General features: G+C 32.8%; 2 protein-coding genes across 6 annotated transcripts; one reads left to right on the top strand and one right to left on the bottom strand.

Annotated features, from left to right (window-relative positions):
* Positions 1-37,687: 37,687 nt before the first annotated feature.
* On the top strand, positions 37,688-38,746 carry LOC113855614. The gene has a single exon (XM_027487245.1). The coding sequence runs from the start codon at positions 37,688-37,690 to the stop codon at positions 38,744-38,746; it is 1,059 nt and encodes a 352-aa protein (XP_027343046.1).
* Positions 38,747-60,198: 21,452 nt separating this feature from the next.
* Positions 60,199-67,287, bottom strand: LOC113853804. 5 transcript variants are annotated; one of them, XM_027484444.1, is made up of 11 exons: positions 67,161-67,203; positions 66,682-66,940; positions 65,123-65,223; positions 64,648-65,005; positions 63,270-64,109; positions 62,829-62,886; positions 62,552-62,613; positions 62,360-62,466; positions 62,191-62,278; positions 61,947-61,972; positions 60,521-61,342 (listed from the first exon to the last, which is right to left on the bottom strand). In XM_027484444.1, exons 2-11 carry the CDS (start codon positions 66,814-66,816, stop codon positions 61,126-61,128), a joined length of 1,992 nt encoding a protein of 663 aa, XP_027340245.1. In that variant the 5' UTR covers positions 66,817-66,940; positions 67,161-67,203; the 3' UTR covers positions 60,521-61,125. The 5 variants fall into 5 exon arrangements, with proteins under 5 accessions (XP_027340242.1, XP_027340245.1, XP_027340243.1 ...); XM_027484442.1 differs by lacking the exon at positions 61,947-61,972 and having other exon boundaries at positions 67,161-67,272; XM_027484445.1 differs by having other exon boundaries at positions 60,529-61,342; positions 61,947-61,999; positions 66,682-67,218.
* Between the last annotated feature and the right edge of the window lie 4,802 nt (positions 67,288-72,089).

The following is a 72,089-nucleotide window of genomic DNA, read 5'->3' as shown; positions in this document are numbered from 1 at the left end:
AGATTCTTTTTGCCACTTTGGGAGCATTTTGCAAAGCTTAGGACCCTTGGGTGACAGCCAAGGCCAATTTTAGGGTTTGATTTACAATTTCTCTTCATTTTCCTTTAATTCTTGCATTAATGATATTGAATTCCCTTTGTTTTCATCTTGAATTTGTAAGACTCATCCTTATGGAGGGCTAAACTTTCTTGTAATCCTTAGTGAGTTCATGGATTCTTGAATTTCTGGGTATGAATGTCAATTTAATTCCCTTTCCTTCATGAATTTATATTTCCTAACTCTTTGAATTGAATTAATGGTTGAATAAGGGGGACATTGCTTAATTAACCCTAATTCATTTTAATGAAATTCTTAACTTGGTTTGCTTAATCTTAAGTTAATTTCTAAGGTTGCGTAATCTTAGGGAAAAAGTTTGGAGCCCATTAAAATTGCTTAATTCGTATGAGACTTTAAGGGTAATTCTTGCTTGTTGAGTTACCCTAATTTAGAGGAAGAGGAAAAATATTGAATCTTGAGAGGAATAGGGATAGAATTACATGAACAAACTAAGGATTGCACATTTCATTGATTGAACTCATTAATTTCATCACTTGCTTTTATATTAAAATTGGAATCACACAAAACCCCCTTGTTTTAATTACTTTTATAGTAAATGTTTACAACATGTTCAATGTATGTTACGAACCAAAGTCATTGGAGACAACCTAAGCTTACATCCTAGACTACATAAATTTTTCTGCATATTTTGATGAAGGTTGACGACAAATCTTTTTGCAAACGAAAAATCCGTTCATCAATATGGACATGAATTGTATTGTATGATTGATTAATGTATCATCCTTCATCACTTGCTTTTATATTAAAATTGGAATCACACAAAACTCCCTTGTTTTAATTACTTTTATAGTAAATGTTTACAACATGTTCAATGTATGTTACGAACCAAAGTCATTGGAGACAACCTAGGCTTACATCCTAGACTACATAAATTTTTCTGCATATTTTGATGAAGGTTGGCGACAAATCTTTTTGCAAACAAAAAATCCGTTCATCAATATGGACATGAATTGTATTGTATGATTGATTAATGTATCATTCTTCATCACTTGCTTTTATATTAAAATTGGAATTACACAAAACCCCCTTGTTTTAAATACTTTTATAGTAAATGTTTACAACATGTTCAATGTATGTTACGAACCAAAGTCATTGGAGACAATCTAGGCTTACATCCTAGACTACATAAATTTTTCTACATATTTTGATGAAAGTTGACGACAAATCTTTTTGCAAACGAAAAATCTGTTCATTAATATGGACATGAATTGTATTGTATGATTGATTAATGTATCATCCTTGTTTGTATTGCTTGATTTTATTGTAAATTCATACTTGGTAATGAGAAAAGAGACTCATTTTTACAAACTTTTCGGAGAACCAGAATGACGAAACTCCAGGAAAGAATTAGATTGATAGATAGTTCAGTATAGTGTAGGTGAAATTATTTATTTAATGAGTATCAAAGCTCATATTATTTTAAGCTTGCCATAAATTATGATAATATACCTAGCCATATTTATATTTTTGAAATGGAAGTATATTATAGTATTCCTTTAGATTTTTCTGTAAACAATATGATCAACCACATTTTATGTGTATATCTATAGAGGTACAATTAGAACTTCGACAACAGTGACCTATCTATGTACATATCATGACCATGATAATCTCGGAAGACCGACCTGGGTAACTTTTGAGTGGGTCACAGGTGTTGAGGTCACAACTGATTTTAGCGACCTTTATCTCGAGTCAAATGAAGATCTTGATTCTGAAGACCTTGCGGAGATAGAGGGATGACATGGTGATGACTAATATCATTTTCAGTCTTTTTTGTGAATATATTGCTCATTATGACTCATTATATTTTGTATTTTGAAAATGATGTAGATGAGTCTTAAGAGTTATATTTTATAAATATTAAACTCTTGTAATTTAATGAGAACAATGTCCCTTAATGTTATTTCAACTTTCTACTTAAATTTATTTATTTTCTATTGCTTTATCACTAAAAATTTTACAATAAATTAAATAAAAATTTTATATTTTTGCACTTCATAACCCGTATATGAGCAAATTTTTATTTACTTTTCTCTTTCAAATTCTAAAGGTATTTCCTTAGAATGTATAAATAAACATAGATGTTACACATTTTACTAGTTTTGTACATATAAAGTTTAAAATTTAGCTGACTTATCTATCAATATATTTATATATCTATACAATTTTTCAAAAATTAGTTCAGAAATTTTAAAATTTTTATTATGTTTTATTCAAATATATGTATATTTAATAAAAATTATTTAAATTATAATAAAGATGTTATAGACGACTTATGTTAATATTAACCTTGATTGTGCTCACCTAAAATTCAGCACGAGGCTTCTTGATATCTACATGAGCATGCTCCCCTCAAACCCTTTATTGATTATATTCATTCTTTACTTTTTTAAGAAAATTTTCTTCAAACCCTTAAGTCTATTTTAACTAGGTTACATTTTACAGTTCCTTATAATAAAATTACAAGAAACTTAGTCAGTTAAAAAATAAAATAAAAATATCAATTCTAATAACAAAACAAGTTAAAATCTCATAAATAAAATAATAAAATAATAGTCAATCTCAGCCATTATTTACTTTTTTTTACTCAAAGACCTTTAAAAGATTAAATGACTAAGACCTCTAACATTATATAAGTAAAGATTTTCTTTGCTATCATAATGCTCCATCAGTTTTTTTAAAGTTACAAGATTTGAAGTTATCTGTATTTTTAAATGCATACACCTAATTAATAATATTTTTAGTATTGTTATTTTTTAGAAATAATCAAACTTTACTACTAAAAAATTGTTAAAAAAAAGATTTTTATCATTAAAAATTATAAAATTAATTAAATTTTACATCTAACTTAATAAAATTTATATTAATAATTAAGAGTGTGTTAAAATATTTTGCTAACGTAAGAAAAAAAGAAAAAAGACAATTGTTCGGTGGGAAAAAGATGACAAAATCTGACCGCCTATTCATGCAGGGACTCATTGTACTTGGATGACAGCAAGTTTTGATACATTGGGAATAATATTTTGATTCAATTGAACATATTTAATAAGGCAGTACTTGAAAGTTCAGAAACGGTTAAATAAAATTTATTTGATTCAATCAATACTTTTGATTTTAATGTAATATCAGAATAGTTTTTTAATAATTATTATTAATACAATATTTTATTAAAAAATTATTATTTGTAAATTTAAAATAATTTTTATGTATAAAAATAAAATATTATATAGAATTTTTTAAAAGTAAAAGAAATCACTAATAAAGATAAATTAAAAGGTATATCACATAATTATTGTAAAATAATTGAAATATTTAATTTATATAATTTTATTTTTTAAATAGATAAATAATATGGTTATATCAACTTTAATTATACTTTATATATTTAAAATAATAAATATTTATAAAAAATGAATTTTCAATACTTGAATTCAACTTCAACATTGAAGTCAAGGAAAATTGTAAAGAAAATAATTTCTTCACAAGCGACGAGAAGTTCCTCGTTAACATAATTAGAATGTTATAATGTCCCTAATCGATATAAGCGTCGGTAAATTGTCCACACTATTCTATCGTCCATGATATTAAACATATAAATGACATAAAACGACAAATACTATTTCAGAAATTAAAACACAAAACGTAGAACAAAAAATATATAAAAATCGTAAATCACAATATATTATATAATAAAATTTAAAAAAGAATACAGGAAACCCAGATAGGACAAAATCATTCTTATTCTCTCTAACGTCTAAAACAAATAATAAGTATAATAAATACAGTAAAATCTCTCTCCAGTATATAACTATACGCATAGATCAAACCCATAATCATCAAGCCGTGCATGAAATGAGTCAATTTTGTACACAAATCCAACGAAATTCGCGAGCAAATGAACGAATTCAATTCCTAAAGATGCCCAGCATGGATAGCACCACCGAAGCTCCGATCACGGCGACGGAGATAGAAACAGATCCCGCCGCTCCAGCGTCGGGAGTCGGCGCCGGCGACAAGCCAAAGTCTTGAGCATTGGCGACGGCGCAGAAGAGAGCCACGGCGAGGACATAGGCGAAGGTGCTCGCTGACGAAGCCATAGTTAAGAAATTAAATGAAAAAAGAAATAAACAAAATGAAGAAAATTCTGGAAGGTGAAGAGACGGGTAGGAAACTGGATCCGTGGAGAGAGTATTTATAAGAGGGGGAAAGGAGTGGGGCCCATTTAAAGCGTGGACACGTGGCGTGTGATGAAATGCGTGAGGGGTGTTGGTGGGACACGTGGCTGTGTGCGCTGGATGTTTGTTAAAGGACCTTCTTCGCTTATTGGTTGGTCTACTTAGCGTCCAAGTAAAACTTGGGCACCTGTTAAATTTCGACTTAGTTTTTATCGGACACATCTTCTATGCGCTGTTATGTTTCAATTCAATCATATATTGTATATTAATTAAACGATTTGACTAAGTAATCTTCCTTTTTGTATACGTATCATATGTTTTGATTATTGAACCCATACGTAACCTATGCTTTGTAACGAATAGTAATTTTAGATTTGGACTTCGTGTTTAAGATTCTTCTGATTAAGAAATATATGTAGGCACCTTGTACTTTCATCTAGGCCAATTTGTGTAGAGTTAGAGGGTAAAGTGAACATTTAAACTTGTTTAAAAAAATATTCGAATTTTTGTTCATAAATTATTATTAGATTAATTAGTAGATAAACTGATGATTTAAAATATCTAAAACCTTTTATCTAGAAATTTCATAATTTATTTTAGGAAAGCAGTTTAACTGTTTATTTGAAATAAAAAAATTATATAAATCAACTTTTTCTTTAATCTGGATTAATATATTATTTTCTTAAAGGATATTTCTAATGAGTGATAGAGAAATATTAACCAATAAAAAATTCTATTAAATATCAAGGTAGAATTTCCTTCTTTAAACTGTCGAAATGATAAAAAAAATTGAAAAATAAACTGTTACTTAAAAAATAAACAATTTAAAGTTTAGTTCTCATCTAAAAAATTAATTCAAACTTATAAATCGCAAGCATACTAATTTTATATTATATCCTTATATAATAATAAATCAATATATTTGAAATTTTCATAGAAAAACTTGATATTATTATAATATATGATTTTTAATTATATTAAATTATGATTCACAATGATATACAATACTTTTATACTTTATATAATTATTAAGTATTAGACTTTTTGTTTAACAAATATTGTCTATGTAAACAAGACTCCATTCATACTCTATTTAATGCATTTTATTTATTTTCTAATTAAATTGTGTATCTTAAAAGAATGTGAAAAAAAAAAAAACGATTTAACCCAAAAAGTAAAATTTTGGTTTGATTTTAATAATACTTTTATACCAATCTAACACGAACTACAAGTTTTACTTACTTATTATAATTATTATAATCAGTTCAGTTGATTTTTGTCCAAAAATAATTTTAACACGAACCATGAACATTGAAAAAAATAAAATAAGACAAACACTAATTAATGTTCTGAAAGTACTAGATAAAAAAAATTATTAATAATATTTTTCATATTTTTTAACACATTCATATATTTACAATAAAAAATTTTATTTTAATTTTTAACCAATAATTTTTATTAAAAAAACTCATTAAATAAAATCTTTACAATCATCTCATACTCCCCTTTATTGCATTTTGATTTTCTAACCAAAGTCTATGACCTTATTATTGAGTTACTTTATTTATGCTATTGAGTATTATTTACGCTAATGCTTGTCTTAATAATTCATCTAGCCGTTTTTCTTTCCAGTTTTGAATTATTGGCTTGTGATATTTTCACTAAAAATCAATTACACAACTAAATTATTATTTAATTAAATTATTTTCTTTCAAATACATCTTTCATCCTTATACTTTTGTAGAATTCTAATTTTGATTTTTTTTATAATTTTAATTCTTTACTTTTTAAAATTTTACGCTTTTGTACTTTACTATAATGTGACTAGTTAAAAGATTGTCACATATGAATTATTTGTTAGGCCATTTCATCACTAAATATCAAAAGTGTTAAATTTTAAAAATCAAAGAATTAAAATCAAAATTTTATTGAAAAGACAATTTGAAAAAAAATAAAAAGTTGATTCTTGAATTATTAGAAGATACTTTAGATATATTTTATGATTGAGAAATATTTTTGAGAGGTGTATATATGTAAAAAAAAAAAAAAAAGTAAAAATAGAAAAGTTGATACACACTGTGCTAATTTTAGTAGTTTAAATAATAAAATTTAAAAATATTTAACGACTTTTTAATTTTTTGTTCCCATAATTTATCCTATAACTCCAAAAGTACTGGTACGATTGTTACATTTTAGCAATTGAGTTAGATGTGTGTTAAAGTCTCCAAATTAAAGTTTGGAGATATATACGTGGTTTGAATTTTGTTTTAGCATGTTTGGTATTTTTACGATATAATTAATTTTTTTTTATATAAACTCATTTAAGTTTTGTTATAAATTTATATTTAAGTAAAATGTTTCTAAATATAAATTACATCACTTTAAACTCAATTTTAATTAAAACCAATTCTACAAAATCAAATTCATTCAAATTTAAGTTTGCAAGTATTCACTCAAACATACTAAGAGAGTATCACAGGATTTTGTTTGTGGTTAAGAGCTTTAAAGCATGTAAAATTATTACACTTTTTGTTTGGGGTTAGGTGGTTGAATTACAAAAATTATTTTCTCTTATAATTTTGCAATTGTTTTCTTGCAAGGACACTAAAAAATTCATGGCTGAATTTTGCTTGAGTAAATATTATGAGAAGGAGAAGTTAATGTATAAGGAAAAGGTGCAATATTTACAAGAGTTAATTGAAAAAGAGGAAAAAATTTGAAAAATAACTAACTATAATAAATTTTCAAAAATATAATTTTCATAAATTATTTTATATGTTAATACTCCCTCCCAAATTAAACTGATGGGTATTATAAAGTTTTAACTTGTTGATTCTTAGAATGAAATAGAGTAAGATGAGAAACTTTTATAAAAGGGTTAGCAAGTTAATGAAATTGGTATAAAGTGAATAAAGTCACTTTAAATTTTTTTCATATGATATGATAACTGATCTTGATATATTTGTTGCATTTATGAAATGTTGGATTATGAGATAAATATATTATTAAACAATTATCACAATAGGTCAACATCAATTTAATGAAAGGTTGATTAATATGACAAATATTAGTGAGAAACAAAAGATAACAATCATTATCTTTAAGTAGTTTAGCATTTGAAATCAAACTTTGAAATATGGAACATATAATACTTTAAGTAAGACTAATAAATTTATTAATCCTACTAAAATGAGATGCATATGTATACAATCTTTTAGGACATTTTATAGCAACTGACTAAATTTTGTGAAATGTTCTAAAAAGAGATATGTTTAAAGTTATATGATTGGTGGCATTTGTTTCTAAAAGCCAATAATCATTATTGTTACTCAGTTGCAAGAAAGAATTAGTATTCATTATTATCAACTCCACTATATTTGAAGAATAATTGTACAAAGCTAAAATTCCTTGATATTAACCCTTAAATTAAAGGAAAGATTTTGAGTGTCGTTAATTTGTATTTTTACAAACATCCTTTATGTTTTGTACATATGTTTTGATGATCGCTTAGATTGTATAAAGATTTGTCACTAATCCTCATCAAAGTATACAGAAATTTTGTGTAGTCTAGAATGCAAGCTTAAGCTGTCTCCAATGACTTTGGTTGAAAATATGCATTAAACATGTTACAAACATTCACTATGAAAACAATTAAAAAGATGGGTTTGTTTGATTTTCAGATTCAATAAAAGGGGGCAAGAAACAAAATGGTAAAATTCAATCAATAAAGTGTAGCAATCCTTAGTTCATTCACGTGGTTCTATCCCTATTCCTCTCAACATTTAACACTCTTCCTCTTCCTCTGAATTAGATTAATTCAACAAGCGAGAATCAACCTTAAAACTCCATACGAATTTAATCAAATTCAATGGACTCCAATCCCTTTTTCTAAGATTACGCAACCTTATAAATTAATTTAGAATTAAGCAACCCAAGTTAAGAATCTCATTAAAATAAATTAGGGTTAATTAAGCAATGTTCCCTTCATTCAACCACAAATTCAGTTCAAAAGATTAGAGAAAATAAATTCATGAAGGAAAAGGAATTGTATTAATATTAATAACCCAGGAATTCAAGAATCCAAGTGAACTTACTAAGGATTACAAAAGATTTAGCCTTCCATGAGGATGAGTCTCACAATTACAAGATGAAAACAAAGAGAATTCAATGACATGAATGTAAAAAATCAAAGGAAAGTAAGAGAAATTATGAATCAAACCCTAGGTTGAGTCTTTGGTTGTCACCCAAGGCTGACCTAAGCTCTGCAAGTGTTTCCAAAATGGCAAAAAAATTAACAAGCGTAAAAGCTCTCTCCCTTAATTTCCAAAAATCTATTTATAGTGAAGTAGTTGTCACCTATAGTAGCTACTATGAAAATGATAGTAGCTACGCGCAACCTCCCAATCCTGTCATTTCTCTCTGGAGTTGCCACTATGAGAATGAAAGTGGCTACATGCAGCGTGCGAGCTACTATGGTTTTGAAAGTGGCTACGCGCAACACTGTAGCAATTTGGCCCTTGCTGTAGTTGTCACTATCGTTTTCAAAGTAGCTACGTGTAAGCCTTTTGCAAACTGGAGTCTCTGTAGTGTTCACTATCACTCTAAAAGTGATAATTTTCGCATGCCTTCTGGATCTAACTTGTTGTATTGTCCACTATCATTATGAAAGTGGTCACTTTCAACTCAAATTCTCTCAAAGGCTAAAAATACATGGAATAAGCCTAGAAATTCCTGCATAATTATTCAAATGATCAAAATTGTAAATTATATCTATATAAATCAATGTAAATTAACCAAAAATTAAGAAACCTATGATATTTGACCAAAATAATATTTCTATGTTATTTACTTCCTAAGTCTACTTTTTCTATCAAGGAACACTAAAATGACAAGTAAAAATCTAATAAAATGTGGATTCATCACAACTCCAACTTAAACTTTTGCTTGTCCTCAAGCAAATCAAAACTTAATAAAGTTGCATGTAAAAGGGTTGGATTTATCCAAAAAAAATTTCTCAAAATTTTTCATTCCAACATTAGACCCAAATTGGCACTCTCAATATTTCCAAATCATGGATTCATTCAACAAAGAAATCACACTCATATCAAATATTTCCATGCAAAGTCTCACAAAACTTAAACAAAAATCCAGCAAGGTTTCATGCAATTCACACAATGTAAAGAGATTATTTAGTTCACAGGATGGTGTTTCACCCTTCACTCATCAGTGTTTCAGGCTAAGTATTTTCCCTTAATTTGTGCATTTTGCCTCACCCTACCATATGCTTGCTCATATTCTCAATCTCCTTTGCCTAGATACAATGAATTGCATATCAAGAGAACTTTGTTGGTCACAAATAGGGTTAGGTTAGGCTCAATTTTGATCAAGGAGGGTCAAAAGCTCAAATGAGTTTTCAAGATACGGGAAATTTTTTGAGTGAATGAACATAACAACTAGAGTGGAATGCATTAAATGATGTAGCATAAGGGGTTCAAGCATTCTGTCACCATGTTTCTCATTTTCTTGCCTTATGTGGGAATCTTTTTCAACTCTTGACCTTTGCTATATTTTTTTTCTTTCTTTTTTCATTCGTTCATCATCATTTTTTTTATGGACTTTGACAATCATTCTCTTCTTCAAATTTAAACATTTTTTTTTATATGTATTATTAACATGTATGATGTTCACCATCCCAAACTTAAGATTTTACTTGTCCTCAAGCAATTACAATCATGATTAGCATCCCAAACTTAGTTTCTTGCACTCACTCTTAATGCAACTCAAAAGAAATACCTCTCTGAAGGTAATAAAATTACTATTATAGACTAAGTTTGGCAAAAGAAGAAAATGTGGAACAAGGAAAATTAGGTGCAACGGTGCTCCAGGGTGGGTGGGTGTGTTCAAAGAGGGCCTCAATCATCTAGATGAACAATTGCACAATGCATATTCAACTAAGAAACATGACAAGTTCTAGAAGATGAATGCAAAAATACATGTAATAGTGCACACAGAAAAGAAATTGAAGGTCCAATTCTCTACCATGGTAAAAGGTGATAATTACTTAGTAACATGTGAGTACAATTCACCTTACAAGAAAATATGTTCAGTATGGTAGGAATAGTGAATATGTACAAAACAGAGAATGATTATGAGTTGAATGGGAAGTGCAATCAGAATATGAAATTGGAATTACAAAATTAGACTTAATTAACAAGAAAAGAAGATGAAAAGTGTTTTTGTATTTTTGTCTATTACTGTGCAAGGAAATTAGACTAAATACTGATGAAATTGAGGCAAAGAGATCACCCCCTTTAATAGAAGATAGATTCACAACTTGGGGGTCAAATTCATGCTCTTCTTGATAAGACTGAGGGCATTTTTTGTACAAATATACAGAGAATTCAATATAGAGAGCAAATATGAAAGCAGAGTACGAATGATATATATAAAAGTGGAGATGTTCTAAATTGTTCAAAATAAACGCAATAATATGAAAGTAAAGCAGAGAAGATGAAAATGATAATGTGTGATAATTACATGGAAATGGTAGCTAATAATATGTATAAGGAAATAGAAGAAAATGAGTGAAAGGTAGATGACATGAAAGGAAACTAAAGCTAAATGGCATCTTCATTTGAGTTGAAGGATAAAAAGTCGTCATAATTGTCATCGTCCTCCTTTGCTGCTGCTTCCTTTTCTTCCTCTGAAGAGCTAGAGCTGCTTTCCTCTGCATCAGCTCTCCCAGGGATAATAGGAGTGAAAGGTGGAAGATCATTCTGAACCGTTGCTCGAAGGTGGGAGCATAATAGATTTATGCAGTGGTCATCCCCAACTTTTTCCCTATATTCAGCAGCATAGTGTCCAGTCGAGTCACGAGGGCTTTCTAGCCAGAGTGTATGGCATCTTGCCTCAGAGCGAGTTGTTTCATCTGCTTTTTCATCTTCAGTGGTGTACTCATCCTGTACTCTGCTGGTAGTGATAAGCCTAGGTCAGCGGTCTTCTTGAGTTTAAATAGCTTTTTCACCATAGCTATGGAAATAGAGGGGGCTGCTCTGACTTTCTGCTGGTAGTCACTAAAGTTTACCCCAACATCTTGCCATAACATAGTGATGATGGATGAAAAACCAAGGAAGTCCCTGCTTCTGCTCAGGATCTCCATAATGGCATTGCTAACCACCTCACCGACATGGATGGGCATGCTTGTTAGGATTGCACATATCAACTCTGCCCTTTTCATTGCCAAGGTAGAGGAGTGGATGACAGGCATAAAGGAGCTAAGAATGAAAACACTCCACACTTTGGCTGTAGGAATAAGATGCTTTGTTGTCAGATTTTTGGGCTGCATCTTTGTGTCGAACTTCCAAATTTCTCCTTCCTTGCAAATTGCTTGGAGAATGGGCTTATAGTCCTTTTCTTCCAGATAACTAAAAGTGGTAAAATCCAATTGGCCAGCTTCCCTCCATACTATTGGAATATTCAGGATTCTTTGAATATTTGTGGGTGTGAAATCAATCTCTTTGCCCCTCACCATGCTGTGTGTATGGGGAAGAGTGTCGCCCTTAACCCTCATGGCATTCGCACAGAATTCTTGGATGATTTCCTTTCACTTATTGCCAGCACAAGTGGTAAAGAGGTCCCAACCTCTTCTCTGGATCTCCTCCTTAAATTGAGGATAAGTGCCATCTTGAATTTCAAAGTTACGGTCTTGCACTAACTGTCTTCGTAGGATGTTAGTCTTGAAATAGTTCTCATAGTCCACTGACCAGAATCGAGGGTCATGTGCAGGCAGATGTCTAAAGGAGGAAGCACTAGTTGTCTTGGCTCTTTTGTTCTTCGAGCATTCCTTGGTGTGTTAACTATTTTGGCTGCAGGGAGGAAGAGAAGAAATAGTGAGTTGAATGCACACTGATATCAGCAGAGGTATATGTCAAACAAAATAATGTGCAGACTGGTAATAAAAAGGGTCAACCAGAATATGTGCTATCACGGGATGCAGTGTCAAAGCAACTACTCTATGGTTCAGGCATGATAACATTAAGGCAACAAAATTGACACAAATAATGATGTAGCAGTTGGATGAAAATATGTGTAAAGAAATACGAAAAAGTAAGGAAACAACTGCAGGATCCCAAATGTAATGTGACAGGCCACTATGTCTACCACTACAGATTCAAGAAAATCACTCAAACTATATGCAATGCAGTCCCAAAATGGTCGATACTGACAGCAAGGATCATTACTTCCAATCTGCAAAAATTAAACAGAGATACGTATGTGTGTATTGGGAAATTGGAGTTGTGCAGCTAACATGAACATTATAATGAAGGATGTTTAGGTAGCATGCATGCAATTGGTGTGAAAATGTAAACCACAGGCAAGAATGACAACAAATTACAGAAAAAGCATGCAAATGGTGTGAGACAATCTAAAAATAGCTACTTTGCAATAAGGCAGCTGACGCAGAAACAAAGTATGAATGTGTGAAAATGAAAGTGATTGTGTTCATTCCAACAGCGAGATTTACAAATTGGCATGATTAGGCATAAGGCACTAGGAGAAACATCACATCTAAAAGTTTATGAAAGCAATGCACCTCCAAAGTGTACACTTTGTAAAATCAAAATTCACAGCCTTAAGGGATCATGTGCATACAGGGTAGTAACCACTATGGGTTCTACACATGGTGGGTTAAATCAGGGTGAAGCGCAATGCAATTTAACCATGGAAAGGTGAATTTCAAGACAAGAAAACAACCATTTGTATCAAGTAAACTTAAAGTAAGCATTATTGCAGCAAAATGCACAAAACAATTACTATCACATATGAGGGTGGCCACCCTATGGTTCGGTCTTGATAAGATTCATCAAATTAACCAAATTAAACACCTCTAATCCCATCAATCATGCAATCACATTTCAAATAATAGAATATACACAACAATTTCAATGCAGGAAGCCCTAAATCAAAATTCCCAATTTGTGCAGTAATAAACACTAACGCAGAGGAAGGATAATTGAAAAATTACCTATATTGGAGTTCAAAATTGATGCAAAAATGCAAGAATGGATGGGTGTTAGCACAGAACAATGATGATGAAGGGGAGAAATTTAGGGAGATTGGAGATGAAAGTGAGAGTGCTTAGAGGATGTGAGTGAGAGTAAGGACGAGAGTGGTTACTTTCTATATATATATATATGCTTTAGACGTGGCCACTTTCAAAATCATAGTAGACACGTAAACTGGGATTTTACCATATAATGTTGCACATAGCCACTATGAGAGTGAGAGTGGCAACTACAGAGAGCGCCAATTTTTCAAAAGTGCAAGATAGGGTTGCGCGTAACTACTATGAAAATGGAAGTGGCTACGTACAACATGTTTGCTCAGAAAGGGCCTCTACGTAGCCACTATGGAATTGAAAGTGGCAACTATAAAGAGCACTTCTCTGAGGATTTCTTCAGTATAGCTGCGTGTGGCCACTATGAGAATGAAAGTGGCTACTTGCACTCTTGTTAGCCCAAAAGCCTTTGAAAGTGGTTACTATGAAACTGAAAGTGATAACTACATAGAGTAAGATCACATACCTTAGCTGAAAGTGACTACTATGAAAATGAAAGTGGTCACCTCTCATGATGAAATTGAAACTTCTTCACCAAGGTGACTGTGTAGTGAGGTGGAAATGATCATTCCTCTGTGCACTTGGATTTTCTTGAATTTATGCATGCATTGAGTCCAAGATTCACAATTTCCCATTGTAAAGATGAAGATTAAGCAAAAAAATCATGTTAATTAGCAAGCATGGTGCAGAATGAAAAGTTTGAGTAGCAGAATTATAACTCATCACTTATTACAACTCAAATATAAGACTCTTACTGAATGTAAAAAAACAATTAACATTCTTAATCAACTTGTGAGTTACCTCTCATATAACTCTTCTTTAACGTCACTAGCTTGACGTATGAAGTGAGTTATGCAAGCCAAGGGTTGTGGTTGAGGTCTGTGCATGGTGAGTGCAGGTCAATCTACTCAACTTCCTCCAAAGTAGCTGAATTTTGTAAGAATGGCTTCAAATGGTGTCCATTTACCATAAAGCTTTTGCTAGTGGACTCACTTTGGATTTCCACTACACCATAAGGAAATACCTTTGCGATTGTGAAGGGTCCAATCCACCTTGATTTAAGCTTCTCAGGGCATGAGTTTGAGGCGAGAATTGAATAAGAGGACTTTTTGACCAATGTAGAATTCTTTTCCTAATATCATCTTGTCATGGTACCTCTTGGTCTTTTCTATATAAATTCTTGAGTTCTCAAAAGCCTCAAGACGCAATTCTTCTAGCTCTTGTAGTTGCAACTTCCTCTGCTCCCCAGCTGAGTCATAATGGATGTTACAGGTCTTTATTGCACAGTATGCTTTGTGTTTCACCTCAACTGGAAAATGACAGGCTTTACCATAGACCACCCTATATGGTGACATTCCCAAGGGCTCTAGTCTTTTTCTATGGGGCTGCATTACTTTCTCAAGTATTTTCTTGATTTCTCTATTAGAAAGTTCAGCTTGCCCATTTGTTTATGGGTGATAGGCAATGGAAACTTTGTATAGAACTCCATATTTTTTCAATAAGACTTCCATTGTCCTATTGTAGAAGTGACTCCCTTGGTCATTAATGATGGCTCTAGGGATTCCAAACCTATAAAACAAGTTGCTACAGACAAAATCTGCAACAACTCTAGCATCATTAGTTCTAGTGGCCTTAGCTTTCACCCATTTTGATACATAATCAATAGCAAGAAGTATATAAAGAAAACCAAAAGATGAGGGGAAGGGTCCCATAAAGTCAATATCCTAGACATCAAAGATGTCACAATATAGGATGGGCTGTTGGGGCATCTCCTGTCTTCAGGTAATTACTCTTTCCGCTCTTTGGCATCTCTCACAGGTAGAATATGTTTGCCATGAGTCTTTAAAAATTGAGGGCTAATAGAGTCCTGCATCTAACACTTTCCTTGTTGTCTTTTGGGGTTCTTGATGACTTCCTACAGCTGAGGCATTACAAAACTGTAGTATGGATGGAATCTTTTCACCAGGTATGCATCTTCTAATAACTTGGTCATTGCAAAATTTTGATAAATAAGGGTCATCCCAAACGTAATGCTTGGCATCACTCTTAATCTTTTCCCTTGTAGCTTGATGAATCCATATTTTATTAGTTTTTTACTTGTCATTTTAATGTTTCTTAATAGAAAAAGTAAGCTTAGGAATTATAAATAACATAAAAATATCATTTTGGTCAATTTATCATAGGTTTCTTAATTTTTGGTTAAATTACATTGATTTACATAGATATAGTTTGCAATTTTGATCATTTGAATAATTGTGCAGGAGTTTCTAGACTTATTCCATGGATTTTTAGCATTTGAGAAAGTTTGAGATGAAAGTGATCGCTTTGGAGTCCATAGTGAACACTACAGCAAGCTAGATCCAGAAGGGCAGATCCAAGTGATCACTATGAACCCATAGTGACAACTCCAGAGAGGCCAAAAAGCACAAGACTTGTGCGTAGCTACTATGGAACCATAGTAGACACTCTGGAGCAGCCAAAGTTATCACTCTGATGCCAAAGTGACAACTCCAAAGAGGCCAAAAACACAGGACCTGCGCGTAAATACTATAGAGCGAGAGTAACCACTCTAGAGTGTAGCGCGTTATCACTATGAAGCCAAAGTGACAACTCCAGAGAGGCCCAAATCAATGGTCTTACGCGTAAATACTATAGAGCGCTGCGTGTCATCACTATGAAACCATAGTAGTTACTTTGGGCGAAAATTTCTGCACTATAAATAGGATTTGAGAAATTAGGGTACGGAGCTTTTTACATTTCCTTAGATTCTTTTACCACTTTTGGAGCATTTTGCAAAGCTGAGGATCCTTGGGTGACAGCCAAGGCTAATCTTAGGGTTTGGTTTACAATTTCTCTTTATTTTCCTTTAATTCTTGCATTATGATGTTGATTTCCCTTTGTTTCCATCTTTGATTTGTAAGATCCATCTCTATGGAGGGCTAAACTTTCTTGTAATCCTTAGTGAGTTCATGGATTCTTGAATTCCTGGATATGAATGTCAATATAATTCTCTTTTCCTCATGAATTTACATTTTCCAACTCTTTGAATTGAATTAATGGTTGAATGAGGGGGACATTGCTTAATTAACCCTAATTCATTTCAATGAAATTCTTAACTTAGTTTGCTTAATCCTAAGTTAATTTCTAAGGTAGCGTTATCTTGGGGATGAGAGATTGGAGCCCATGTAAATTGCTTAATTTGTATGAGATGTTAAGGTTAATTCTTGCTTTTTGAGTTACCCTAATTCAGAGGAAGAGGAAAAGTATTGAATCTTGAGAGGGATAAGGATAGAATTGCATGAACAAACTAAGGATTGCATATTTCATTGATTGGATTCATTAATTTCATCACTTGCCTTTACATTAAAATTGGAATTACACAAAACCCCTTGTTTTAATTGCTTTTATAGTAAATGTTCATAACATGTTCAATGTATGTTACAAACCAAAGTCGTTGGAAACAACCTAGGTTTGCACTCTAGATACTACAAACTTTTTCTGCATATTTTGATGAAGGTTGATGACAAATCTTTTTGCAAACGAAATGAAAACTTATCGTTCATCAAATTAGCGCTGTTGCCAGAGACTTTGGTGTTAATTTTGCATTGAACTTGTTAGTTGCTCTGTTTTAGTGTTCGGTTTTCAATTCTTCTGCACTATTGTTCTGTTTTTTTTTTTTCTGCTGCATAATTCTGCAGAATTTGTGCTTGCGTGTTGAATATTTTCGTGCCATAGTTGCAACCTCTTTCTGTTTTTGCTGTTTAGTGTTAATGATTTATTTTATTGCACTTAGTTATTAGTTTTTGTGCATAATTGCCATCTGAATTTTTTTGCATTTTTGCTGTTTCATTTAGTTACTTCTTTCCATTGTTCATAGTTAATCTCTAGTGCATGAACAGATCGAATCTTGGAGACTTGTATCCACTTGATCCAGAGATTGATAGGACATTTCATAGTAGCATTAGAACACATAGGAATAGTTTTGAACAATTTGAGGAGTCTTCATCTCCTTCATCTATCTATTCATCATCTCATTCATTAGAATTTGAAATTGGAAAAATGGCTGACAATGAAAGAACATTAAAGGAACTGGCTGCATCGGATGTAACATATCAAACTTTATGCATACAGTATCCTGACATTGATGCTCCCTTTGTACTAAAGACTGGACTAATACACTTGTTGCCAAGATTTCATGGCCTTACAGGTGAGGATCCACACAAACACCTTGAGGAGTTCCACATTGTTTATTCAACCATGAGGCCACAAGGTGTGCCTGAGGAGCATGTCAAATTAAAGAATTTTTTGTTCTCTCTGATGGATGCAGCCAAGGATTGGCTTTACTATCTCCCTTCAAGATCCATTGCTAGTTGGGACAACTTGAAAAGGATTTTCCTGGAGAAATTTTTTCCAGCATCAAGAGCTATGTCCATAAGAAAGGAAATATGTGGGATAAGGCAGCTTGAAAGAGAAACCCTTTATGAATATTGGGAAAGATTCAAGAGACTATGTGCTAGCTGCTCCCATTACCAAATTAGTGATCAATTGTTGATACAATACTTTTATGAAGGACTGCACCCTATGGACCGAAGCATGATAGACGCTGCAAGTGGAGGGGCGTTGGTTGACAAAACTCCAGTTGTAGCCCACAACTTGATTGAGAACATGGCTGCCAACTCCCAACAATTTGCAACAAGGCAAAATTCTTGTGTTACCAGAAATGTGAGTGAAGTACAAGTTGTTGAATCTAGTAAGCTGGAACACAAACTTGATGAATTAGCATCCATGGTGAAGCAATTGGCTTCCATGCAAAAGAGTGTTGTTGCATCTTCACCTCCTCCACCATCCGTTCCAGCCATGTTGTGTGGTATTTGCTCAACTACAGACCACTACATTGATAGCTGCCCCACACTACAAGAGTCTAACACTCTAGAAGGTAATCCTCAGGCTTATGCTGCAACATTTACACTAATAAATTTCCTTTTCCAAATTCACAGCAGCAGCCCAATTGGGATCTATCTTCCAATAGATTCAACCCAGGCTGGAGGAACCATCCAAATTTGAGATGGGGGAACAATTCTCAACAACATAACCAGCAGCAAGGCACTTAATATCAAGCATATCATGCTGGCCCAAATAGATCCCATCAATCCCAACATCAACCACAATAAGCCCAGCACCATCACCAACCATCTTCTTCACAACCAATTGCATCCTAGAAAAATGAACCATCTACCATGAACAACATCATTTTCCAGCAGAGAACCAAGGCTAGTATCAAAACTTTGGAGAATTAAATGGGACAGTTAGCTTCCTCTCTGAACCAAATGCAATCTCAAGGCTCAGGGAACCTCCTTGCACAAACTATTGTGAATCCCAAAAATGTGAGTGCAATCACCCTGAGGTTTGGAAAAGTGATGCAAGAGCCCACAATGCCCAAAGAGAAGGAAGACTCAAGTTGTACTCCAGCTATAGTTGGTCAAAATGGAGAGGAAATGACTCAAGAACAACCAGAACCTACTCCTACCCAACCTAAGGTAGCAGAAAATGTTGAAAGACTGATTCCTCTACCATTTCCTCAGAGAGTTATCTAGCCAAGCAAAAAGATTGAAAAGGCTAAGAAAGAGATTTTTGAGACCTTCAAGAAGGTAGAGGTGAACATACCTCTACTAGATGCAATCAAGCAAATACCCAAGTACGTCAAGTTCTTGAAAGACTTATGCACCCATAGGAGGCGTCTTAAGGGTAATGAGAAGGTAAATATGGGTAAGAATGTTTCTGCACTTTTTAAAAAACAAAGGTCCACAATGCCTGAGAAATGTAAGGACCCAGGAACATTCACTATCCCATGCATTATTGGTAATAACAGAATTGAGAATGCCATGCTAGATTTAGGAGCATCTATAAATGTCATGCCTTTGTCCATTTTTACTTCACTATCTCTTGGCCCTCCACAGCCTACAGGTGTGGTTATTCAGTTAGCCAACAGAAGCATAACAAACCCAGCTGGGATTGTTGAAGATGTACTAGTCAGGGTGAATGATCTCATCTTCCTAGCCAACTTTTATATTTTAGACATGCAAGAGGGAGAGTCAATGAAGAGTGTTGCACCAATCATATTGGGAAGACCGCTCTTAAAGACTGCAAGAACAAAAATTGATGTGCATGACGGGACACTTACCATGGAGTTTGGGGACAGCATTGTGCGCTTCAACATACTTGATGCTATGAAGCATCCATCTGAAGAACATTCTGTCTTCCAAATTGATTTATTTGATGCTTTGATAGATGAACAATTTTCTGAATTTTTAGAAACACATTTTTCTTTTGATTTTACTGAATGTATTGATACTTCCATTTGTGAATATTGTAATAATTCTTCTATGTGTGACTCTTGTATTTCTGACTTTTTGAATGTGAGTTCTGCAAATTCTAATATTGAAGAGATTGACAAACTGATAGGGGCAGAATGTGATGTTTTGAATTCAGCAAGTACAATTGAATCTAACCCCTTTGATTTGAATGTTGCAGAGATTTCTTCTACTGAGAGTGCTAAACCACTTCCTTCTGTGGAGCAACTTCCAGCACTGGAGCTTAAACCTTTACCAGAACATCTGAAATATGCCTATCTAGAGGCAGATGAGAAGCTTCCAGTGATAATCTCCACCAAGCTGAATGTAGAACAAGAGGAGAAACTCCTAGAAGTGATTAAGAGGCGCAAGAAAGCTATAGGATTGATCCTTGCTGATATTCCTGGAATCGGTCCCTCTCTTTGTATGCATAAAATATTATTGGAAGAGGGTGCTAAGCCAGTGAGGCAGCCTCAGAGGAGGGTAAATCCCATTATTCTAGACATGTTGAAGAAGGAGGTCACCAAGTTGCTGCAAGTTGGGATTATCTACCCTATATCAAACAGCACTTGGGTCAGCCTGGTCCAAGTGGTCCCAAAGAAATCTGGACTCACTGTGGTGAAGAATGAAAAAGATGAGTTGATACCCACCAGAGTCCAGAATAGTTGGAGAGTCTGCATAGACTACAGAAGGCTTAACCAAGCAACCCAGAAGGATCACTTCCCATTGGTTTTCATTGATCAGATGTTGGAAAGGTTGGCTGGTAAGTCTCATTATTGTTTTCTTGATGGTTTTTCCGGTTATTTCCAACTTTGCATTGCACCTGAAGACCAGGAAAAAACCACTTTTACATGTCCTTTTGGCACTTTTGCCTATAGGAGAATGCCCTTTGGCTTATGCAATGCTCCAGGAACATTTCAAAGATATATGTTAAGCATTTTTTCTGATTTAGTGGAGCATTGTATAGAAGTTTTTATGGATGATTTTACCGGGTATGGCCTATCTTTCTCTGCATGTTTGAATAATTTGGAAAAATTATTGAAAAGATGCATTGATACTAACCTTGTGCTTAATTTTGAAAAATGCCATTTCATGGTAGAGCAAGGTGTAGTGTTAGGCCATATCATATCTGAAAAGGGAATTGAAGTAGATCCTGTATAACTTGATGTTATTACACAATTGCCTTACCCCTCTTGCATTCGAGAGGTTCGTGCTTTCCTTGGCCATGCAGGGTTCTACAGGAGATTCATTAAGAACTTCTCCAAAATAGCTATTCCCCTGTCCAAGCTGTTGCAAACGGAGGCTGAGTTCAATTTTGATGAAAAATGTAAGGAAGCGTTTAATATGCTTAAGGAAGCCCTGACCACCACACCTATCATCCAACCTCCAAATTGAACCACACCATTTGAATTAATGTGTGATACATCCAATTTTGCAGTGGGGGCTGCATTGACACAGCAGGTTGGTAAGTTTCCTCATATCATTTATTATGCTTCTAGAACTTTGGATTCAGCACAATGTAATTATACCACAACTGAAAAAGAATTGTTGGCCATAGTTTTTGTACTGGACATGTTTAGATCATATCTGTTAGGGTCAAAAGTTGTGGTTTTTACTGATCATTCTGCCTTGAAGTATTTGCTGAAAAAGATAGATTCTAAGCCTAGGCTTATAAGGTGGATGCTCTTACTTCAAGAATTTGATTAAGAGATCAAGGATAGAAATGGAACCCAGAATTTGGTAGCCGACCACCTGAGCAGGATAGAGGGAGTTCTAGACCCTATTCCAATTTTAGATGATTTTCCTTATGAACAACTCTTAGAGTTGTATGTTTCACAGGCACTCTGGTATGCTGATATTGTTAACTTTCTTGTTGCAGGAGTTTTTCCAGCAAGTGCGCCAAAAGCTAAAAAGGATAGGATAAGGAGTGATGCCAAACATTACGTTTGGGATGACCTTATTTATAAAAATTTTGCAGTGACCAAGTCATCAGAAGGTGCGTGCCTGATGAAGAAATTTTATCCATACTGCAGTTCTGTCACGCCTTAGCTATAGGAGGTCATCAAGGACCTCAGAGGACAGCAAGAAAAGTGCTGGATGCAGGGCTGTAGTGGCCATTTATTTTTAAGGACTCATGGCAAGCATATTCCACCTGTGAGAGATGACAAAGAGCGGGAGGAGTAATTACATGGAGACAGGAGATGCCCCAACAGCCCATCCTCTATTGTGACATCTTTGATGTCTGGGGTATTGATTTTATGGGGCTATTCCCCTCCTCTTTTGGTTTTCTTTATATACTTCTTGCTGTTGATTATGTCTCAAAATGGGTGGAAGCTAAAGCCACCAGAACTAATGATGCTAGAGTTGTTGTAGAATTTGTTCGTAGCAACTTATTTTGCAGGTTTGGAATTCCTAGAGCCATAATGAGTGATCAAGGAAGTCATTTTTGCAATAGAACTATGGAAGTCTTGTTGAAGAAATATGGAGTTGTACACAAAGTTTCCACTGCCTACCACCCACAGACAAATGGGCAGGCTGAGCTCTCTAATAGAGAAATCAAGAAAATACTTGAGAGAGTAGTGTAGCCCCACAGAAAGGACTGGAGTCGCAGGCTTGATGATGCCTTGTGGGCACATAGAACATCATTCAAGACACCCTTGGGAATGTCACCATACAAGGTGGTCTATGGAAAAGCCTGCCATCTACCAATTGAGGTGGAACACAAAGCTTATTGGGCAGTAAAGACTTGCAACATCCATTATGACTCAGCTGGAGAACAAAGGAAATTACAGCTGCAAGAGTTGGAAGAGCTACGTCTTGAGGCCTATGAGAACTCAAGAATTTACAAGGAAAAGACCAAACAATACCATGACAAGAAGATTTCAAGCAAAGAGTTCTATGTTGGTCAAAAAGTTCTCTTGTTTAATTCTCGTCTTAAACTCATGCCTGGAAAGCTCAAATCAAGGTGGCTTGGTCCCTTCACCATTACAAAGGTATTTTCCCACGGTGCAGTAGAGATCATAAGTGACTCCACTAGCAAAAGCTTTATGGTGAATGGGCACCGCTTGAAGCCATTCTTGCAAAACTCAGCTATCTTGGAAGAAGTTGAGGAGATTGACTTGAAATCACCATGCACCAACCTCCATTCCAACCCTTGGCCCCCATAACTCATTTCATACGTCAAGCTAGTGACGTTAAAAAAGCGTTGTGTGAGAGGCAACTCACAAGTTGATTAAGAACTTTTAATTTTAATTTTAATTTTTATGGTTCTTTCCATTCAATAAGCATTTTTATGATTGAGCTGTGAATTGAAATGAATTAAACATGGTTTTATTACATATTCTTCATTCTTTTTACAGTGGACAATTTTAAATTTTGAATTTGATTCATGCAGAGACCATAGAAATTTCCTATGCTCCAAGACATATCCAAGGTGCCCACTTCCATTTCATAGTAGTTACTTTCATGCTAAGGTAAGTGAACCCACTCTCTTTAGTTTTCACTTTCAGCCTATAGTGATCACTTTCAAAAGGTTTATGGGTCATGAGTCTGCGCGTAATCACTCCCAGTTCATAGTGAACACGCGCAGATGACTGGAATATAGAAGGCTCTCTGTAGTTATCACTTTGGTTCCATAGTGATAACTACAGAGGCACCTCCTGGGCCACCCATGATGCGCATAGTTATTTCCATTTCATAGTAACTACGCACAACTTACTTCAAATGTGCCTTCTCTGTAGTTGTCACTTTCACGCCATAGTGATTACGCACAACGCTTAACTTGCCAAATATAAATGCGCGTGTTTACTATGGTTTCAAAGTGATAACGCCCACAACCTATATAAACTGAAAGTGATTACTCCAGCCTTCACTCTCTCTAACCTCTGAGCGCTCTTACTCTTATCTCCAACCTTCCTTGATTTCGCCATTTCCCTTCGCTATTGTGTGCTAAAACCCACTCCATTCTGCATTTCTGCAATAATCTCGAACTCCCATCCAAGTAAATTTTCCAATTTTGTCTCTTTCTATGTTAGGGTTTATAAATGCAGAATTTGGTGATTTTGATTTGGGGTTATATACTTTGAAATTTCTGTGTGCATTCTGTTAGTTGACGTAGGATTGCCTGATTCAAAGGGTTTGAGAGTGTTTAATTGTGATAAATTATGCATTTCACCATTGCTCTAGCCCTAGCATGCTCGCTGTTAACTAGGGATTTTGATTTTAACCCTCATCTATTGGAATTGTTACACAAATTCTATCATTTGGAGGATGATTGTGTGTTTGAAAGAGATTGGGGTACTTAAAAGTAGGTAATTTGCTATGCTCTGCCATTGTTGAAACCTAGAGTGCTCACTTTAGTTTGAAAAAAAATTTAATTTGGGGCTTCGTGAATTGGGATTGATGGATCCCAACCACAATGTGGATTGTGAGTGTCTAATTGGAAGTGATTGCAGGTGTTCATTTTAGTACAATTATTGCATTTTGCACTGTCGAACCCTAGGGTGGGCACTTTCACTTGTATTAACTGCTTGATTTGTGCATTCTGCTGCTATGGCACTTATCCTAGGACTGTTTTGGGGTGTATAGTACTTCATTCGTTCTTGGTGTTATTCTAGTTGATTTGGTAGCCAATAAACTCCATAGTGATGATTGCTATGAACAAGAGTAACCATTTTATCTGTACCTTCCCCCACCACAGTGTGATCTTGGGATTCTTTGATGTTTTGAATTGTAAAATTTTATCATTGCTGCACTTTTATTATACACACTCCATCAGCCTTGTGCACCTCTTTAATGTGCTGGAAATCTGCATATCCTTACATGCATCATACATCATTTCACCTTGTTGTCCAGTTGCATTCATAGTGAAGAATTCCTGTGAACTTTAATCCAATTGCTTTGTCTACTTGATTTCTTTTTGAATTCTATTGGATGCCACTTGACAAAGCTGGAATCCCTTGGCACATCTGTACAAATATGGCATAATTGCAGACACACATGCACCAACCTTTCTGCATACTATTTACTGTCAAGACTGCCTTTTTTGAATTGATTTGTTTAACTTTTCTGTTTCAATTGATTGATGCCCTGTACTTCAGAGTAGTTACTGTCAGCTAGCATAGTAGTTACCTTTGTATGCAGAACTACTCCGATTTGCCTCAATTTTCTCTGATTCATGCACACCTGTTGTGACATTCTGCTCACACCATTACCTCTGCACTCCATTGTGATAAAAATGAGTAGCTACACGCAGCTTCCTAGTCTTGTCATTTCTCTCTAAAGTTGTCACTACGAGAATGAAATTGGTTACGTACAACACGCGTAGATACTATGGTTTTGAAAATGGCTATGCGCAGCACTGTAGCAATTTGGCCCTTGTTGTAGTTGTCACTATGGTTTTCAAAGTAGCTACGTGTAGGCCTTTTGCAAACTAGGGTCTCTGTAGTGTCCATTATCACTCTGAAAGTAATCACTTTCGCATGCCCTATGGATCTAGCTTGTTGTATTGTCAAGTGGTCACTTTCAACTCAAATTTTCTCAAAGGCTAAAAATCCATGGAATAAGTCTAGAAATTCTTGCACAATTATTTAAATGATCAAAATTGCAAATTATATCTATGTAAATCAATGTAAATTAACCAAAAATTAAGAAACCTATGATATTTGACCAAAATGATATTTCTATATTATTTACACTTCCTAAGTCTACTTTTTCTATCAAAGAACACTAAAAAGACAAGTAAAAATCTAATAAAATGTGGATTCATCATGTCTCAATTTCATTTGCTAACTAAGTGCCTTTTGTTCTATAGTCTAGAGGAAACCTATGTTTTAGGTAGCAAGTATCCACAAGTATGACTATTTTTTTCACAGTAGGTACATTATTGGGAATTAAATATAGATAGTGCAACAAAATACAATTCTCAATTGCTCTTACCATATACACATTTTAAAGCAAAATGAAACACACAAAATATGAATAAGGATTACCTTTTATGTGGGCATGAGCGTAATAGTGGTAGTTGTCTCTATTGAAGTGCACATTCTCACTAGAATCCTCCTTTCTATGCTAGTAACATGTGTGTGTATGAGAGAGAGAAAGAGAGAGAGAGAGAGAGAGAGATAACTAAGGTTTCTCCAAATCTCCAAAATGATGTCTTGGATCTGAGCATGTCATCCTCTATTTAACATGGAAGTGTCTAACTCTAATTTTCTCTTACTTATTGCAACTGAGCTCATTTTTATTGAGTCTGGCCCAATAAAGTATTATTTCAGTCAATTGAAATATTAATTTTCTAGTATGTTTGTTATATGTGTAACCTTATAAGTATTTCTTATATTTGATTATAATGTTAAATATAAATATTCAAGTTCTTAGTGCATATACTAACAATCTCTCACATACACAAATTTGATAGCAATATTTAATATCATATACAGTGAGTGACATCTAGCAATACATCACTATGATCTAAATACTAAGAATGCTCTTAAATTAACATAACCTATTATGTGATTTATATATATGTGATCGGTCTCTTTGTTCATATATCTAAATTGAACATGAGGTATGTACATGTTATCCTCACATATTTCAATTTATCTTCCTTGATACTCGAGTAGACTTTCTATGAATAAATATATCATATTTATCCTTTATAAGCATGATCATGCGCATTTTAAAATCTTATTCTATCAAGTGGCTGCAAACATTATTCTCATTACATAAGAGGGACAAATCTTGCTATATCATTCACATTCCTCCACGTGATTTTTACTATACATAAATATTGAGTTTATGATCACCTTGTTACAAACAATATTTGATGACATTAAGTACAACATTCCTCATGTAAGAATCATAGTCATTTCAAGTTGAAGGACTACATATACCATCATCACATTGAGAATCGTTTATGTTACTCATTTAACAATCCACACAATATTCTTATGGTGGGTCAATCTAATGCATCATTACCCTCAATGTGCACTTTTGTGAATATTTGATATCTCAAATCCATGATCTCTAATATTTGATCATCAGTCACTCACACACTAGCCTCAATGTATTATATTGTCCTAATATTGATACTCAACTAGGGACATAATTAAAAATAGTACTTTGTAGATTCTCATGATCAAGTCATTTACTTGATATTCTATAAAGTTATAATTACTAATTTAATGATATTAATATATTATTTTAAAATAAATATTAAACTAAAATATATCTTTTATTAAATAATAAACACGATACAAATATATGTTCAAAACATATAGGCTTATAGTGCATACACTAATAACATACACAGTTTTGTATGTCCTATATGTCCTCTTCCTTCATTGAACCTTCGTCTCCATCTACCTGGATTATTTCCCCTTCAACTGTATTTGGCATGATAGGATTCACCTATCTTTCTTATTGAACAACAGAAAAGACTTTGTTTATGGTTATGGAAGGGAGAGTGTCCATCAACATAATTAGAGATTTAACATGAGTATATTTCTCATTTAGACCCTAACATAATCTTTGTAGGTTTTGAACAATTAAATTGCACCATAATTACAAGGACTTACACGCTTTCAATTTGATGTAGGTTTGAAATTTTTTAACTCATCCCAAAGAAACTTTTTTAGCTACATAAAATATTTTGAGACTAAGAGTGCCCCTTATTGTAATAGGTGTATATCTTCTTAAATATTAGATATTATGATAATTTCTCTTCATGAAAATTTACTCTTCAAATCTTTCCAAGCTTTGGACGCATTAGCAATTCATAATACTAATTGTAAAATCATCTTTGAATCAATCTATGAATCTGCTCACACCATGGAAATATAGAGGATTGAATGGATTGGTGAGGAAATCTTGATAAGAGCCTAGTTTTCCATAGAATTTCAAAGAAAATTTTTGAAATGAACAAATAAAATGAAAGTTGATGACTATGAAGGCGAGAAATTGCATGGCTTTTTATATCGGTTCTAAAAATAATTGACTTTTTATATTGATTTTTTTTCGAATCAATGTAAAATTAATTCAAAATGAATAATTTTAAAGGCACGGGTCACTAAAACAACGTAAGTTATAAACAACAAACATAGAATTTTACTTATGTTCTCATATTTTCAAGTTTTTGTTGAGATTTTTGGCTATGCTATTGATGAACATGACATGGATGACGAACATTGCATATTTCTACTAGTACACTAATGATTTTATCTTACTTCATTATGTATTTTCTTTTTCATTAACTAATTGGTATATAACACTGACGTACATTGCATATTTTTCATTTATAAACTTAACTAAGATGAAATTTCGAGTAAATATTGACAAATATTAACGATGAACATTAATGTTATTGACATTAACGAATATTGATACCATTGAAAAATTGTTTGCTAAACTATGGGAAGAATATTGACGCTATTGACGAACATTAACACCAAGGAGCACATTTTACATAAGTGTTATTAAAAAGTGAAATTTTTTTACCTTGATGTAAAAAGTGATATGTTTTACATTGATTATTACAACAAATAATTGATGTAAAAAATCTCAACTTTCTACATCATTTGTATCTATATCGGTTCTGCAACTTATGTAAAATGACAGTTTTAACCACTATAACATTTTTTTTTTATCAATGAATCTTTCTAAAATACTTATAATTATTTGTTTAAAATTTATTGAAATATGTGAGTTTCAGTCTCATTCTTAATTTAATAATTTTTTATTATAATAATTTTATAAATTTTAATAAATTTGTAACCTATCTTGGTGAAGAATCTTAGTGTAATTCAACTAGTTTGGTGTAATTTGTTTCTCCAACTATCAGTCAGTTTGTTAGTTATATTTCATTTATACACATTATATATACTTCAAAAATCTTGTATTCGAATTAGTTGAGTTGAATAACATTTCATTCAATTTTCAATGATTCACCGAGCTTTGTAATATCTGATAAAGTGCAAAAGCCATGAGAAATAGGACTTCATTACCGCGTACCAAGAATTTTCACTATTGGCTGAGATCAAAATGATCGTTCGTAGGGTTGTAACTTTAATAGATAGGACACTATTGATAACCATTGTTGGAAAAGTGATTTTTCATCCGCTTAACCATCCTCGAAGTAATGACTGCTAACTCGTCAAGAAACACTGCCAATAGTGATAGCTGGAAAATGGGTGGGAATTTTTGGAATTGTACAAACAAATTGATATATTGAAGAAAGTTGTGTAACAGCATAAGTATATAGAAGGAACTGGGTTGGAATGAATGGATTTGGATCATTGAAGTTGAGCTACAAAATTGACATGTGATGTTTTGGTTGTGTCCATGGTCATTTTAGCACTCAGCCTTATCCTTTTTATGACCCAAATTAATTTCAACTTGAATTCAATATCAATCCTAAATAGTTTTTAAACATAAGTAGAAAACAAAATACACATTAAAATAATGAACAAACATAACAAATAACAATCATCAAATATATATATAACAATCATCAATATATATATATAAACGTGAGGAAGGATAAAATCCTTCTTATTTATCCCTAACATCTACAATAAATAACATAAATAAATATAGTTAATGTAAATTCTCTCATTCTTTTACCAGTATACACTATATACACATAACAAACTCATAGTAATCATCACTCGGTAAAATAAAAAATAGTGAAAAATATGTATAGAAAAGTATAAGTTTTGTAAACAAATCCACAAGAAGAAGAATGGACTCAGTGCTTGAGGATGGCAAGAATTGACAACACAACTGAAGCTCCAATCACGGCAGAGGAGGCCGAAACTGCCATGGCTGCTCCGGCATCGGGAGCCGGTCTTGGCGAGAAGCCGACACCTTGAGCTGACACGGTGGCGACAAAGAGAGGAAGGAGGAGGAGCAAGGACATGAACATGCTCATTGTTGATGCCATTGAAAAGAGAGAATAGGGAGAGAAGAATAGGTAGAGGAAGAGAATTGAACAGAGGAGTGGTTGAGGAAGGACAGTATAGGAGAGGGTATTTATAAGGGGCAAGTGTGCGTTTGGACTTGGGATAGATTCATTATTATTAATACTAAGTGAGTGGTTTGGGTGAACGTTATACTTTCGATGTTAGTACTTAGATCTTGATTTTACTCTTAGAAACATGTTTTTTTTTTTTTTTTTTGAATAAATTAGAAACATGTTTTCAGAAGAACAGTAATTTTATTCTGAAATAAACCTTATTTTTTATGCCTACCTTATTTCTTACATCCATTCTATAAACTTAAAAACTGTTTTTTATTACCTACTTTCCTTATCGTAGTACCCATCATATATATTAATTCTTCTGTTGTTTTTTCTCATTTCTCCACTTTGTTAATAAGAATGTACAACACCTAATCAAGAGTTTCAAAACAATGTTATTTCTTTGTAAAATCACAATTTCTTTCCCCCAACTATCGTTTGAAGAGTTCTTTCACAATTCCATGCAAACTATTAGACTCGACTCGATTAGAATGTAATATGTCTTTCTCTACGTGTTACTTTACATGTTATCGTGTTGAATTTAACGTGTTCTTTTAGCGGTTTAAATTGTATTATTGTAATAATAAAAAAAACCCTTTTCCTTGTTTATCCCATTTTTTCATGTCTATTAACGAGATAAAAAATATATATTATTTTATATAATATTCTCTCCATTGTAAAATATTTGTCGATTTTGTAAATTTATTCGTTTTAAATTATTTATCGTTTTATACTAATAAAAAAAATCATTACTTTTTCAATGCTGATTTATCCTTCTCATTCTACTTTCCTCTGAGTGCCGTGTCTAGACAAATATAAAATTAGTTTTTTTTCTTTCATTTAATTTTAATGTATCGTGAGATCAATTTTTTTTTATTTTATAAAACATTAAACTATGTACTGATATAAATTTTAAATAATTATTAACATTAATTATTTTAATAAATAAAAATTTATAATTAAAGGATAATATAAAAATATATTATATTTAATTAGAGTTTATATATAATAAGAAACATGGATAACTTATTTGTAGAAGTAACGTTGAGTTATATCATTTTAGTAGTTAGTTAGTTATGTCAATCTTTATAGCTTTAAAATATATATACTTTAATGCTATAGTAGGTTAGTAGGTTACAGACCAAGCCAAAATATTTTACTACACTTTTTTAAAAAAATTAAAAAATGAAAGAAATCGGATAGATTTCATGAATGAAAAATGATAGTTTTTTTAAATTAAAATGTTTTTCTAAGACCAACCAATTACATAAAACTATTCAAAACATTATATTTTATTTTAAATTTTCTGTAAGAAATTACTTTTTATATTGTTAATTGTTTAATATTCTTTAACTTAAATAGTTTTTTTTTTCTAAATGATTTTATCAATAATTTGATATTTTTCAAGATTACTCTGTAAAATTTACCTTTTTAAAAAGTAACGCACAAAAAAAGAAAAAATTGAAGCTAACGTAAAAGCTTACCGAAGACATAATATTCTTAACTACAATTAAAATTGACATGGTTAAACGATTAAAAAAGTGTATTAAATAGAATTATTTAAAAGACAAAACAAGAGGTATAAAATACAATTGAATTTTCTAGCACATGTTCATGAATATACGATAAGTCAATAGTAAGAATAAAATTTCCTAAAAAACTATTTATCATGTGAAAATATTAATTAAAATCATTTAGAGTATATTTGATTTCCTTTTTAAAAATAATTTTTTATTTTTAAAAATAAAATATAATAAAAATTTGTACTATAATTTATTTTTAAATAAAGAATATATTTTTTTTAAAAAAATCAAACATACTCTTAATATTTGCTTGATTTAATTATTTAAATATAAAATAAAATGTACACATTACTTTCACAACAGATATCATAGATATACAATAAAAAAATTTACATTTTCTCATATTAATAAATAAAATAATATATATTATTAAAAGTTATGACTAATCATGATAAATTAAATTTAATAAAAAATAATTCTGTAAAATAATTATATATGTATGATGTTACTCAAGAACCTAATTCAATGAAGTCTTTAATTGAACAAATCAGAAGGGGGCGTCGGGGCGGAGAGGAAACGTGGACAGGTGGAGGATGCGGTGGTGGGTGATGATTTTGTCTCTACGTTTGTGTGATGTATTTCAAATTATTGACCTTTTATTAAACAACTGGATTGGCTGGCCTACTTATCAACCACACCAGTTGTGGATTCATCTATTCTTCATGAAGAATGGTTCTCTACCACTAAAATAGACACTTCTAGAGGACATGTGTGAATCTTTAAAATGCCCTTCATTTTCTTTTCGAAAATCACTTATTCGCATTGCCATATGTAACTACAACTCATGCTGGTATCAATCAAGCCCGTTTAAACATTAAAATTTGTTTATCTCACAACTTTTAAACAAAATAAAAGAACAATCGCAAAATTTGACCAAAAGGAAAACGATCAACCCCTTTTTTCTATTTTTCAAATATGTTTCCCCTTTTTTTTTTTCAGAGATCAAACTTGTTAACTGCACTGATGAAGAAGTTGTTGGGTTCTTTTATATTTCGGCTCAAAAGTGCATATATGATTAGATATTATATTAATATCAATAATGAATACATTAAAAAAAAAAACGGGTATGAAAATCAATCATTACTATGTAACGATAACATCTTTAAAATTATTCTTTCACGAAAGTACTTTTTAGATATATTTTTAAAAAGAGCATTTTTTATGAATTAATTTTTAACAGAATAAGAAATTTATTTTTTAGTTTAACATTAATTAAAATTTTAATTTTTTGTAATTTATTTTTATGTTTATTCAATATAATAGAATACCTATTATTAGCAATTATAATGTTTACTTTTAAATTAAGGAGTGCTTGATTTCTATTATATTTTGGCCCTAAATCATAACATGGTAAGAAGTTATGTTAATATCAATAAGGAATTATATAAAAAAAAAGGTATATGGTAATTAATATTTATGTATAAATTGTCAGGATTAGTTTTTAAATGAAAGTATTTTTAAAAGTGTTTTCCAAAAAAAAAAAATTAATTTTTAATATAAAAAGATATTTATTTTTTAAAATTCAACATTAAGTTAACTTTTAAATTTTTATATTTTTTTAATTTATTTTAAAAAATGAATATTGTGTCTTTAACGTAACTTTTGTATTTATAATTACTAGCTAACAATTATCTTGATTCTCATGTTAACTCTAAGTCATTTTTTTATATATAAATATTCTTTAATTAAATTTTGACTTTTTATAATAACTTATTTTCATTTACATATAGAGCTGTGAATTTAGGCTATACAAATCGACTTGGGCTGAATTACATTGAATAACGGACTAATGCAAGCCGAATAAAAAGGACCGCAAACAATTTGGAACGTTAAGAAAATAGTCCAACCAAACCTTTTAAGGGTAAGGGGCTTTTATGGACGCCGCTTCACCATTAAAAAATTATTTTAATATATATTAAAAATATTTGTTTTCACAAAATTAGTTCTTTATTTTCGACACTTAAATTCATTTTATAAACTGCTTAAAATTAGGATTTTAGATTTGGATATAGTGAAAAACACATTAAAATAAAATAATATATTAAAAAATAAAGAAAACTCATGTTCAAATAATACGGAATAAATTATTCCGATCTTTAATTTTAATGTCTAAATTTTTTTAGGTATTTTCGAGCTAGCCTCTTGAGTTTACATACCAAAAAATTAACCTTGATTTTTATATTTAAAGAGACTAATTAACTACTAATTATACATGTCAAACTAGAATTTTCATAATAATAATTTGTGAGTATTTAAAAGGCAATTTTCATTGATTCGCGGATGATTGGTGGCGATATCTTTGAACGAGAAGTGATGGTACTGTACATGACCCACATTGATTATTCTAGTTTCTCATTAAACAAGCTGTATCATTTGTCTATGCATTATTGAATTTGCTGTGCCATCTATTTCACTATGCTTCCTTCCTTTCCTTTGGCTCCAGGCCAGGAACGCTATTTCTGGTTGTACCAAACAATAAGAAAGTGACACAGAAAACATAGGGACAACCGAAATTGGTGCGTTAATTCCTAGTACTATCAAGTTATCACTTGTATGTTAGGATGAAAATAAAGACATACGTTGATTTTATTTTTCTCTACTATGTTTTTATTCAAAGATATACGATAACAACTTATATATACTAATTTTTTATTAAAATGTTACAGAAGTTAATAAATTGATATAATTAAATATTATATTTTTAAATATTTATTATTTATTAATTTTCTATTGCACATCTTTAATTAGATACACTTTAAAAAAAATAAAAAATATAAAAATGAAAATTAGACGTCATGCATTAAAGTTACTGCTTATTATAAATTAGAAAAATTAATATCAATAATGGATTTATTGACAATATATATAATATATATAACAAAATACTACAATAATGTTATTTTTGAAACATATTACTAATGGAGTAGTTTTAGTAATTTTTGGCAATTTTTAATTGTGAGAAATTTTTATATTATATATATATATTATTAATTAACAATTAAAATATATATTTTTGTAAAATAAATAAATTATAGAATTAACTATTTAACTATAGTACGTGATTATTTGATAAAATTATAATTAGGCTTTAAAAATATATAACTAATAATAGGTGATTATTTAAAAATATATAATTAGTCTTGAGAAGGTTTTTTCGGAGAAGGGAGGTGAGAGAACAAAGAGCATAGTGGTTTGGTGAGAAATGAAAGTTTTCAGCTCAAATTCTCCTTAAATACCTATTAACTCGCGATCTTCTCGCTCCAGTGAGAGTATTAGTTGGTTCAATCTTATTCATTTCTTGCTATAGTGAGACTCTCTTGCTACAGTGAGAGAGCTCCAGAAGACCTTGTTCTGGACGTCCCATTCTCGCTACAATGAGATATCCTGCAGTTCTACTTCAACCAACTATCCAAAACTCACACAATATGTACTAGCTTTTTACGCAGTAACTATACAACTTATACATACATGATTCAAGTCAATTCATATCATAACTACATACAACAAAACATTCAAAATACAAGGACACCGTAGTTAAATGATAACAACATCAAATTTAAAGTAAATAAGCATACACATAACATAGACCTCACAGGACCATCAAAGACAAATTAGATTAGTAGACTATCTTGTAAATTATGGATTGAATTATGTATTTGATGAATATCAGCGTGTATGTTATTTTAAATTTTCTATAGAATATGATAATGAATTAAGAGACAATTCTACCCTAGAAATGACATTAGATTATATTGTTTCTTTTAATTATCCTATAAATAATATGATCCACCATACTTTTAGTGTATATATATATATAAAAGGACAGTTAGAACTCCAACAACTACAATTTTGTATACACCTTTCATGACCATGACTATTTTGGAAGACCAACTTAATTCACCTTAGAGCATGAGATTGTTATTGAGGTCATGGTTGATACAGGTGATCTTGATGAGAAGGAAGATTTGACCTCGGAGGAGTTAGTTGAGATCAAGGGTTGGATTGGAGATGACGACTAGGATCGTCCTCACTATTTTGGTATAGAGATAATTGCTTATTAGGACTTAAATTTATTTTGTTTCCCTTGTAAATTATGTATATAAGTCCCTGTGTATTTTTGGAATTATGGTTTGTAATTTATCAAATTCTTGTACATTAATGAAAGCTAATATATGTATATTTTATTTCAATCTTGGTGTAAAATTATTTATAAATTGTAATGAAATGATACACATTCATCTTTCATCATTTTGAATGCTTGTACATTTTATAAACTGAGTAACAAGGATGAAAGCTTTCAATTTTGTCAGACTTTGCATTATAAGTATAAGTAAACTTACCTTATTTTCTCTCTTTAACACAAATTATTTCATAAATTGTATAAATAAAATAAGGATGTTACATTATTTGTTTCAATCAATATAAATTTATTGTGTCTTTTTATTTACTTTTTAGTCTTATTACTTTCTTAACCAAGCTTTCTTAACTTTAACCAAAGTTAATAACTTCTCTATGCTTTTCCAAAACCATGTTTTGGGTTTTTCTTCCTAGTTATAAATATTTTTTTATAAAGAAAACTAAAAAGTAGGTTTACTTTATCAAGGTTTTATTTAAGCCTATTTCAACCTCCTTTTATGTTATTTTTCTCTATTTCACGTGGAACTTTAATTCCAAAGTCAACTTGAACCTTTATATTTGATTGAGTGGTAAAAGGATTTGTCCTAATTAGGCAATTGAGTATAAGCCTTAATCAAAATTTGAATTTTTTTTTTTGTAATATTTTGAAAGCATTTAATTCATAAACTAAATTTAAATTAGATCCAAATAGATAATATATTTGTAAAAATTCATTAAATGATGTAGTTTTGATTATTCTTTAATTATAGATTTAACGGAATTATTAAAAATAATAATAGAAGTAATGGTCCCCAACAATACATAACTTGTTATTTTAAAACTCATATCCATTTTATCCACAGACACAAACAATCTAAACTTGTTTAAATCATGTGAAGTTGTTAGGCTATACACTTATACAACATGTGAGTATTTATAAGGTTAGTTGTAGTAACATGTCATTCAATCAAAGAATAGTTGGCATGACATCACCTATTTTCAAGAGTTGTATAATAGATATCATTTAACAGGACCTTATTGTTGGTAAAGATTCTTTCACAATTTTCTTTACAGCTCATCATTTAACATGGCCCACATAATTTCTTTGCAATAATTACTTGAGTGTTAAACACTTTATCTTTCAACACAATCTTTGTTTTTATTTGTCCCCTATTATAAGTAGTTGTCATCAAATCTTATGTAGAGATGTAGAGATTTTACAAATACAAGTATGAGCAAGGGAAAGAAAGATGAAGAGACAATTAGTTCGAAAGAAAACATGCAAGGGGATCTAAAAGGCAAAAGTATTTGTCATCTTTCTCACCAATGTATGTCTTGATTAATCTACTTTATGTTCCTCTTACGTGTCTTATTTCCTAAATTCAATTTTTCTCTAAAATTAGTTTCAATTCTTTTTGCTATTGATATGATTAATAAATATTTTTTCCAACATGGTCTCATATTTTTGTATCATAACCATTGAGGGAGTGGATCAACAAGCATAGGGTTTTTCCAACTTAAACTAATGGTCTTGAGTTTGAGTCCATGGGTATGTCTGTAGGTATGTTAAATACTCGAGGGAAAGATTTTGTCATTAATATTGGTCTTACCTACTTTGACTAAGATTGCCTTATATAGATGATACTTGTGATCTAAACTAAAATATCTTGCATCATAATTTAGAAAGTTGGTAGGATTTCTTTGCTATATGATTTCTCTTCTTCTACAATTTCAATTTCTACAATTTACAATTTTTGAATACAAAATTAAACCTTATGTGTAATTAATTTAATCAAATATTCTATAAATAAAAAATATAACAAAAATGTTTTTAATTTGGTTACATATTCATACTTATTTCATTGATGAGCCCTGAACATTTATAAATTATAAAGCAATAATAAGTCAATTGCATTTGTTCAATGAGGATCTTATTTTTCTTGCTTAAATCTTGCCTTATATTTGTATTATTATTGTGAAAAGAATTATTTCAAATTTTAAGAGTAAATTTTGGAGTACATTTTTTAATTACAATTATAAATATATGTTACAAGCATTTTATTCTATTTATGTACTTTTAAAAAAACATAAAAATCAATCCAATTTGTCTTTATATTTTAATTAAATTAAGAGAATGTTATAGCACAAATTTTTAACTATTTGGCTCTTTTATTTATGTAGGCCAACATGGTGAAAGGCTCCTCACTAGTAATATGGATAATCCAAAGAAGTTACCAGAACTTCCAAGTGAATTGCTTGAATTAATTGTTAAACATCTTGATGTGGTAGCCTTTTGTTCATTTGGTGTTGTTTGCAAGACTTGGTATGAAATATATGATTGGTCCAAAGAAGATTTCTTAGAATCCCAAGCACCAATGGCAATTCTCATGTCATCAAGTGTCAAGCATATGTGCTATTTGTTTGATATGGCTAATGGCAACACAAAAAAGTTTAAGTTTTTAAACCTTTTCAAAAAATTCTTTATTGGGTGCTCTGCAGGATATATGATCATTGAAGACATGAATCATCAAATTTCTATTGTAAATCCTTTAACTGGACATGAATTGAATTGTCATACACCATCTTTTACCCTAAAAGGTGAATCTCTTTATGACCGTATTATCCTAGTTTCAACATCATCCTCTGAAAGCGATGTCATCCTTGTCATTTGTAATAGCAAGCACGAAATTCAAGTTTTTCATTCTAGAAAAAAACAATGGTTTACTAGCCTATATTTTGGGGCACCTTGGGTAGACATTGCAATTTTTAAGGAACAAGTTTATGTTGTTACAAATAATGCTCAAATTGGAAAATTGAGGATGAAAGAATCAAACTCGACAAATAAAGTGTTTAGTTGGATGACTGTGAAAAACACCCCTAATGTGAATTCCCAAGATTTGAAGTTGGTGGTCTCAAATAATCAACTTTTAATGGTTGATTTTGTCCCTGATCAACATTTAAATATTCATAAAATTGACTTTGATTCAGTGAAGTGGGTTAAGGTAGATAAGTTGAATGATCAAGCCTTATTCCTTGGAAAAAGATGGGACTCATCAATACGAAAATCAAGTAAATGGGGAGGCCAAAGCAATTGTGTCTATTACCTAGAGACTCAATCTACCATGTGTTGTGTATATTCAATGGAAGCTAAATTGATTCATAAGTTTCTGCTTATGGAGAACTCAACTTGTTCCAGACAACAATCACTTGGTTGGTATTATCCACACCAATGCATGATGGTAGATTATCATATGGATTCTGAAAGAACATGAGCACCTGGTAACATTTGCATCATCAAACAATGATTGTTATATCTTTGATGTACTTTTTTTTCCTTCTAATTTGTTCAATTTTCTTAAAAGAGAAAAATGAAAACTATTCAAAAACCATTTGTATTACCTAAAAATCTATAATTTGCTCTTTTCTATATAATAATATGTCTCCTTGATGTTGCTTCTTCACTAGAAATAGGATAATATTTGGTGAGTATAAACAAGAAAAATAAATTAAATGATTAAATTATATTTTAAGAAAAATGTACATTTCATTTTTCATAAACTACCAATTTAAAAGATAATAAAATTATTAGAGCATATATTTTATTTTTCATATTACAATGAATCCCACTTATTCTTTTTAATATATAAGTATTTTATTACGATTATCATTATTATATATTCAAAAGTAAAAAGAATTCCAAAAGCAACTAAGGACAAACAAAGAGATTGTAATATTTAGAGTTGGACGACAACAACAATAATAATAAAGGCCCTGACTAACAACTCTAAAAAAATCTTTCAAATAAAACTCTTCATTGCATAGCATCTAATGAGGAAGAGAATATGTTTCATCTCTATAAAAAATTGTATATCAAATATAAGAAAATACGAAGTATGTGTCTTCTACTAGTAATAAATGTAGTATTTTAGATCCTAAGCTATCATCATCCCACAAAGATTATCCTAATGACTAGAATCATTGATCCTTTAATTATTTTGGTTAACTAATTGGCAAGAATTATTGCCAAGCAAAACGACAAAAGAAAGAAAAAGAGCACGAGAAATAAAGATTCGTAACGTCCTAAATTTTGTAATATTATTTGATTATTAATATAAGCATTATGGGGATTTTCATGTGTTTGTGTATTTGATATATATATATATATATATATATATATATATATATATATATATATATATATATATATATATGCTGTGATGAGAATATATGTATAAGTGATGTAGACTTGTAGGAGCATGTGTGTTGGTTGTGGTAGAACTAAAATTGTTATAGATGATTGGAATTGGACTGAAAATTTGGCTAAGTATCTGGTGTAGGGTGTTCTCGCTGCAACGAGAGGGCCCTGGGAGGAAGGCGTAAAACTATCACCTTCTCGCTGTTGTGAGAGGTCTCTTGCTACAGCGAGAGAGCGACAGTTTGAAGTGCATTTCTGAGTGTAGTCTCTCTATAGCGAGAGGGTCTCGCTGTAGCGAGATTCTGCAAAAACTAGGATGCAATTTCCTTTGAGATTTTTGCTATAGCAACAAGGGGTGTCGTTGCAGCAAGAGATGTCTTATTGTAACGAGAGTGTTTCATTGTAGCAAGAGTGTCGCGACCAGAGGAGTATTTGAAGGGGTTAAGATTTGAAAAATTTATTTCCCATTCCTCTCTTAAAAATCTGTTTGATTCTCTCGACCTAAAACCCTATTTCACCGATTAAATTGCCTCCAAAGTCGTTTGTGAGCTAGATTGAAGGTTGGATTCATGTTGGGAATGCTTGGAGGACTAAGTTCGTGTGGGAAGCCTTCTCGTTGTTGATTTCGTGTGTGGATCTTCAATTTGAGGTAAGGGGGGCTCTACCCTATCTCATTGTGTTTTGATTACCATTTATTTTGCTAAATATTGCAATGTGGGTAGGATAGAGAGTAGAAAATATGTGTTTTGATGGAAATTATGGTGTGTTTAAATGCAATGTCATGTGGATGGTTTGGAATGTGTGTGCTGGTAGAATTGACTGATTGTGATGAGATTGTGGTGCAAAGATTGAATAAAGTATAGTGTAATGAATGTTGAATAGTGTGTATGATGGAATAAATTAATGAATGTGGATTATGTTGACATGTTGTGGGCATGGAATAGCTGTGCGTTAAATGTAACACGAGTGAATGTGAGCATCTATGTCGTGTGCTGTGAATGAATACTGTATGTGGCTAAAAAATGTGTGAAAAAGGCATGTTAAATGTGGTTATGAATATGCTATGAATGGTTTAGCGATACATTGGAGGTGTGGAAGATGGGGATGGTAGAAATACCTTGGGGAAGAGAGAGTGATGGTGACACCAACAATGAGTGTGGATGTACCACAGGCCACACACTTTCCTCCTGACTAGACCTCTGACCAACACCTTTGCCAAGCGACTCAAGACCGCACATGTGGTGTACGTAGTGCGGGGGTAATCGACTACCATCCATGGTGTGAAACTGTGATCACAGTGCCACAGTGAGCGTGGCTATATGCAGTGAACACACGTGTGTGTAAAATTTTTTGGTGTCGTGAGTGCATCAGTTATGAATTGAAATGAAATGCTTGAAAGTGTTGTGTGTGATTGACTATAATTAAATAGAATATGTGAGAATATATGTGGAATGTGCAAGGTGAGTCTTTATGTTATGTGTGCGTGTTGGATAGTGTAGAGTACGCACCCTTACATTTATTTTTCAGGTGACCAAGACAATCAACACCGGGCTCAGTGAAGGAGTGGATGAAACTGCTATAAAACTTAGGAATTTATTTTAAAAATTGATGTATTAATGGAGTCCTGTAGCAATTATTGATTCAAATTGTAATTCACTCTTATTTTGAAATACTTAGTTGAACTATGTTTCAAAAATCATTTCAATGAAAATTTTATTATTCCTATTTTTATGAAATTCATATATTTTAAAAATTAAATTTAAGGTGTTACAATTTTGGTATCAGAGCAGTTCATCTAAACCGAGCTGGGGTATCGAGCTAAGGCGTCCAAGCTGAGTGTTGATTTGTTTTGTTTACCTGAATTATAAATGTGTTATTGGTTTGATGTACTGGAATGTGGTTTGTTGAATTTTTGTTAGCTCAGATTGAACATAGCTGGTAGAGGTAGAGGAGCTAGAGGCACTAATGACCTCATGAAGCGCATGACTCAAATTCTGGAGGCCTTGGTGCACAACCAAGGCAAAGAGACGACTGAGTACTAAGGATTGTCTACCTTCACTAGGCACGATGCTCCAAAGTTTGAGGGCGGATTCAACCCCGAGGGAGCCAGAGGTGGTTGGCAGATGTCGAGAAAGTCTGCAATGTAATGGGGTGCCGTAAGGAGCACAAGGTTGCCTATGCCACACACTTGCTATGTAGAGAAGCGAAGGACTGGTGGAGGTTTACATGTCAGACCTTGCCACAAGAAGGTGGCTATATCTAGTGGGAGGCTTTCAAGGCGATCTTCCTAGGTAATTACTTTCCCTGGGATCTGAAAAAACAGAAGGCCAGAGAGTTCCTTGAGCTGAAGCAAGGGAGCATGACAGTGGGAGAGTATGCACCGAAGTTCCAAGAGCTGATAAAGTATTGGCCTTACTACCAACATGAAGACGGAGATGAGGACTTGTGTGCTCAGTTTGAGCATGGACTGAGGCCAGACATCTGAGTTGCAGTTAGTGTGTTTCAACTGACGAACTTGCCTACTCTAGTGAGCAAGAGCAGAATCTTTGAAGCCAATTGAAAGGGGAAGACAATGGACACTAGAAGAGCTAGTCCAGTGTGGCAAGATAGAAGACCCCCTAGATTCTCCAAGCGGCAGTACTCAGGCTCTAGTCACTCATAGTTCAAAGGGACTTTGTCTCAGGAAAGGAGCAGTGGTACTGGCTCAGGCTCAAAATCAGGCTTTTTCAGAGAGCTGATTAAATGCTTCAGGTGCAAAGGGCCACACACAGTGAGGGACTGCCCACGGCCACGAATAACTTGTAGCAACTGTGGGAAGTCGGGTTACACTGCAAATGTGTGCTGGGTCGCTAAGAAGAGTGCTAGTGCTAGTGCAACTCAGAGACCAAAATCAAGAGGGAGCACAGGGCCGAGTACGAGGCCAAAGGTAAATGTGAGGAGTTGATCAGAGGCTTCACAATCTGAGGAGTTGATTAGAGGTAAATGTGTTATTAAGGGTAGATTACTTGACGTGTTGTTTGATTCGGGTGCTACGCACTCTTTTGTATCTGTTGACTGTGTGAAGAGTTTGGGTCTATATGTGACTAAACTGCCATGTAATGTTATGGTGACTACCCCTACCAGTAAGCCGATTGTGACGTCGTGGGCGTGTTTAGGATGTTCAATTATGGTACATGGATGGGAATTTGGGGTAGACTTGATTTGTTTGCCTCTATCCCAGCTGGATGTGATTTTGGGAATGGATTGGCTAGCTGCCAACCATGTACTACTGGATTGTAGAAAGAAGACCTTGATCTTTGGTGCGACAATGGCAGAGGTTTTAAGGCTTATGAGTCAGGAGTGTGGAACAACACGATAAACGCCAAGGCCTTTATAGTGATGTTTTATATGGAGGCCAAAAAGTGTGGTGGAGTAGGAGTACATCGTGGTGGTGAGGGATTTCTTAGAAGTTTTCCCTAAAGATATTTCTGAGTTACTGCCTGAGAGGGAATAGAGTTTGCTATTGACCTTAATTTGGGGGCAAGCCCGATTTATGTGCCACCATATAGGATGTCACCGATAGAGTTGGAAGATGTCAAGAAGCAAGTGGAGGACCTATTGCAAAAATAGTTTGTAAGACTGAGTGTGTCACCGTAGGGAGCACTAGTGCTCTTGGTGAAGAAGAAGGATGGGAGCATGAGGATGTGTGTGGATTACTGGCAGCTGAACAAGGTAATGATAAAGAACAAGTATCCACATCCGAGGATCGATGATTTGATGGACCAATTGAGGGGAGCTGCAGGGTTTTCTAAGATTGACCTGAGGTCAGGGTACCATTAGATCTGGTGAAGAATGAGGATGTCCCTAACAGTGTTCAGGATGCGGTATGGTCACTATGAGTATCTGGTAATGCTGTTTGGAGTGACCAATGCACCTGTAGTGTTCATGGACTACATGAACAAGATCTTCCATGAGTTTTTGGATAAGTTTGTGGTGGTGTTCATTGACAACATCCTAATTTATTCGAAGACTCAAGAAGAGCATGCCGAGCACTTAAGAATTGTTTTGCAAATTCTGAGAGAGAGGCAATTGTATGCAAAATTGTCCAAATGTGAGTTCATGTTGTCAAAGATCCAATTTTTGGGACATGTAGTGTCAAAGGAAGAAATCATGGTAGACCCTACAAAGGTGGAAGCAGTAGCTAGGTGGCCGAGGCTGAAGAATGTGACTGAGGTGCACAGTTCTCTGGAACTAGCGGGCTATTATAGAAAGTTCATGGAGGGATTTTCTAAGATAACTTTGCCCTTAACAAAACTGACCTGCAAGGGAAGGGGGTTTAAATGGACTAAGGGGTGTAAGGCTAGTTTCCTAGAGCTGAAGATAAAGTTGACTTCAGTGCTTATGTTAGTTTTGCCCAATCCAGAGCAGAAGTTTAATGTATACTGTGATGCGTCTGGGCATAGGTTTGGGTGTGTTCTAATGCAAGATGGGCGAGTAGTTGCTTATGTCTCAAGATAGTTACGCTCACATGAAGTCAACTATTTGACCCATGATTTGGAGTTAGCCGTGGTGGTTTTTTCTCTTAAGATATGGAGGCACTACCTGTATGAAGCAGGTTTGAGGTGTTCAGTGACCACAAGAGTTTGAAGTATTTGTTTGATTAGAGGTAGCTAAATATGTAGCAGAGGAGATGGATGGAATTCCTTAAGGATTACGATTTCATATTGTCTTACCATCCTCATAAGGCGAATGTGGTGGCCGATGCATTGAGTAGAAAGTCATTGCACGTGGCAGTAATGATGGTAAAAGAGATGGAGATGATTGAGGAATTTCGAGACATGAACTTGGCCATGGAGGTGAGGCTGGGGAGTTTGTATCTCAGAGTGATAACAATCCATAATAACTTCTTGGTATACGTTCGGGATGCTCAGTAGAGAGATGCTTTCTTGCAAGATATGATGAGACAGAGGAATGAGGAAAAGGACTTGGAGTTCCGCTGTGATGAGAACATGTTGATTAAGTTTCGGAACTAAGTATGCATTCCCCAAGTAGAGGAGTTAATGCAAATGATACTTGAGGAAGTGCATAAGAGCAGGATGAGTTGATAAATCCACATTTTACTATATTTTTAGTATAGTTTTTGTTAATAAATAAGTAGTAAAGTGTTGAATAAACTTGAGAAAACCATAAAAATTGCATCAATATTCATAATTGTATAAATAGTTGAGAATTTTAGATTTTATTCCAATTCTGAACAATTTGACTTAAAAAGATTTAATTCTTATGCAGAAGTTTGAACAAAAGATATTTGAGTTGAAGAATAAAGTGAAGAAAGTAGAAGAATTGAGCTTTAAAGATGAATCATCAAGTGTTATGTGTTGGGCATAATTACTTTGGGCACATAGAGTTAACATTTTGAAGAAGAAATTCATGAAGAGCAAGCAGAAAATATGATAGAACTCTGCGCGTGTTCACTCTAAGCACTCAGAGTACTACACCTAAGACTGATTTGCCCTAGAACTTTGCGCATTAACACTCTATCCATTGAGAGTAACAATGCGCAGCTGCGCATTAACACTCCAACCATTCACAGTGAACATATGCAAGGCAAAAGCTCAGAAAACACATGCGCGTTAACACTCTAAACACGTAGAGTGTCTACGCAAATGTAACAAAATTTTGAAAATCACTTCTAAGTGTCGACTTTGGACGATTTAAGTTCCTAATTCAGTTATAGAATCTTCTAGAAGACCTTTCATGATATAATCTTTAGAGATTAATGTGTAGAAGTGAAAAAGGCGAAAAAAAACATTATAAATAGAAGTTGAAAGTTCAGATTTGAAACTTCTGTTCATTTTTTGTTATTTTTCACTTTTTAATTGTTTTAACTTCCAAGGGAAGTCAGAGAGAGAGGTTGGGAGTGACTTTCAAACTTCATTGCTAGAGAAATCAGGGTGAAGATTGGGTCTTGAAAGATGTTCTTCTGCTCCTTGTCTTCTTCTTCTCTTATTTCTCGTTCTTCCATTGTAATGTTGTTCTAAACCTTTTTGGTTAGGAATCTATGGATCTAGAATTGATATTGTGATGTGATTTTGAATCTGGACCTTGAGATTTTAATTGAATTGAGTATGTGATTCTGTTCTTATTGCAATTGTGAACTAATTCTTCATTCAATTGAACTTAGAGGAGTTTTCATTAATGGAAACTGAGTTTATTTCTCAAATCTAAATCATGTGCCTAGGTTATTGAGATCTTAGGAATAAGTATCATAATCTAGTAATCCTATAATTTTTAAAACTTAATGCAATATTTGATTGAATTTCACCTAAGGAATTAGAAAGGTTTAATTAGATATTAGGATCAATGAGGTAAGGAATTATCCTTTGGTTAAATAAGTGAAATTAATTATCAATCAATTAAAATTCTTAAAAGTTCAGAACATTATTCCATTGTAATTAAAAATCTGATGAAGTGATTCCTAACTATTTTTCATATAGCATTTTTAATACAAATTTCGTATTCTGTTTTCACAGCACATTAGCTACCTTTTATTGTTCTTATTCTTTATTTTTACATGTTTACAAATCTTCTAATGAATTGTGTGGCTCAAATAATTGTTGAATTGTGAATTGGTAATTGAAAATAAGATCTTGGTAGACGATACTTGGGACTCATATTGATTTTCAAATTTTATTACTTGCTACAACTACCTAGTATACTTGCTAGCTAGGAATTTTACGCAAAGAATACTGTTGTAATTTCAATCCAATTTGCGTGTACCAGTTAGACCTATCATTCAAGCTAATCATTTTGAAATCAAACCAGCCTAACTGCTCCATTTAGTACAACAGGACTAATTTTCTGGTGGAATGTCTGATAATCCTAACTTGCATATTTACAATTTTCTACTATGTGACACTATAAGGATGAATGGAGTAAGTGAAGATGTTATAAGATTAAGGCTATTTCCATTCTCTTTGAGAGATAAGACCAAGTGTTGGTTACAAGCATAACCCCAAAGGAGTATCACCACATGGACAGATCTTGTGAACAAATTCTTAACTAAGTATTTTCCTTCAAGTTGAGAAGAGAAATCACATCTTTTGTGCAGCACGAAGAATAATCATTTTATGAAGCTTAGGAAAGATACAATGAGCTGTTGAGAAGATGTCCACACCATTGTATTCCAGAGTGGATGCAGTTGGAAACCTTCTACAATGGGATGAATGCAGTGACTAGAACCATGGTGAATGCAGCTATAGGAGGTTCTTTGAACACAAAATCCTTAGAAGAAGCTCAAGGAATTATTGAGATGATGGCTTCATCTATCTATCAAAATTCCAACTTAAGACATGCAAGGAGAAATAATAGATATGAAGCTAAAACTATAGAAACTTTTCTTGCACAAAATCAGTTGCAGAACCAATTATTTTCTAAACAAATAACAACCTTAACTCAACAGATCAGCAACTTACAAGCTGGAAATGTTGCAAGCACTCAGCTGATCTGTGATTTTTGTGGAGGTAACCATGCTAATGGTGCATGTGATGTACCTATACTAGATCCACAAGAGCAGATCAACTATATGGGAAATTATCAAAGGCAATAGCAATCTTTTCCTCAGCAATCCTTTCCCCCTGGTTTTCTATATCTAACTAACAAAAATCAACAATTTTACAAGTGGATTCCTCAAAATTCTACTGTGAAAAATACTAACCCATCTTTTCAATTTTCAAATGCAGGAACTTCACAATAGTAGCAATATTTTCAAGGCAACTCTTCTGCTTAACCTCAAAAAACTCTAAATTCTTCAAAACCTATGAATGAGAGAATGAATGAGATGGAAGAGACTAAGCTGCAGTTCATGAAGGTCACTCAAACCAACCTTAAAAATCAAGAAACTTTTATGAAGAAACTAGAAACTCAAATTGGGCAGTTGGCTGAACAGCTAGCAAATAGAGATGAGAGAAGGTTCCCTAGTAACACAGTAATAAATCCTAAAGAGCAGTATCAAGCTATAACAACAAGAAGTGGAGTTGTGGTAGTTAGTCCAAAACCTGTAGAAATGAGAGTTAGCAATTCAGCAGAAGAAGGAAGAGTAGAGAAAGATTTGCAACAAGAAAATTTTAAATTGTTAAAAAGAGAACATTCAGAAAATGAAGCTTCTATTAATTTTGAGAGAAAAATAAAGAAGCAGTTATTTGAGGAAGCTTGTAAACCAATTGATCCAGAAAAATATGAAAGGTTACCTTATCTTCAAAGAGTGCAGAATCCTAAACAAGAGGAGCAATTTGAGAGATTTTTGAATGTATTCAAGAAGTTGCAGGTTAATATCCCTTTTGTGAAAGCATTGGAACAAATGCCATCTTATGCCAAGTTCACAAAGGAGCTACTATCTAAGAAAAGGAAGCTGGAAGATGATAAGATAGTACCATCAATAGATGAACCCAGTGCTATTCTTAAAAGAAAACTTCCTCAAAAACTAAAGGATCCAGGATCTTTCAGCATCTCTTATGAAATTGGAAAATGTATTATGGGAAAAACTTTATGTGATCTAGGAGCAAACATTAATCTCATGCCCCTAGCTATCATGAAGAAGTTGGGAATAGAAGAAGTGAAACCAACAACATTACACTGCAATTAGCTAATAGATCTTATACTTATCCATATGGAGTTGTAGAAGAGTTGTTGGTTAAGGTTGACAAATTTATTTTTCTTGCAGATTTTGTTATTTTAGACATGGAAGTGGATGCAAACATACCATTAATTCTGGGCAAACCATTCCTTGCAACTAAAAGAGCTCTTATTGATGTGTAAAAGGGAGAGCTCATGCTTAGAGTTCAGGATGAAAAGGTAATATTTAATGGTTTTGAAGCACTTGATAAATCCACATTTTACCATAATTTTTAGTATAGTTTTGTTAATAAATAAGTAGTAAAGTCTAAGTAAACTTAGCAATATCATAAAAATTGCATCAATATTCATAATTGTGTAATTAGTTTTGATTTTTAGATTTTTAGTCCAATTCTGAACAATTTGACTTAAAATGACTTAATCCTTGTGCAGAAGTTTGAGCTGAGAATTTGAGTTGAAGATTGAAGTGAAGAAAGTAGAGGAATTGAGCTTAAAAGATGAAGAATTAAGTGTTATGTATAGGGCGTAACCACTCTGAGTACATAGAGTGAACATTTTGAAAAAGAAAATTCATGAAGATCAAGAGAGTAGCTATGTAGTTAGCAAGTAGCCACTTCAAGTGTTTAGAATAGCTACGCCCAAGGTCAATTCACTTATGCACAGTGCGCGTAGCTACTTCAAGTGCTCAGAGTAGCTACGCAATTAAGTGCGTAGCCACTTTAAGTACTCAGAGTAGCTACATAGTAAGCGCGTAGCCACTCAAAGTGTTGAGAGTAGCTACATGTGAGGTTTTTCCCATATAAGACACTTGCGCGTAGACACTTCAACCACTTAAAATGTCTATATAAAAGTAACAGAATTTTAAATACCACTTCTAAGTGTCAACTTTGGATGATTTGAGTTCCTAATTCAGTTATATAAGCTTCTAGAAGACCTTTTATACTAGAATTCTTAGAGATTAATGTGTGGAAAGAAAAAAGGCGGGAAAAACATTATAAATAGAAGTTAGAGGTTCAGAAAATGGGACTTTTGGTTCAGTTTTGTTATTTTTCACTTTGCAACTATTTTAACTTCCAAGGGAAGTCAGAGAGAGAGATTGGGAGCAACTTTCAAGCTTCATTTCTAGAGAAATCAGTGTAAAGATTGGGTCTTGGAAAATGTTCTTCTTCTTCTTGTCTTCTTCTTCTCTTACTTCTCCTTCTTCCATCGTAATGTTGTTCTAAACCTTTTTGGTTAGGGATATATGGATCTAGATTTGATGTTGTGATGTAATTGTGGATTGGATCTTGAGATTTTAATTGAATTTAGTATATGATTCTGTTCTTAATGCAATTGTGAACTAATCCTTCATTCAATTGAATTTAGAGGAATTTTCATCAATGAAAATTGTGTTTATTTCTCATATTTGAATTATATGCCTAGGTTATTGAGATCTTAGGAATAAGTGTCATGATCTAGTAATCCTATAATTTCTAGAACTTAATGCAGTGTTTGATTAAATTTTACCTAAAGGATTAGGGAGGTTTAATTAGGTATTAGGACCAATGAGGTAAGGAATTATCCTTTGGTTAAAGAAGTGAAATTGATTCTCAATCAATTAAAATTCTCAAGAGTTCAGAACATGATTACATTGCAATTGAAAATCTGGTGAAGTGATTCCTAACTATTTTCCATATAGCATTCTTAATACAAAATTCGTACTCTGCTTTTTACAACAAGTTTATTACCTTTTATTGTTTTTATTTCTTACTTTTGCATGTTACAAACCTTTCAAATGAATTGTTTTGCTTAACTAATTGTTAAATTGTGAAGTGGGAATTGAAATAAGATCCTTGTGGACAAATTTTATTACTTGCTACAACTACCTAGTGCACTTGCTAGTTAGTATCTCTCTTAAATTTTACATAACAACACGCAAGTATCCAAGTGATGATAACATGTGTATAAGAATTGATGTACTGGATTCTCTTGTTACTCCTTATCATTTTGATAAATCTAATGAATTTTCTATGTTGAGAGAGACCATAGCTGCAGGTAATTTCCAATCTGTTATGAATAAAGAAGAACACCTCATGGAAATTATGCAACAATTGGAAACTCTACCAATTCTGGCCCCCTACAGAAAAACCAATCAAAGAAGAGCTGAAAAAGGAAGTGGAAGAAGAACACATTCATAAATTGAAACTCAAACAGCTACCTACCCACTTGAGATATGCATTTTTGGACCAAAATCACGAAAATCCAGTCATAATTACCAATTAACTCATGGAAGAAGAAGAGGAAAAGTTATTAAGGATTTTCAGAGCACGCAAGTTGGCAATAGGATGGAATATATCATACTTGAAAGTTATAAATCCAGGTTTTTGCAAACATAGAATTTTGTTTGAAGAGAATTTTAAACCTATTGTACAGGCTCAAAGAAGACTGAACCCTTCCATGAAGGAGGTAGTAAGAAAAGAGGTTATGAAACTATTGGATGCTAGAATTATATATCCCATTTCAAATAGCAGCTGGGTAATCCTGTACAAGTGGTACCTAAAAAGGGAGGAATAGCTATGGTACCAAATGAAAAAAATGAATTGATACCTACAAGGACAGTTACAGGCTGAAAGATGTGTATAGACTATAGGAGACTGAATGAAGTGACCAGAAAAGATCATTTTCCATTGCCTTTTGCATATCAAATGTTAGAAAAGTTAGCTGGTCATGCATTTTATTGCTTTTTAGATGGATATTCTGGCTATAACCAAATTGCTGTAGATCCAATTGACTAAGAAAAAACTGCATTTACTTGTCCATTTGGGATATTTTCATATAGAAGGATGCCTTTTGGTCTTTGCAATGCTCCAGCTACATTTCAAAGGTGTATGCTTGCTATTTTTCTTGATTTAGTTGAGAAAATCATTGAAGTATTCATGGATGATTTTTCTGTATTTGGAGATTCATTTGATGATTGCTTATCTAATTTGTCCATTGTTTTGCAGAGGTGTCAAGATACTAATTTGGTGTTGAATTGGGAAAAATGTCACTTTATGATTCAAGAAGACATAGTACTTGGCCATAAGATTTCTGTGAAAGGGATGGAGGTTGATCAAGCTAAAATAGAAGTGATTAGTAAACTACCTCCACCTGTGAATGTAAAAGGAATTAGAAGTTTCTTAGGCCATGCAAGGTTTTATAGGAGGTTCATTAAGGATTTTTCTAAAATTGCTAAACCTCTTAGTGACTTGCTTGTGAAAGATGAAGAATTTGTATTTGATGAATCATGTTTGCATGTTTTTTCTACTTTACAAGGAAAATTGATTTCTGCTCCAATACTTGTGAAACCGGATTGGACTCTACCATTTGAGTTGATATGGGATGCAAGTGACAATGTAGTAGGTGCTGTATTAGGATAGAAAAAAGATAAAAGACTACATGTGATTTACTATGCTAGTCTCTTGAATTCTGTACAAATTAACTATATAACCACTGAAAAAGAGCTGCTAGCTATAGTATTTGCTTTTGATAAGTTCAGATCTTATTTGGTAGGATCTAAGGTTATGGTATATACTGATCATGCTGCTTTAAAATACTTGCGTTCTAAACAGGATGCCAAACCAAGACTGTAGAGATAGATCCTTTTACTCTAATAATTTGAATTAGAAATCAAGGACAAGAAAGGGAATGACAATGGTGTTGTAGACCATCTGTTTAGAATACCTTTTGGAAACACTACAATCAAATTGTTTTGACATTAATGAGGAGTTCCCTGATGAAAAACTACTAGCTATGGAGTTATTACCTTGGTTTGCTGATATAGCAAATTTTAAAGCCACTCAGCATATTCCAAAGAGAATAAGTTGGCAACAAAGAAAGAAATTTCTTCATGACAGCAAATTCTACATTTGGAAGGATCCTCATTTATTCAAAATTGGAGTAGATGGTCTGTTAAGAAGATGCATTCCAAAAAAAGAGCAAGTTGATATCTGTGGCACTGCCATAATTCATATTATGGAGGTCATCATGGAAGTTCCAGAGCTGCTGCTAAAGTCTTACAAGTAGGTTTCTTTTGGCCTACTTTGTTCAAAGATGCAAAGACTTATGTGGAAAGTTATGACAAGTGTCAAAGAGTAGGCAACATTTCTAGAAGACATAAAATGCATTTGAATAACATTTTAGAGGTGAAACTGTTTGATGTCTGGGGAATAGACTTTATGGGACCTTTTCCAACCCTTTTCCAACCTTCTCTAAAATAGTGATAACGTGTATTTCATTCTAAAGCCAAAGAAAGCATTGCTCTCTGGAACATTCACTTTCCCTAAAAATAATAAACACGCTCATAGCATTAACTCTAAAAATGCTCACTTTTCTTTTTAAAAGTGGTCACGTGCATCTGTGTGGCTATATATTCAGAAAATAGTGACCACGCACACACATTTGCAACCCTAAACTTACATTTCTCTCATAATTCTCTGCAACTCTCACCTTTTGCGTATTGATCCAATGATCATTTCTATTTAGTAAGTTTGGATTTACGCTTTCTACACTTTTATTCTAGGTAAATTCGTCTTCATTTCTGCAAATTGTGATTAGGGTTCTTTATGAATAGATTTTTGGGAAAAATTTTGAATATGGAAATTAAGGAAATTTTCTGAGATCAATTGATTAGAATATGTAATTAAAGGATAATGTGACTAAATTCTCCCTTAATTTGACAATTTTATTTGTAGATTCATAGCTACATTGTGAAAACATGCATGAACACTTCCTCTGCAAAAAGTGAGTTGAATGAGGGAGTTAATGGAAAATTCTGATTATGATTCATCTACATTATATTGATACTCTGTGTTAGAATTGAAAGTTGGGAATTTTTCAATCTGATTTTTGAGGTTATTGTACATTAAGGATGCAAGTTGAACTTTCCCTGACTATGATTAATAGTACTTTGCATATGCATTTTGCATCCTTTTGTAGCTATACGTATTTGCATTTTACATGCTTGGACAGATTGTATTTTAGCATTTTAAATGAATTTTTCTAACAGGTACTTGAGAAATGGCAAGAACTTCTACCAACACTCTAGTAAGATCCACTTCAAGGGGAACTCTTAGGACTAAGAGGGGTAGATTAACAGGAGCGGCCTCTTCATCAAGACCAACTCCTCAGCATGACCCTTAATTTAGGAGTATAGCTCATGAAAACTATTTCAGAGCTAATATCCTAAGAACGAAAGTGGTCCAAGACAGAGCCTTTGAGATTGCTGAAGATAATTACTCAGAATATAAAGAAGAAATTTAGAAAAGAGATTGGGAACCTTTTTGCTCATTGTCTGGAATAGGATAAAGGGAAATCACTCAAGAGTTTTATGCGAATGTCATGCGTTTGAAAGGAGATCAGATACCTAAGTACCATACAATAGTTAAGGGAGTGAGGATTAAATTCTCTGCTGCCAACATCAACAGGGTCCTCAACAACAATGTCTAAAAACAACCTGTACAGCAAGATTTTAGTACTTTCAAGGACCTTCAGGACAAGGATTACTATGAGATCTTGCATAGAATTGGCAGACCAAGGACCACATGGGAGCTGAACACAACAGAGAAACCGAAATGCATTACTACAAAGAACCTTTTACCATTTGCCAAAGTCTGGAGTGCTTTCATACTTAGCTCATTCATGCCAATGAAACACAGTTTCACATTAGCAGTAAAGAGAGCTAAACTTTTATTTGCTATAGTGAATCAAATGTATATTAATGTAGGAGAAGTAATTAGTGGATGCATCTTAGACATCCTGAAACGAAAAAGGGATTCCTTAGCTTTTCCTTCATTAATAACTCTGTTGTGTGAGGATGCAGGAGTAGATTTTGATGAGTATGAAGAAAGGATCAGAGCAACACCTTCAATTTCAGTAGCAATGGTGAAAGAAATTTATGCTACTACATCTTATACATCAGCAGCTCCTATACCATCACAGTTCAAGAAAGCAAATCCAATGAAAATGAAGGATAGAATAACATTCCTGGCTGAAAGACAAAACTTATTGGCTGAAAGGCAAAATGAGTTGCATAGAAGTTTGAAAGCTGGAATAATGCTATTGGAATGTCTTTTGATGTACACTGGACAAAAGATGGGAATGACTAAGGAAGAATTATATCATACACCAGAAGTGGAAGAAAATGCCCAATGCCTCAAATCAACAGTCTTTAAAGATCTTCCTATCTATCAGACTCACCTCCTATAGCCAGCAGTAGCAGAAGAAGAAGATGAAGATAAGAATAACTTAGAGGAGGAAACTTCAGAAGAGGAGGATGAAGAAGAGTAGTTTAGGAATTTAAATTTATGTTATGTAGTTCATCTTTGTAAATAAGTTGTACTTAGGCTCAAGACTTTTGCAGTTTGCAGTTGTTAATTACAATTTGGTTAAGTTCTGGTTGTAAACAATTATGCTTTAAATATTTACTAGTTTTGAGTTTAATTGACTTTTACCTAATAATTAATAAATAATTGTGATGTTTTGTGCATACCATGCTCTCAAAACTTCTGATGCCCACCCTTGCACCTTATTGTATTACATCCCTGTCTTTTGCCAAACTTAGTTTGCCAAAACATTTTTTTCTCCCACCAAGAACGTATTTCTTTTGAGTAACATCAAGAGTGAATGCAAATACTAAGTTTGGGGTGTTGATTTTGACGGTAGTTGCTTGAGGACAAGCAACCTCTCAAGTTTGGGGGTGGTGGACATCATACATGTTATTAATACATGTAAAAAAAAAAGTGGTTGCCAAAGTCCAAGAAATCATAAAAGAAAGAATAAAAAAGAACAATAAAATAAAACGAAACAAGGTCCAAGAGATTGAAGAGATCTTCACAGAATGAAAAATGATGAAAAACAAGATGAAAAAAAAAATGCTTGAACCTCTTAGGCTACTTCATTTGATGCATTTTATTCTAATTGTTGTATTCACTCACTCAAAAGGATTCTCCTATCTTGAAAATCCACTTGAGCTTTTGACCTTCCTTGATCAAATTGAACCTTACCTATCCCTATTTGTGACCAACCAAGTCCTTTTGATAGGTAAATCATTGTATTAAGACAAAGGAGATTGAGAATATGGGCAAGCATATGGTAGGGTAGAGCAAATTTCCGTGTATTGAGGGAAAATACCTAGCCTGTAACACTGACGAGTGAAGAGTGAAACACCACCATGTGAGCTAGATAATTTCTTTGCATTATGTGAAGTATAATGAACCTTGTTGAATTTTTGTTTCACTTGTATGGGACTTTGCATAAAATTAATTGATATGAGTGTGCTTTCTTTGTTGAATGACTCCATGATTTTGAAATGGAGGAAGTGTATATTAGAGTTGAAAGATTGGAACTTAAAAATTTTGAGAAAAATTTTTTGGATCAGTCCAGCCCTTTTTACTTAAGTCCTTGAATTTTGGTTTGCTTGAGGATAAGCAAAAGTTTAAGTTTGGGGTTGTGATGAATCCACATTTTACTAAATTTTTATACATCATTTATTACTTTTTATAGAAAAGAATAGACTTAGATAGTGTAAATAAGATGAATATTCCAATTAGGCTAAATAATATAGGTTTTTTAGTTTTTGGTTAATTTACATTGATTTATATAGTTTATTTTACATGTTTTGATCATTTGAATAATGTGGCAGGAATCCCCAAGCTTATTTTGAAGAATTATTGGATTTTGAGAAATTTGAGGTGAAAGTAACTACTTTCAAGATTGATAGTGACAACTACAACAACCCAGAATCCACTAAACATGCGCGTGGTTACTATGAAAGTTCATAGTAATCACTCCAGAGCATGCAGAATTAAAGGTGTTGCACGTAGTTACTATCAAAGTTCATAGTGACAACTCTAGAGAGTCCAAAATGTGTCAGTGCTGCGCGTGGTTACTATGAACTTTCATAGTAATCACTCCAGAAAGGTAAAACCCAACTGATGTTGCGCGTGTTTACTATGAAAGAATGAAAGTAATTACTTTGGAGGGCGTCAGCTTTAGTATAAATAGATTTTTACCAAATTAGGGTAGAGAGTTCTTACACTTTTTGAACCTTTTATCTTCTTTACTAAAATTTAGGACATTTTCTAGAGCTTAGGGCAACCTTGAGTGACAGCCAAGGGTCCAACCTAGGGTTTGGTTTCTCATATTCTCTTGCTTTTACATTAATGTTAATGAGTTTTTTGCATTTTCCAATTGCGTTTTTTATCCCCATTTCCATGGAGGGTTAAATTTTATGTAATCCTTAGTAAGTTCACACGGATGCTTGAGTTCCTTGATTTTAATGATAATATAATTTCTTTCTTCTCATGAATTACTTCTTCCTTGTCTCTTGAATTGAATTAATGGTGAATGAGGGGGATATTGCTTAATTAACCCTAATTTGTTTTAAGGAGATTATAAACTAGGGATTGCTTAATCCTAGGTTTAATTCTAAGGTTGCGTAACTTTGGGAAGAGAGATTAGAACCTAGCAAATTGCGTAATTTCGCTAGGACAATAAGGTTGATTTTCGCTTTTTAAATTAACCTAATTCATGGGAGAGAGGATGAATGTTAAATCTTGAGTGGAATAAGGATAGAATCTTTGTGGATGAACTAAGGATTGTTGTTTTCTATTGTTTGAATTAATTAAACTTGTTTGCTCGTTGCTTTTTATTTTGATTTGAAACCACGAAACCCCCCATTTTAATTGTTTGTTCAATTAATGTCTTCAACATGTTTAATGAAGATTAATAGCCAATGTTCACGGGAGACAGTCTAGGGTAACCCTAGTACTACATTAATTTGATTAAATTTTGATGAGGATTTGCGACAAATCTTTTAAACACAACATAAGAAAGCCCGATCATCAGTGGCCTATCACTTAAGAACTCCAAAGTTAAGAGTGCTTAACTTGGAGCAATTATGGGATGGGTGACCTTCTGGGAATTTCGCGGGAAGTGTGCGAGTGAAGACAAAGCACATTGAAAAGTCTCGTGTTGGTTTATGGGGACAGTCTTCAGTCCCAAATAAGTTGTCGGGCTGTTACATCCTAGGTTTTGAATGTTACTACAAATCCTTTTCTTTCATGAATTTCTTCTCCCTAATCTCTTGAATTGAATTAATAGTTGAATGAGGGAGACATTGCTTAATTAACCCTAATTATTTTTAATGAGATTCTAAACTTGAATTGCTTAATTCTGGGTTTATTTTTAAGGTTGCGTAATCTTGGGATGAGAGATTGGAGTCTATTGAATTGCTTAATTCGTATGGAAACATAAGATTAATTTTCACTTGTTAAATCAACCTAATTCTGGGAGGAGAGGAAGAGTATTAAATCTTGAGAGGAATAGGGATAGAGTTTATATGAATGAACTAGGGGTTACTACATTTTATCGTTTGAATTTTGTAATTTAAATTTCTGCTTAAGTTAATTGAACTTGAAATCACAAAACTTCCCTTTTTACTTGCTTTCTGAATACATTGCACACTACATGTTTGATATTTGGTCACTCATCCAATGATTCATGGGAGACGATCTAGGTTAGCACCTTATTATTACATTAATTTATGTTTATATTTTGATGAGGATTCGCGACAAATCTTTCGATTAGCAGATGCAAACGCACATTGTTTCAATATCAATTATGCAGAAAAGGTTGTATGTTTAGGGGGAAGTTTTGTGATTAATTCAAACGAAAATTGTAGAGAAGTAAATCGAGAACAACAAATGCAAATTGAATTAACAATGAAACATAAATTGTGATGCAAGTAAAATCAATTACAATCAAACCGAAAATGAGATTAGACACCGAGAATGAGAAATTGAGAATGAAAACCGAAAAACACAAACACGAATTGATTATACTGAATTTGCTTAAATCTCTTATGCACAACAAATCAACTAATCAATTATTTGTTACACAATCAAGAGAAGGAGGCACAACTCAATCGAATTATACTTTCCATTCAATCACAAAATGTAAGGTTAGAAAACAAACTCGAAGCAATCAATCGATCTTCCAATTCTTGTTTGAGCAAGTGCAATCCGAAACTTGGTAACACAATTGAAAGCGAAATGCAGAAGAAAATAACTCAAAATTGCATAATTCTAAACGCCTTTCAACCACAAAATGCAGAGCGAGTGCAATGGAATTCTAAAAGGTGCAAAAGAATGAGAGAATGGGTAAAAAAATGAGAGATTTCTTGGAACCGGGAAAGTTTACAAAACTAAAAAACAAAAAAATGAACTAAGTGTGCTTCCAAATCAGCCCTTGACCTCTATAAATAGTAGTCTAAAATGAATGAATAAAAAAAAATGGGCCAGGGCTGGGCCGAAAATAAATACAACAAAACCGCAAAAATAAAAGCAATACAAAATCAATACAAAAGTCAAGCTAAAAGACTAAACTTCTAAAATTCGTAGAAAATAGCTCTGAACTCAATATCACGATTCATATCTCCAAGTTGAAGCCCCAGAAGTAAGGAATCCAATGCAAAAAGAATCAGCCACAAAGGATATCTACAAAAAAAGTTATGGCCAGATTAGTGAACAAAGGTCAAAATAGAAAAACATGAAACTAAAAAACATGAGTATTTACAAAAGTTCCTAATTAATGTGAGAAATGCAAAAACACACTAATGGAAGAAATAAGAGAATGAAAAGGCATCTAAAGGATGCAATAAGACTATAAATGTGGGAACAAAATATGAGTCATCAATAAACTAAAGGTATTTGTTCTAACTCCAATTAAGAAGTAATTGATTTATCATTATTTGCTTGAAGTGAGTCAATTTTAAGAAATTAGGGTCAAACAAGTAATATGAAAATTAATATATTTTGATTAAATTCTAGAAAGTTTTGAAATATAATTTATTTTGTGTTAATCAAATGCATGAAGGTTTGTGTTTGATCACTTAGTTTGAATTAAAGTTTCATTCAAATTCAAGTTTTAATCCTTAGAATTAGAATATTATCAATTTTTGGATTCAATGATTGAATGTTGTTAGTTTTCTCTTGATTCTTGAATTAACTTTTTAATTAATGGATTATCTCTTCTCATTTGAGATAGTTTTCTATTGATTTTGTTAAATTCCCTTATTTTAAATTCTAATTTAATACATTGCTTTGGTGATCCTTGAGATATGCGTCCCTGCTCTTCTCTATGTTCTAATTTATGTTCTTGTGTGTACACAACGTGGTTTGCATTTTGTTTCCATTTGGGCCATGAGGTTCATAAAGCTGCACTACTGCCCACTTCTCTTGTTTCTCTTGGCATTGTTACTCTTTCTCATCTAAGATTCTTAAGAAGGGATGCCCTTCAGCATCTCAACTCTCTTTTAGTTCTCGACGTTGATTTTTGTTCCAAGCTTGAGTCCTTACAAGAATATGGGTTGATTTCTCTTAAACAACTTCGCATTTGCGAATGTCCAATGCTTCAGTCCTTGACAGAAAGTAGCCTGCCACCATCTATTTCATTGCTGGAAATGGAGGGCTGTCCTTTGTTAGAAGCATGGTATTTTGGCGTGAGAGAGAAACGTTGACACAAGATTACTCATATCCAGTCACAAAGATAAACGAACAAGTGATACTATGAGTTGTTGAACAATCGTGGAGATTTCAATAGAGTTGGTAGGCAATGTGCTTCTCTTAAGATGGAAAGTAAAGTGGAAATTTTCAGCTCTAGCCAAGGTTCAAGACTGCCAAGCTTTTAGGTATGGAGCGGGCTGTTTCCGCTGGTTATTACAGCCTCGATTACCGAAGTCGTCTAATCGTCACAAATATTGCTGTTTTTTTTTTCTTTATACCACCGAATAACGGTATTCAGTGTCATATCATATTAATGAGAATTTAATCCAAAAATTTTCTATATGCAATGACAACCGGGAAGCTGAAATTCTAGATTATGAATTTATAATTTTATAATGCTGCTAGTAAACGATAAAAATTTTCCAATATTCCAATTGTTGGATCATAGATAAATGAGGCGTATCCTATGGCTGGAGGGATACATGTTTAACACTAAAAGAAATGAATGGCATTATATGCAACTGCAGTCAGGTACTGGTGCACTACCATTCAGGGCGAAGAACCTAGTATGTTTTCCCCAAAAACACAAAGATGAAATTTCCATTGTGGTTGCTTGACTATGGATTTCCTATGGGAAACGGTAAGGAATGGAAGACTATTCTGAAAAGAAAAGAATAACAAAGCATCATCAACCGCAAGTAACAACTGTAAAATTACAGAAAGAATAAAATATTTAACTATATTAACAGTGAAGTATATAAAGCAGTCACATGGGTTCCAAAAAATAATAATAAAGCAGTCTACTGAAACTTCACTTCCCCAAACCCCACCCGTTCATAATCTTCCAAAGGTAACACTTTCAACCAAAAACAGAATTATACTATCCCGTTAAAAAAACCCCATTCCAGGGTCCACCCTACCCATACGCTTCGCTTCAAATGTATGGATAATTCCCAGATATTTCCATTACATTCTTCTCATCTTTCGTTCCAACGAAATCAATGTCCTCCCGTTCGTAGCTTCAACCGAAGACGAAAAATCGAGATTATTAAACGTCATCTACTACCGACACAAACATCTAGATATTAAAATATCCTCCATGTACATACGAAAAATCCAAAATTTAGGCCAGGCATCTTCTTACATTAATAATTCTTTTACCAGTTTTTATCTCATCAAGCATGAAAACAATCTGATCCCTCCTTAGTCTAAAGACCATCTTAAGAAATACACTATGTCCTAGCCAAGCTGCCATCTGGCTTAGATTCTGTTCTAACATAGGTAAGACCACGAGTAGCAGGAGCAGTAACACTGCCGGTATTCAAAGATGAACTATTGTCAGATCCCGGAGCGTCCCGCTTCCATTGCAAGCTCCTGGCACCCAGCTTAATTGGGGGCCGAGGTCTAAATGCAGCAGGGATACCTCTTGGAAAGGGAAGTCTGGAAAACCTCGCAGAAGGGAATGGAGACCCCCTAACAATGCGCGGCCATGCCATAGCTGGAGCTGATTCTTGATGTGCAGCACTTTTCTTAACAACCTATGATAAATGAGTAATTGCAAAGCAATTTAGTTTACCGACCTTGACTTTAGCTTAAAATCTACTAAAATTAAGCTCATATAACACACATTGTTATCACACATATTTTCATATCAAGCCAGCAAAGATGAATTATCCTGACACAATTTATTTCACTAAAACTGCATGGATGCCACCACATTGTACAAGTTAACAATTGCACTGCACCACTGATGTTATAAAAGTGTAAAAGATTTTACATTTTAACCAGGATCAACACGACCTAGATGCATGAACTCCGTTTTGATGTTTCTATACAAGTCCTCGTGAGGGCCCAGTTAAAAAAGGAAAAAGAAAGGAAAGTCATTGTGCCAGTTTAGGACAGAGGTCCAAAATCTTCTCGCCAAATCTAAAAATGGATATTTAGTGCTCATACAAGTCCTCGTGAGGGCCCAGTTAAAAAAGGAAAAAGAAAGGAAAGTCATTGTGCCAGTTTAGGACAGAGGTCCAAAAGCTTCCCGCCAAATCTAAAAATGGATATTTAGTGTTCATACGACAATCCCAATTAAGATGTCATTTAGTTCCTAGTGCCAACATAAACTTGGAAGTCAAAAAATAAAACTACCTCTTTTTTATGTTTGTCAGGTACTCCTACACCAGAAAGGACAATATAACAAACTGAAGTAACGAAAAAGTTCATCATCCGATAAGGCTAAATGTGCCACAAACATATTAATTGTGATTATCAAAATTTACAACCTATAAAGTGAAAGAATTAAAAAGGGAGAGAAAAATACCTGAAGCAAACTAAAAACAAAATGTAGGGGGAAAACATATACATAACTAGAGTATCAGGCAGTGATAAATACCTTCAGAATACGTGACATAAAAGAAGTGCCATCCAGAGATAATGCATTATCTGCTGCTTCTTTTCGCATGAACTCAACATAAGCTGCCCTGCTCAAGTATTCATGAAATAATAAATTCACGAACAAAATATACTGAATATGAGTGAAACAAAATTTTGACACATCGTACCCTTTTGGCTGCCCCGTTGCAGCATCAGTAACTATAATCACTTTCAACACTTCCCCAAATTTATTGAAATGCCGAGACAGGCCATCTTTGGTTGCAGCAAAATGAACCTGTGACAAACAACTGCACAAGTCAAATAAATCCTACATACTCTGAAGTCCGCCCTCCCACACCAAAATTAAAAAGAGTTATTACATTGCTAACAAAAATGGTTCTAGAATCAGCATCTTCTAAAGGGCGTCCAGCAGCACTTGAACCTGAAAATACATGAGATGCAATCAATTATACACCTGATAAATTGCCCAAGTCATCAAACAATATATTTAAAAACAAATAAAAGAAAAATAGAATACACTGCAAAATGTGTAAATATGTAACAGCCCCTTAACCATAATAAAATTATTTAACCAGCCAGAAATACAATTTCCACGTAACTCAGAAACAGGAATTTCCAGCAGTGTTTAAAACTCACCAGAAGCAGACAATTGTGCCTTGCTAGACACTTTCTGAACATCAGGAGCTGGGTTGACCTGTTAAAAGTAATGATATCAACAAAAGTAATCTACAGTTAAACACTCATGCAAGTCATATTTACTAATTTTCTGGTAAAATACATTTTATTTTACCCTCTTGTAAAATCCTTTCTCACCTTACTTCACAGAAGTTTTTCATCATCACTTAACCCTACGTAGTTTGGTTTTGAACACCCCCCCCCCACCCCCCCAAGATACTTATGTTTTGACTTAACTGAAATAGTAACATTTTCACTTCAAACCAAGTATCAAGGTTAAGTGATAATACTTAGAGACATAAGTCAAGAATGAACTAAGCTTCAAGGAGGTGAGAAGTATTTTACCCTAAATGTTAACACAGAATCCATATCTCATTATTTAAGCAAGCGTGAACAACTCACATTCCCATTACTAACTTTAAAAGTGTTGGCATTGTCCTTCGCCAGCCGCAAACTAGATCTGGGAGCTCCTCTTTCATTCTCAAAAGCTTTTTTACCATCTAATTCTGCAATCTCTCTTGGTTCCTGATGTGGTGGTGGCTTCCAAGTATTTACATTAACAGAAATATTAACTATCTTATGAGAAGAGTTGTGTGAAGCAGCAGGTTGCTCCTGTTCACGATTCCGTTTTTGGCGCAAAATATCATCAACATTTTTTGCTACACTATACTGCACCATCAATGAATCATTGCCCCTGTTTCCAACAGAGGAGCTGATCTGAGAAGCTCCAGTCATCCTATGATCCACGACATTAACATCACCAAACCCTTCATTATCTGAATTAGAATCAGAAGGAAAACCAGTTTCATTTTCCATAATAGTTGTATTTGCAGCATACTGCCCATTGTAGTCATCTGTTTGAAGATAGAATGATTGGTTTGGCTCCTGATGTTGGTAATTATCTTCAAGTTGACTGTTATCATCTGATATATCCATACCACGACCAAGTCTATCAAATACACTTCCAGAGGATTTGGATTTTATTACATCTTCGGCAGCTTCAGCCACGGCCTTGATCACTGTAGCCATTGGATTTGCCACCCTGGAAGCAGGCTGCATCCGCTGTGAACGTTCAACTAAGGATGAATCACCAGAGGATGTAGAAACCACAGAACGAAGACGTTTTAAGGAAGGCTCCCCTGATGTTCCTGAAGTGGATGTCCTCGAAGTAGCCACTGCATCTCGCACAGCAAATTGAAGCAGTCGTCGAGGAGCAGCAATATTAACTTGTGAGACATCCCTCTGTTAAAGTAAGTTACTCAGTTAGATGTTTGAAAGCAAAGGATCAACTGCTTTATTATTTTAGTATAAACAAAATACAAAAATGAAGACAAAAATAAGCTAACAAGTACAACTGAGTTGTGATTTTATCTGTGTACATATAGCACTTGCTCTGAATTAGTACAACTTGAGTTGTGATTTTACTGGGTGATGGAAAGACACAATTTTTCTTTTATAAAATCAAAATTTGTGTGTCTTTTGAGTACAAATAAAATATAAGGGTTCAGCTTAATGCAATTATTGCATTTCTCTGACATATTTCATCAATCTAAGCAAATTTTCCAAAATGCAAGAATACAGCAATGGCATTTGGCATTAAGTTAAATTAAAATAATTAAATTAACCACTACACCACCTGTCAACGGCATAAACTCATTCACTTATATTGGCATGGCATAATAGGGCTTCTAAGAAGTGTTTAAACACCAAAGAAAGAACTTAAGTTGAATAAAATGTCTCAGTAGACAGTAAATCAGGCAAATATCGTAGCAGTTCAAACCTTTGTCCTCTGTTGTTCATCTCGGCCCCTTTTCCTCTGAACTGGAGGCTTAGGAGACAGTGAACTTGGACCGTGATTGGCTTTAGGTCTGGCATTTTCCTCCAAATGAGTATTGTCCACCACAGAGCTTCGAATAGGAGGAGGTTCAGCTTCTACCCTCACCAATCCTTTCCAATCTTTGTTATGCCGACTTCTAGATAATTTACTAGATTTTCCTCTCTCTGACTGTGAATTTAAATGCTGAAAATCATCGCCCCCAGCTTGAACCTCTGAAATAAGCTTTTTTTTAGGAGCTTCATCCTGCAAAGCTTCAGGTTGTACATACAAATTTAAATTCAAATCAAGATGATCCCACAGCCTGTTAACAAGATATGCATACAAGTTAGCACATAGTGATGAGTGTAAAAGCTTATATTTCTTGCAACTAATTAACCTTGAAGTTACCCAAGAGAGATTGATATTAAACTAAAATTACCAGGATACAAAAGAATCACTGTCATCTCCCAAAAAAACATTCAATTCATTCCTTGCTTGTTCTTTGCGCCTACCATTCCTCAATAGCACAATAACATATTCCTGCCGATGCACAAGCTAAAGTTAGTTGACTCAAAAAAGTCAAATTAATCATAAGAAATTCTTGACGTCTCATCATAATTGCCTACAACCAATGGTTAATTCCAGTAAATACACCATATCTTCTATTAAAAAGAAAAATAAAAAAAGTGAAATACCATATCCGGATGCAACACATTAACAATGACAAGATAACAACAATAATGGCTTACTTCTAATAATGAAATTCTGAAGTTATAAGACAGCTTAGAAAACTTTCAACACTATATTACATGATATAACTGAATGCTGAGCATCAATGCAACAAGGATTATCTCAGTAAACGGATTTTGTTATATGAATCAAAACAACATTGGACTATAACAAAACCAATGTCCAATAAATCTGTTTCAGGAGAAGTCTTCTTTAATGATTTCCCCTAAAATATTTTAGGGTCAAGTCTTCCTCAATCCTTGTTAATCAGATTATCTTCCATTTGATCTGCTTTTCTCACTGGAAGCTCTGTTGATTTCTCCCTTACATATCCAAATTACCTATTACAAGTTTTTATTTCCGAAACTTTTTTTATTTATTAGCAAAATCTTTTAATCCCTCTTAATATAGGTTGCATATTCATTGATCTGTATTTTCACCTGAGTTTATATCTACCACAAAAGAAGGGATAGTCCAGTGTATGAGGCTCCCACCTAGTGGGATGTCGAGTGGTCAGCAGCCTTACCCACCCAGGCAGTGGCTGTTTCAGGATATGAACCTGTGAGCTCAATTCACAAGGCAACCTTGCCATTGCGCCAAGACTCACCTCAAATCAGACAAGTAAAATTCATTGAAAAGTTACTTATATTTTTCAAAATTGGATGAGTGAATGGAACATGCTGTGTGTGTCACACATTTTACAGCACAACAAGAAGAAGCTCATTGTGCATGTGCATGTACATACACCTGCCAACCATATACAGAGTTCATAATCCAGAGTGTATCTGCATCAAAGTTCCACCTAATCATAATAACAACCAGCAGGTCCATGAAGTCACATATCAAAAGCAATACAACCACCAACACATTTTCAAACACAGTACACATGACACGATAGCCTCCAATGCTAATGCCACAAGAGGCCTTCACTTTATTTTTTCAATAAACACATTTATCTTAACATTTCCACTAACATTTATCTACAGTCCTAAATACACATTCCACAACTTGCAGAAAAACATTAACCATTCAAGCCACAATTTATACGGATTTTCCAACATAACTCCTTCTCCCACCGTTCAACTCATGCCACAAAGAGCATTCACAAACAACATTCACACATCTAAGAGAAAATCACGATTAGCTCAACATAGGAAACCTCCAGGAGCCAACGTATCAATTAACAAAAGCAGAATTTCGCAATCAACACCAGACTTTGCCCTCAAAAACCAATTCGACAATCTAGAAATGCACAATATTCATTCGTACCACAAGAGTATCATCAGTGTAATCCCCCATGAATTCCTTCAGTTTCTCCTTCACACTCTCCCTTAGCTTCGCCACACCATCGGCGGTGAAATTCATCTTGAACGTCCGATCGCCGTCTCGATCGACGCTTCCCATCTCCAATCCCGAAATAAAATCACGGCAGACGAAAACCCTAACGAAGAGTCTCCCTCTCTTTTTCTTTCTCTACCAAAACCGCGATGCTATCGAAACCCTAACTAACTCTCGAACGTATCAAAATCTGCGACGAAAGAATCAGAACAGTGAGGAATCAGCGGATGCGAAAGGAAGAGAAAGAGGAGACTGTGTCGTGATTGTCTCGGGGAAATGGACAGAAAATATTCGCGCAGTCATGGAAAAACCGCGCAGTTCCGTCTTGGCGGAGAAAGAATGGTAGAAAATGGCGGATATATTTATAGGAGACAGAGAAAGAGAGAAATGCAATTAGCAGAAAATGGAACCTAAAATACAGTCTCAGTCGGTTAGTGTATCCTCCGGAGTAGTACCACCAAGATGGCGCAAAGTGGATTGTTTGTTGGTGCGGTGTTTAATGGTAATGTACAAGACAAATTTTTTGGTTTTTTTGGACAAATCTTCTTAATAAATTTTTTATCATTTTATAAAATATGTATTATATAAAAAATCATTTATTTATCATTTTCAAATGTCAAAATTATTTAATATTTTTGTTTATTCATTAAGAGAACTTATAACCATAACATATTTAGAATGATTATAAATTTTTACTCTTTTACGAAATCTTTTTAATTACAAAATAACGAAAATATTAATATATTTTTAAAATAAATGTATTTATTTTTATTTAATATATATTTTATAAAATATGACGAGAATTATTTGGAGGATATACGGAAAGATATTGCAAAGTTTTTCCAAAGTCATAACGTACAAGAATTTTTTTGTTCAGAACACTGTTATAGTTTCTTAGTTATTCACCTAGCAATTCTTTTACTACTTTGTAATGTAAGTATTAAATAAAATTTATATTTATTATCTTAAAAATATATAATATATTAAGTATTTTTATTTAATAAATAAAAATTTTATAAAAAATTAATTTATGAAGGATATCCCTCAATTGACGGTGGAAAATTATTTTCTTCGAAACTTAAACATTATGAAAGTAAATGGGTATAAGTTATTTAAATTTATCAAGATCGCTATTTAGTAATAATAATAATACGAAAAGTAACAAAGTTTATTTGGTCAATTTAGTTAGACATTACCATTTAGGCTGGATTAAAAATAAGTTAGTTTTAAATAAAATTTCATGCAGTTTGATCATACCTTTTCTTGAGGCATTTTTTTCACTACATTTATACATTCTTAACGTATATTTGCTAGTTTGATTACCTACCAAATAGTGTACATATTATTTAGCAAATAACATGATTTTTAATTGTTTATTAAATTAAAATTAGTTATATTTGACAGTTATTATTATATAGGATGTGACTTGGTCTAGTTGTAAAATTCAAGTTTCATGATTATGTGTTAAACAAATAAGGGATTAAGAAACAAATTATTATGGTAAATTACGAGGGATGAAAATCTTATATCTTACTTTTTTATCTTATTTAAATTATTTAAGTTACATTTTTTATTTTTTTATTTTATAATTTTTTATATTAATCATATTTTTTTTTATCATTATTCTCTCTTTTAGCAACTTTCTAATATTTTTGTCGATTCTAATTTTGTGTAAGGAAAACTCTTTTTAATTTTGCACAATAATTATTCTCTAAAAACAAAATAAAAAATACAAGAAAAAAGTTAAATTGAGACTGTTCATATCTTTGCAACTTTTTACAAACATGAATGAAAAAAATTGTTCAGTATTATTGATTAATCAAATAGATAATACACTTCACTAATTGAATATATTTTAAAAAATATTTGTTTTAGAAATAAAACTATTTCATTCAAGAAATTCTTAAAATCAGTGTAAAAAAAAATTGAGCACCAAAATTTGTACTAGTTTACCCTCCACAAAAATCAGGCAGGCTTTGTTCAATCCTTGAAAATTCTTCAAATATTTTACCACAAAAAACTTCAATTTTTACAAATTATCTATTTTGAAGAATTTTTGTACAAGTTTTTTGGACTGAAAGCCAAAGTATCATTTTTAAGTGTTATTAGTTTTTATACTCTCAAATTTTTAATCAGCGGATAAATATACATATCGATTGTAATAAAAAGAAGTATTTAAAATTTTTTAGTATCAATATGATATTATATTTACAAGCACCTACTACTATTATTTTTCGAATGTTTTAAGTAGTTTCACATGTTAAAATTTATTGTGGTTGAAGAAAGTAGGGAATAAAGTAAATTAAGAATTAAAAAAACAAAATTAAAAGAAAAATCATAGAGCGAGTTTAATATGAACGAATATCTAGACTTTCAACTTTTATGATTGCTTAAATATTTCTCTATTCAATCATGTTAAAGTAATTATTAATCACTTATTAAATGTTACCACTATTTAATAAGTATATAATAATGATAGTCTTTTTTTATATGTTACTCTAATGAATAAAAGTATTAAAAAATATTAGATTTGTTATACTCAATTAATTGTTGAAAGTTTAGGGAATAGATTGATTTTTATAACTCAAAACTAAAATGGCCTCTTGATTTCATTAATTCATTAAAGGTTCAATTGCCTATTAATTGATTAACCAATATTAACCCTTGATTGATTAATTCAAGAATATCAATAGAAAATAAAGAGGCAATTTTAATTGGCTATAAATAACATAAATTGCATTACATAAAATTCAGATTCAAAATGGGTTACATCACAAGAATCTGTCTTAATCTTATGATAAGGGGTGTTTAGTTACACATACATAGTAATACAAGCATAAGAAATTAAGCACCAAATACTCATAATCCTAAACAATAAATAAAGAAAAACTCCTATGACTGATATGCTTCAAAGAAAACATCAACTTTGTAATGTAGCATATCACTTCATGGAGATTCTATGGAAACAATGATCAAAATGAAAGATAGAAAAGATGCAGTTATGAATGGTAAATGAATATGAAAATGGATGTGTAAGGTTTGTGCCTAAAAGAGATAAAGGAAGAAAGAGATCAATCTTCATAATGATAGATTAAAAAAATTAAAAAGATACTCTTAAATCCCTAAAATATCTTTTTTATTAGCATTATAGGGCCTAAGCACGAGACATCTTGAGCATTGGGTGTGCTCCTCCTATGTACACTCAAGGAGGAGCACATTATGGACAGAGAAACTTTAACTTTCAACACAACTTGTGCTAGTATATAGTATAATTATGCTAATCACTTCAATATTAATTTGCTGAGATTTAGCACATGGTGTGCCCCTTTTAAGTAACTCTTAATAGAGGATATTGTTAGATGAGCATAAGTTATGTTAAAATTGAGTACACCCTTAATACAGAATGTTGTATCAAGAGCACAGAGCGTGCTAAGATTAGCATAGGTGTGCTCCATCTTTTTATGCTTCTCTTAAACCTTTAATCGATTCAATTTATTCTTTACTTTTTTTTCTGTAACTTTTCTTTATAATTTGACATATTTTAATCAATTTATATTGTCACCATTTTCTATGATAAATCAAGAAAAAATTAGCCAATTTAAGGTATTGTTTAGTAATTTTAATGTCAAAATAGACTAAAAGTCCACAAATAAAGTGCAAAATAACAGTTTATCACTAAGTCTCTTTTAAGTACTTGTAAAGAAATATTTTGAGTCATTATCTCCTTTTGTCTTTTCTTATAAAAAGGCTTAGCATGTAAAAAGTATAAAATATGTTTTTCCTCATCGCTTCTTGAAGTTTAATTCATACATTCTTCAAGAAATATCTTATTCTTTAATCAACTCTAACTATCTATTGCTCATGGTTTAAAAATGTATAAGTGATGAGTTGTAAAGATAGTAGGTTCTTTATAATGCTGTTGCTTGATACCTTCAATTTAGCAAAGATTGTTTTTATGTTGTTCTTATATATTATATTAATATAATTGAACATTTTAATTAAGTTGTTAAATATTAAATAGAATTTATCTAAGTATTGATGTTTTATTATTCATAAAAAAAAAATTAAGGTATCAATCATCTTGTGTCAAATAAGCCCATCCTTTTTATGATGACAATATGTTATGATCTTGCTGAATTTTTACTTCAATTCCACTTTTATAACTTTTTATGACAGTCTTTCATAACATAGAAGTAAACTAAATGAAACAACAAAAATGCAAAAAAATTCAGCTAACAATTATGCAGAAAAATGATATCTAAGTGCAATAAAATAAAGCAATAACACTAAGCAACAAGAAATAAAGAGAAACTGCAAACTATTACAAGAAAAACGTAACACAAAATCACAAATTCTGCAGAATTCTGTAGAATTATGCAGCAAAACCAGAGCCAAATGCAGAAAAATTAAAAACAGAACACTAAAACAGAGTAACTAACAAGTTCAACGCAAAATTAACACCAAAGTCCCCGGCAACGGCGCCAATTTGATGAACAGAATTTTCGTTTGCAAAAAGATTTGTCGCCAATATCATCAAAATATGCAGAATTTTTATGTAGTCTAGGATGCAAGCTTAGGTTGTCTCCAATGACTTTGGTTAGTAACATACATTGAACATGTTGTAAACATTTACTATGAAAGCAATTAAAAGAGGGGTTTTGTGTGATTCCAATTTTAATGTAAAAACAAATGATGAAATTAATGAATTCAATCAATGAAATGTGCAATCCTTAGTTTGTTCATGTGATTCTATCTCTATTCCTCTCAAGATTCAATAATTTTCCTCTTCCTCTGAATTAGGGTAACTCATCAAGCGAGAATTAGCCTTAAAACCCCATACGAATTTAAGCAAATTACATAGGCTTTAACTCTTTTCTTCAAGATTACGCAACCTTAGAAATTAACTTAGGATTAAGCAAATCAAGTTAAGAATTTCATTAAAACGAATTAGAGTTAATTACGCAATGTCCCCCTCATTCAACCATTAATTCAATTCAAAGAGTTGAGAAATGTAAATTCATGAAGGAAAGGGAATTATATTAACATTCATACCCAGGAATTCAAGAATCCATTAACTCACTAAGGATTACAAGAAAGTTTAGCCCTCTATAAGGATGGATCTTACAAATTCAAGATGAAAACAAAAGAAATTCAATATCATCAATGCAAGAATTAAAGGAAAACGAAGAAAAATTGTAAATCAAACCCTAAGATTGGTCTTGGCTGTCATCCAAGGATCCTAAGCTTTGCAAAATGCTCCCAAAGTGGCAAAAGAATCTAAAGTTATGAAAAAAGCTCCGTACCCTAATTTTTCAAATTCTATTTATAGTGCAGAAATT

Source organism: Abrus precatorius, unplaced genomic scaffold (genome assembly GCF_003935025.1).
Source record: "Abrus precatorius isolate BTA unplaced genomic scaffold, Abrus_2018 Scaffold11, whole genome shotgun sequence".
NCBI classification, from domain to species: domain Eukaryota; kingdom Viridiplantae; phylum Streptophyta; class Magnoliopsida; order Fabales; family Fabaceae; genus Abrus; species Abrus precatorius.
Note: the sequence above shows the minus strand (reverse complement) of the source record. Positions and strands in the feature narration are given on the sequence as shown.

Excerpts from the sequence above, each read along its gene's own strand:
- LOC113855614 (XM_027487245.1), top strand. The coding sequence starts at position 37,688 with ATGGATAATCCAAAGAAGTTACCAGAACTTCCAAGTGAATTGCTTGAA.
- LOC113853804 (XM_027484441.1), bottom strand. The coding sequence starts at position 66,816 with ATGGGAAGCGTCGATCGAGACGGCGATCGGACGTTCAAGATGAATTTC. Across the intron at positions 65,224-66,681 it reads ACACTGATGATACTCTTGTG|GAATATGTTATTGTGCTATT; the intron begins GTACGAATGAAT and ends GTGCATCGGCAG. Across the intron at positions 62,887-63,269 it reads TTAAAGTTAGTAATGGGAAT|GTCAACCCAGCTCCTGATGT; the intron begins GTGAGTTGTTCA and ends TACTTTTAACAG.